Source organism: Agelaius tricolor, unplaced genomic scaffold, assembly GCF_023055355.1.
Source record: "Agelaius tricolor isolate 1412-34295 unplaced genomic scaffold, bAgeTri1.0.p SCAF_7, whole genome shotgun sequence".
Lineage (NCBI taxonomy): Eukaryota > Metazoa > Chordata > Aves > Passeriformes > Icteridae > Agelaius > Agelaius tricolor.
Window position 1 is genome coordinate 25,319,297 of NW_027269267.1, and position 70,943 is coordinate 25,390,239.

General features: G+C 44.8%; 2 protein-coding genes across 10 annotated transcripts; one reads left to right on the plus strand and one right to left on the minus strand.

The window, feature by feature from the left end:
- Window positions 1-1,619: 1,619 nt before the first annotated feature.
- Window positions 1,620-36,769, minus strand: CARS2 (cysteinyl-tRNA synthetase 2, mitochondrial). 4 transcript variants are annotated; one of them, XM_071430612.1, is made up of 15 exons: window positions 36,442-36,768; window positions 35,818-35,868; window positions 31,569-31,686; window positions 28,925-28,996; window positions 28,255-28,360; window positions 27,454-27,537; window positions 24,894-25,023; window positions 22,504-22,637; window positions 19,480-19,547; window positions 16,744-16,810; window positions 12,187-12,322; window positions 10,123-10,246; window positions 8,071-8,169; window positions 4,508-4,768; window positions 1,620-1,784 (listed from the first exon to the last, which is right to left on the minus strand). In XM_071430612.1, the coding sequence occupies exons 1-15, from the start codon at window positions 36,657-36,659 to the stop codon at window positions 1,710-1,712; spliced, it is 1,743 nt and encodes a 580-aa protein (XP_071286713.1). In that variant the 5' UTR covers window positions 36,660-36,768; the 3' UTR covers window positions 1,620-1,709. The 4 variants fall into 4 exon arrangements, with proteins under 4 accessions (XP_071286713.1, XP_071286712.1, XP_071286715.1 ...); XM_071430611.1 differs by having other exon boundaries at window positions 12,187-12,325; window positions 36,442-36,767; XM_071430614.1 differs by lacking the exons at window positions 35,818-35,868; window positions 36,442-36,768 and adding an exon at window positions 31,002-31,215 and having other exon boundaries at window positions 12,187-12,325; window positions 31,569-31,687.
- A 9,266-nt stretch (window positions 36,770-46,035) lies between these two features.
- Window positions 46,036-52,331, plus strand: ING1 (inhibitor of growth family member 1). 6 transcript variants are annotated; one of them, XM_071430620.1, is made up of 3 exons: window positions 46,521-46,659; window positions 50,416-50,485; window positions 50,625-52,331. In XM_071430620.1, exon 3 carries the CDS (start codon window positions 50,696-50,698, stop codon window positions 51,326-51,328), a length of 633 nt encoding a protein of 210 aa, XP_071286721.1. In that variant the 5' UTR covers window positions 46,521-46,659; window positions 50,416-50,485; window positions 50,625-50,695; the 3' UTR covers window positions 51,329-52,331. The 6 variants fall into 6 exon arrangements, with proteins under 6 accessions (XP_071286718.1, XP_071286721.1, XP_071286716.1 ...); XM_071430616.1 differs by lacking the exon at window positions 46,521-46,659 and adding an exon at window positions 48,669-48,899; XM_071430619.1 differs by lacking the exon at window positions 46,521-46,659 and adding an exon at window positions 48,923-49,119.
- Window positions 52,332-70,943: the final 18,612 nt, after the last annotated feature.

The window sequence follows — 70,943 nt, forward strand, 5'->3', positions numbered from 1 at the left end:
ATTTCCCTTCAGCCCTTAGAGTTGGTGTTTATGGATGCACTGTGACTACTACCTCACCCTGATGCATTTTTCTTATTAAACCAGTTACCTATTTTTAAAACAGGTTTTTAAGTGTTTGCTTGTGTTGCTCTATGAGGGTTCACAGACTACTCTTAAGAAATAAGGTTTTAGTGTTTAATTTAAGCAGTTTTGTAAACTGTCTGCATCTTTGAGGAAACTTAAGCTATTAATCCTCCCCTTAAATGTATTTGAGAAACCTGACTACTTTTAAATTAAATCAGAAAGGTAAAACTGATTTTTAAAACAGCTGCTGCCTTTAAAATAAGTGATTTTTTTTTCTTGTAATTAGAACATCAGTGATATTATAATGATGAGTAGGCGAAGTCAATCAATTAACAGAGCTCAGTACAGATTTCAACTTGCCCTGTTGGTTTTAAAGCTACACAGAAGTTGTAACTCCGTTATTCACTAATGTATACGAATTGTTACAATTTTTAAACATTCTGGAAATGTAGCAGTTTCTTTTGGTAGGAAATAAAAATAATAGCAAATGGACTGGACTTTGTTTGATGTGTGCTGATCCCATTTCCCACAGCAGCTGAGCTGCTGCTCACCATTCACTGTTTTGCTGGAACAACACTGCCACGAGCAAATGTACAATAGCAGCTGTGTCAAATAAGCACCTGTGCCCCAGTGCTGAATGAAGAGACACCCCACTCTTCTCCTGAAGTACAGATAATGGAGAAAGGAAGCAGAAAACAAGCTACACATTCTATTCTCAACAGTATAAAAGAAAGCCTTTATCCTTATGAACAGACACTTTGAAAACACATAAGTGCTTTGTAGATGAACCCATGTTTTTGGTTCTTACGTTTTTGTAAACTGATTTAAAGAAAGTGCAGGTACCAGGTAAGTACCAGCCCTGTATCAACACAGGCCCTAGAACACAGCTCACCTCAGGTGTAAGAGAGGCTCTGCCCATAGCCACAACAGCCATGGCCAGCAAAAAGGTAACTGAACAGGTAAAAATTAAATATACTTTATACTAATATATATATACATATATATATATCCTAATTTTATCTTCCTAATTCTGGAGAGATCCTGAGCGTGCTACACTCCCAGTGCTAGAGAAGTCTCCTTGTATTCTGTGCAAAAGCAAACAAAAGTACCAAGCCTTACAGGTAACTGGATACCATCATATTACAGGTAAAGGTTTCACAGGATCAAAGCAGCACCACTGCAATAAGGAAATACTTTGAGGTTAAAAGTATCCCCCATTCCTATGTCTGAGAGGAACAGAATTGTCAGACCAACAGGCATAAAACTTAAGTGTTTTCATCTTAAAGACAGGCCTAAGTTCTTGCCTCTGCCTTCTCAATGTTTAAACTCTGTGTCAGGTCAGCAGCATGGGCTGAGGGCAGGTGACACAGCCTTTGGGCTGGGGCAGTTCCTGCAGCAGAACAGACCCATGCCTCATGGTGTTAAATCAGCTCAGCTGCTCCTGTGCTGCCTTGCACTGTGGATGCTTCCACCACCTGTGCTGCAAGGCCTGTATTTATTTACCAAGTACTAGTGCCAACAGTTTTCCTCAAATTACATGCTATCCTTTTTAGCCATTCTGTTCAACAGATTTTATTTTGAAAGAATTAGTATTTACAACAGTTGCTGAAGTAGCTGAAATAAAAAACAAGTCCAAGGATGAAGGATCAGCTTTTTTTCTCAGTCTGCTTCTCTGTCTGCCCTCCTTCCACAATTTCCCAGGTTGAAACAGCAGCTCTGTCCTGTAAGAGAAAGTAAGCAGGTCAGTCCAGCCCAAGTGGATCACAGGTTTTTTAACCAAGATTCACTCAGCAAAGCTGTTCATTCAATTGAGCAAAAGAGGTGGGAATATAATCTCACAGGAATGCCACTGCTACTAATAATGCTCAGAGTTTGAAACAAAACTAGACAATTTTTCCTAGCTCAGAGGGAAGAAATACAGAGTAGAAATGTCACCTCTTCAGCATGGAATGCTGCAGGGGAGTGCAGCCTCTCACATGAGTAGCTACACTCAACTCATGCAATTGTATTTTCAAGTCTCAATGGCTCATGTTTCTTCAATACATATGAATGTACTGCTGACCATGTCTGATCTGAACTCAGGACAGAAGCCTGTTGATTTTAATCTATCTAATGTGATACTGTAATATTTCTGAAAGGCAATATTACAGCTAAATTGAACATTCTATTTAGAACCAGCTGTTTGCAATGGTTGAAAATTAAAGTTAATCTGAACATTGACACACAATGATGTTCCATGAGTGCTGACTCATGAGAGCAGCTGGAATTGTTGAATCTTTTTTTACATGAAAATGAAAACTTTTTGATGCCTAAATACATTTCACTTGGTAGCACAGCTTCCAAGCATGCCACAATGACAAGAAAAGACACATAGATTTTGTTAATCAGTCTGTCGCAAGATATGTAACTTCAGCCAACATCCTTTGCAATGACCAAACTGACAGAAGAAACCAGACTAGGGAAATCACAAGCTAGAACCTGAAAGAGGAACTACCCTTTCTACAAAGCTGATTTTTAAGAAAATTAGGCTTCTATTCAAGCCACCCCTTTCCTGCCCTGCCTCCAACCAGGGGGGTCCCAGTCTGCACTGGATGGAGCTGAAGCTTGTCTGCTTCATCTGTTCTGCTGCTTTTCCACCTGCACATGGACTTCAGAAGTCGCTGCCTTGCTTGAGCCTCACGTGACAGAGGGCAGTGTGTTGGCATTAATGCATGAACCGTGTGAGGCTCAAAACATTTTGTGGAAATGAGGGGCTGGGCAGAAATGAGAAATTCACATAACTTCCTCAAGCAATTATTAGGCAAGCAGGACCCCTGTTAGGTGCTGTTTTACCAGGGCATTTTTGGCATCAGCTGCCCCAGCCAGGCAGACTCATGCTGAGCAAGAGGGTGGGTAGAGTCCTGCTTTGTGTAGGCTGTGTCTCCTTGCACACATGATTTAGTGAGCCTGTGTGAGTAATTGCAGAGCTGCATCACTCAGCTTGCAGGACTCTTTGGGATCTGCAAAAGGAAGGTGTAAGCTAACTTCACAACACACCTTCAGACACTTCCACAGTATCAGCAAAAAAAAGCAGGAGTTCAGCTTTGGATGCTTGCGCTGTGTGTGCTCCTAAGTGCATTTGTGCTTTGTCTTCTGGAGCAATCTAGTCTGGGTCAAATTAATGCTGAGCTTCATGTTATTAAATTTTTTTTTAATGAATGGAATGGTTTGAATCCTGGCTCATTTGTGGGGTTTTCCAATGTAAATCTCCTTAAAAACAAACCAAAACAGATCTGCAAAAGGATGGAGGTGGAGCTGCAGCATTTTCCCAACAGATGAAAAGGCAGGCTGCTTCTCCAAGACTTTGTCTCAGCGCAGTTGTTTGGATTTGCAACTTGCTTGGCAGGTGAGTGTAATGGGGATTTACAAACAAGTTAAAGGAAGCAGATGTTGCAGTTTCCTTCCTCAGCTGCAGCTCACCACCACCAGCACCACGCCCTGGCCCTCACCCCGGATTGTGCCGGCACGTTCGCTGCCACCCAAGAGAGCAGAGCACTGACCGCGCTGCACTCCAACAGGAGCGGTGACCAGTGACAGCCCTCAGGCTCAGCAGCTGGAGCATGTGTGCTGCCACTCCCTGATGTCACTGTGCTTTCCATCCTCCCACTGGCAGAACTATGGAACCAGACTTGCCAGCATCCGTTCCCAAGGAAAGGAAAAATGGACAGTATAAACTGGATGGAGGGAGAGAATGCAGAGGATTATTCTGCACTCAAGGAGCAACACTGACCCTCGCCTCACAGAGGCAAGAAGGGCAATGACCAGAGGAACTGGAAGAAGCAGCACTTAAGGAAATAATGCAGGTCCTTGGAACCAGGAGAAGGCAGTAATGCCATAGAGGGTCTTCTCCCAAGCCAGAGATGCCGTTGAGATAATGGAAAAGAACACTGGCATTAGGTGTAGGCTAAAAGTAGAAAGCAGGATTGAGAGAGGAGTGGTACAGGAATTGGGCAGAGTCTCCATGGCTCAGGAACAATTGGAAATGAAGCTGCTGAAGATGGAAGAGACTTTCTCATGAAGACTTATTTTTGGTGGGAAGTGTGGGCTAGGTAGAAGGAAGGCATTATTTTCACAAGTCATCTTGCTTTACTTTCCAGTTCCTTTGCAATCTTTAAAGCTGCACACATTACTCACACCCTTCCTTCTGGACTGAACTTGGGCAACTTAGAGATTTCTGAATATTATGAGATTATTAGTGGCTTGCATGGAAACACAACAACAAGGCTGAGGGGGAGCAGAAGAGAAGGCAGCAGAAGAGAAGTATAGCCAAACAAGGACTTGACTTCCACCTCCTGCTACTGCAGTCACACAGGGAGCAGGGCACCACACCACAAGCTGCTGAAGGGGAATGAAGGACAAAAATATGTGTTATCTTAAAAAGTGATTGAGAGTCACTGTCTTCTACCTTGATGTGGATTCCAAAGGCAGCAAGGTCTCCACGCAGACTGTCACAAGCCTCCAAGAGGGGCTTTCTCTCCTGCATTAACTGCTTCCTCTTTTCCTTCTGCTCCTGTTTGGATCCCTGGGCTCCTGCAGCACCCTCCACTGGCGCAGCGTCCGCTGCTTCAGGCAGAGCCAGCGCGTAATGCCGGACCTTGGAGCGGAACCTCACCAGCTCTTCAATGACATTGGAGAGCACTGCAGACTTGTCTCCTCCCACAGCCACCTAGAAATCAAACAGAGGGCTTTACAAACATCTGAGATTAAAAAAATCAACCTCATCTCCATAGCAATGTGAGACTTTATCACCTCTCTTGGTTGTGCATCTTCCATATATTGGTAGGGTTAAAATGTCACTGTCTCACTAACGCTGGACAAAAAGTTACAGTGGAGTCACACTTGGAAGTAATTCAGCATATTCCTGCACAAGAAAGCATTTACCTTGGAGCAGAGTGCTCTCACATGAACACAACACACAGCAGAACTCATCTCCACCCCGGATACGCCAGAAACGTACATAACTTAAAAAGGGATCCGACAAGTTAATGTAAAGAAAGGCCTGGCAACAGGAATCCAAAACAGCAAGGGAAGCCTAGCCACCAGCTCAGACAGCTCCTTGGCTGTAGAAGTCCAAAGACAGAGAATACATCAGCCCCTTACTCTGTCTGAGCTCCAGACCTCCTTCAGGAAACACAAACCAGGAAAAGTAAGTATTTTGCCTTTAAGTCTCCAGTCCATCCTATCCTTTCTCCCTTCATCTTTAGAAACCCTTCCCAAATCCACAGAACTTTCATCTGATCCACATTACCCAAAGTTTCAGCCACTCAAAAAAAGCTGAGAGAAGCAGCAGCTACTGCACACAGGGCATGGATATTTCCTGGCTGCAGCCAAGCCCCTTCCTCCCCTCAGCCACTTCCAAGCTTCCCTGGCCTCCTTTGGCTTGGCAGGAGTCTCACTGATCAATGCTCAGCAAAGGAACAGACTCAGTCCTGCTCCAACAGCTGCCAGGATGGGAGCTTGGCAGTCAGCTGAAGAGGAAGGCCACTCCTCAGCACTGGCACAGCCAGGCTCCTGGTCTTGCTCTTGGCAGAGACACCATCCCTGTTTCTCATTAGAGGCAAACTCCCAAGGGGAGGAAAAGGAAAAACCTCCAAGAAACAAGAGAACCTCACCGCGGTGTTTTATCACTAGGACACGAGAGTGGGAGCACAAAGCACACCAAGGCCATGGGCAAAGCTCCTGGCAGCAACATCATCTGGGAGCAGAAGGGCTGCTGAGTAATTAAAGTCAGAAGGGTCTGAGTTTAGTCACCAAACAGCAGGATGGAAATGAAAGGGAGCAGAGCTTCAGAGGTCACAGACAAAAAAGAGGAGCAGGAGGAGGAAGTGAGGGGGAAACAATTGAAGATAAGAGTGTGAAATGCAGTGAATTCCTCAAGCTTTCAAAACATGTAACCATACTAAAGAAGTTTATGAGATTGAAAAAGGTCATAAATCTAAGTGTCAGAAACACTCCACAGTAACCTGTGGCAGGATAAATAGTTAAATACAGAAGGGAAAGCCACAATGGCTTTGGGAGCAAGAAACATGCCTCTAGAAACACCACTGAAAGAGGTCAAACCAGGCACCCACTGGAGTGAGAGCCTTCAAAAGGAAGAGCAGCTTTAGGAGATGAACCAGTCTGCCACATAAAACAGCCTCTCAGGGCTGATCTCAAATTTCTGGCCCTTTCTTACTCCACAGACTGGCCCCAGCTGCACCTGCAATACACTCAGGACTGCACTCTTTGGGAGAGCAAAAGCTTCCCAGCTCTAAAACAGGCACAATGGCTTTCACTCATCACCTTTCCACATGGATTACCTCCCTGTGGATAAAATCTTCTCTTGCCAATGCAGAGAGAGAGACAGGCTCTCTTATTAATACAGCCACTAGACTGAGATGAGCCATTCCTTAGCATCCCCACTGATACTTCAGAAGCACAGGCAGCTACATTAGGCTGATTAGCTGAGATGAATCCCAGCTCAGGAGCAAGACAGACCCACAGGCTACATGCAAACATCCAAACAAGGGGGCCCAAACACTGCTGCCTGTATCCTCTGCACTGTCAGCAAGCAGTGTCCAGGCCAGGCAGCCCTCTCCCACACGTGGCAGCACCCACTGTGGTCAGGGACTGCTCCTGGCAAGCTGCATGCCTGGGGCTACCTGGCTAAGAGGCATGAAAGGCTGGATGCTGAGCTGTTCTGGCTGGTCTCAGAGTCAGGGAGCAACTCCTACACCATTTTATTTACTAAACTGTGGTAGCCCATGGACCTTTCTGATGAAGATTTTGACAGATTCCTTTACTGCAAGGTGAAAGAGCAGAGGAACAGAGAGGAGTCTGATGAGCTGCTCCTTTCTTCCTGCTTATCTCAGACTAGCATCTTCTGCTGATCCTCCTGCCACACAGAGAAAGGGACTAGCACAGCCTAAAACAAAGAGAAGCATTCAGATACTTGTTTCAGCAAAAATATAGGTGCAGCAGATGCCTGCATATAGACAGCCCAGAATCTGGAGGAATGACTTTGCCATCCAGCTTACAAAAAAATGTGTTTAGTATGCCACTAAAAATTAACATGCAAACTATGGGCTGTGAGGAGTAACACACAGCCAAATCACATCAGACACTGTTTTGAAAGAAATTTTGTGAGAAAATCCATGGAGGCAAACTAAATAAAAACATTTACCACTATACTGCCTGATTTTCAAAGGATGAATAATGTTACATTTTCTTACTCTCTTGTCCCCCTCCCCAAAATAACTGTTCTGTTTTGCAGAACAGTTTCTCTACAGAAAGTTTTCCACTGCTTTGCATTCAGCTGCATATTTGAGCAGGAGAGGAGCAAAGAACACCCTGCTATTCTCCAACACCTTGTGTCATTTTAAATGCTTCCATACATTGGGATATCACCCCCATATTGATGACTCTTCTTCCCATTCAGTACTTTGCTTTGAGCTGTTCTCTCCTTTTTTTTCCTCTCCCCATTCCTATCTTTCCAAGAACTAGTTATGTAAGCTCATTGTCCTCCCCTCCCCACATCCCCCCCATGGCTCAAGGCAGAGCAGCCCCTTCCCCTGGCTTTCTGCAGAGGAGTGGGACCCCTCACAACTGCAAATATTCACACAGCTATCAAAGCCACCCTGGATGCAACCATCAGGAAGAAGAGGAAAAGCTGAGCAAAGCCAGACATAACAGGACGATGCAAATGCCTCCAATGCTAACTTTTTCTTGTTTCATTCCTCAGTCTTTCATTTCCACAGCAAAACTGGTGCAGAAGTCACATGGGAACACCTCCAAGAACTAAAAAGCCCCCATTTTGTTCCACCTGCTCATACACTCTCCTAAAACATCACAGGAGAAAGTGCAAGCAGTGCAGAAAGGTTTACTAAAACCATAAATAACTTTGTTACATCCCATGCTTTCAGAAAGCACTCTATGAAACACTGGGGCTGCTACCATATCCTCAAACACATAGAAGAGATATTTCATTACCTGTCTTTCCTCAAAGGACATCCCAAGGGCACTGAAAAAGCCTTCAATATAGGAAATAATGCTTCCATACACAACAGAGCTTCTAGGAGATCCAGCATCCTGTTAAGAAAACACTCAAAAGAGATTGTCCAGTCAATACATATTACAGAGCCCAGCATCTCTCTGCAGCTTAGTCCACAAGGGAAAACTACTACTAATTATAAAGATCTACCTCTATCAGGAACACCTGCCCAGACAAGCAATCTTACAGAGATACAAAAGCACCTCACAGCACAAAGGGAAGGGATTTAAGTAAGCAAGGGAAGGGAAGAGCTGATCACCAGCCGGTGCAGCAAGAAGAGATGTGAGAAGCTGCCACACATTACACGTGTGCAGTAAATTAGAACTAAAAATAGCACTTCTGGGCATGAAAGGGTTGTGTGTATGGAAACAAAATAAAAAGAACAAAATCCCACATTCATGGACACCTATAATATAAAAGATTAAAACCAAATTCTTTGAGTATCTTATTGATTTGATCCATGTGGAGGCCGCTTTGAGATAGTGTATGGCATTTTGTCATGCCCTGGTAGCAGCAGCAATCAGCAGCAGCAATACAATAAGGATTAAATGACAGACTGAGGAGCCATTTAAGAGACTAACCCCTGTCTAAAAAATAAGAGTGATGACATGCACAAGCTAATCAGCAGCTGATACTGGATTTTATCTGACATCTTCACTAGGGCCTGAGATAAGCTATAGTCTAAAATGTATAGGAAGGTCTGAACTGGGAGGAGCTGGAGCAGGCCACTGGGAGAAAGGAGCAGGAGTGTGCCATCTAAGGTGGGAAATGCTTAGCAGGAAGGCTAAAGAGAGGAATAAGTAGTTATGTGGATTTACTCACAGTTCTAAAGGAATTTTACTTTACTACACATGTAATGAAGAGGGAACACTCCAGACAGCTGGGATGTACCCAGAAAAGCTCCACCACCTCAACCAGAAATCCAAGTCAGCTGCCCCACAAATATCCCATCCCATTCTCAACAAAACAACTGACAGGAGGAATTCAGGAGGAACAAGCAGTGACTGACAAAATGGGGGTAGTTGTATCTAGGAGTGGCAATGCCATTACAGATCCCTGCTGCAGAGTGTTTCAGGTCAGGGATTCAATCAGATTGTAAAGATCATTTGTAATGATAAGGCTAAGGCTAATCTGTAAAGATTTGCTTATTTGTAAAGATAAGGCTAAGGACAAAATGGAAAGCCAATGCCAAAACCAGACCAGAGTGAGGCAAGATTTCTAAACCAATAGGTTAATTCTCCCTTAAAACCAGTTATTATCACGTACACAACATTTCTTTCACTGCACACACATGGTGAACATGATGACACCAGTACTCAAAGAGCACAGCAACAAGGCTGAGGTGCTTGCCTTGAGTGATAAAGGGAGCTGTGGGTAAATGGAGAACCCAGAAGTGCTTCAGACAGTGTTTATTGCTCAGATCTTGTCCTTACCAGATTCTTTATTTGAGTCAGTATGAGAGATCTTAACAGGGTCTTAATTTGCCAAAAGCCATCTGAAGACAGACTCATGCTGGTGCCAGTTACAGAAGACAGCAGCAGCCACTCAGTCCCCAGCACTGAACTCACCACCAAGACTGTCCAGTGCACCTGGGGCTGCTGGCCAAAGCCCCTGCAGCAACCACCCCACACCCTTCCCAGTTTAGCTTAATTTCTGTGCATGGGTATTAAGCAAAGAAGCAGTGTAAGAACAGAGAATCAGCACTAAAATTAGCAGCAGGTCACAACAGCCTCAGGACTTCCAAAAGCCTTAGGTATAAGCAATACAGGGTAGCAGGAAAGAAACATCCTCTGGACACAACAGAGCACAAAACAATAGCCATGCACAATTCCTGTGATAGGGTCAGGACAAATGGGCTCCATTAAGGTCAAAAATTTATGGAGCTTTGTTTCTGCTGGTTTCTTATGTGAACAATAAACTAATCTGTCTGCATTAAGCAGTAGGACAGTGGACAGCTGTCATTTTCTGATCTCTGTATCCTAATGGGTTACCTTAGTAACAGCCTTAAGCTGTCTGTTGCCATGGTGAATGAGGTCCATAATTGCTGCAACAGCCCTGGAGGTGTCAAAGTCATCTGCAAACGCAGCCTTCACGGTTACTTTTGTGTTGGCTAGCCTTCAAGAAGAAAAGGTAACATTTAAGATAAGACAAACAAGATGCCAGCAGTATTCATCAGCCATTCAGCCAGAGGGAGTCACTGAAAGGACACTGCCATTTCCTTCCCAGCTGTCCTGTGATGGGCAGTGCTGCACTCATCAGGGAGAATACATCTTTCTGCTGTGAAGGGAAAAATTTGATGCATGTCAAAATCCTAATGTTACAGCCATTCAATAAATATACATGGCTAATCAGAGGGGCCAACAACAACAGAGCAAAGTTTGCCTTAAATCATTTAAAAACAGATGGAAAATGAGACTGATATTAAGCATATCAAAGATCTTACTGAGTTCTGTTTTTTTTTTTTTTTTTTCCAGCAGTCCATTAATCATGCTAACAGCATGCTTCTCTTCCAAAGACAGATCACAGGCAGCTCTCCAGTGCCTGGCAAGGAAGCTGTCCTGGGGCTGGCCAGAACCAAGCACTGCCTCCTCATTTCCCAGGAGAGCCCAGCCCCAGTCCCAAGGGATTGCACTCACCATGGCCCAGATGGAAGGGTCCAGTGGGACCATTTGTGTAGCAGTGCCAAAAGCCAGTGGGCAGCCAGCACTGATCAGCACAGAACCAGCACCAGCAGGTGCAGCCACTTGGAGAGGGAGATGAGAGAGCAGCAGGGATAAATGGGGAGCCACAAACAGCTGCTGGCAGAGTGCTCCCACACACAGCCAGGTAAACCAGAGCTTGACAGCACTGCCCCAAGGATGCCATTTCCCAAAACAGTGCAAGGAGCAGGGGAACCTCAAGCTGTCCTAGCATCTCTGGGGCTCTCCTGAGCCTTATTTTACCTGTTTTTGTACTTTTTTGCCTGGAATGCCTACCTCCCCTCAGATACTGGATGGCTGCTGTTCTAATTCATTCTTCCCAACTCTTTTCCCTGCAACCTTACCCCTCTCCACTGAGTATCTAACACTTCCCTAATTATGAGCTTTGTTTCATTTTGGTTGTTTTTACACCTAGGAATACACAAGTTGTGCCCTCCCACACATCCCCTACTGATTATCCATTTCAAGTTCCTCACACCTCTCAGCTTTATCTTGCACCAACAGATCTCCTGCAGCCTCCTGCTGAAGGATTTGCTTTTGCCAAATGCCACAGCTAATTAATGCAACTCCACTTTCCTGTAATGTGCTCCAGTGCCCCTTGCAACCCTCAGTCAGTGCAGGCCCAAGCTTCCCCCCCAACAGTGAGGTGTCTGAGCCACAAGAAGCTGCCTCTCACCTCCACAGCACAGGCTGTCTCCCCTCTGACTGTGCAGCCCAGGGCTGCCTGCACTAACCTTGCTTCAGGGCACTCAGTGCCCTCCTACCCTGACTCCCTGCTCTGCTCTCAGCTTTGCACACAGCACATCTCAGTCCTGAAGATAATCTGGTTTTCATAATGGACTCCCAAGGATTCTCCTCAGCATTGTCAAGGTCACAACGATTGGAATTGCTTCCTGCCCTGTGACATCCCTGCCCATGGCCAATCTCTCAGTAGCCCCTCTGCAGCACACCACAGTGCCAGCCAGCCTGATTACAAATCCAGGTGCCCAAGGTGTGTCACTCTCCATTCATCCTCTTTCTCCTCCAGGCACCACAGCCCAGCTCTGCTTACAACTGGGGAGCCTCACAACTGCCACAGCTTTGCCTCCTACATCACCCATGAGGGGCAAAGACTGTGTTAGGACAGGCACACCAGAAAAGTAACACAGATCTTAAAACCACAGTGAGCTGAGGATAGCAGACTAAGAGCAAAAACAGCTGGCTAGAAAGAGAATTTTTTAAAAACCTGCCCTTGTTTTTGGGCTGGGAGGGAGGACTGCTGCTTAGTCCTTCTTGTCCTGCTTCTTAAACAGGAGTCTGTCAGCCAACTACTGCTCACATAATCACAATCTTTTAAGATACAGGAAGTGCACTTACCTTTCCCACAATATGTCTTCTCTAACAGGGTCACACACCAGCTGTCCTTTTATATAAGCATTTGCATCTCTAATAAATGAGGAGATTGCCTGAAGAAGGTTCTTTGCATCTTCCATGCTCTCCTCACTAAATTCTACTGCTAAGAAAAAAGAAATCAAGGCATTATGATGGAGAAAATGTTGTCTGTCATACATAGGAATAATTTGGGGACAAAGGAGAAGTTTGTTACTATTTGCATAGCAAACTTCTTACAATTAATTGCACATTTAATTAAAAGCTCCATTCTTCATGCACACCAGGAGGATTAAATCAATATAAAAGACAATCACTACATATGACAAAGTATAACCTACTGGAACACTTATCAAACTGATTCAAAAAGTTGAATCTGGAAGTTTACTGAAGCAATCACTCTTTAACTTGAATTTTTTTCCATTTTTGAATTTCTCTGCAAAATTATCAATTCAAAGCAGCAGGATTTAATATACTTCTAAGTGTTCTAGTAATGGCAACATGTATCTCTAATTTTGTGCCAATTCTAATTTAGGTAGGCACAATCTGTATTTGGAGATGTCCAAAGAAGCCTAACCCTCACTAGCAACTCTGCTTAAAGGGCTGCTTCACCAGCATCTAAAATCTAGATGAACCCAAAATTTGTGGTCTAGCTCCTGAACAATTCCCTCACATCAAAGCTAAACTGACCACACCACTTTGAGAAAGCTATTTTTAGTGAAAATACAAATTGCTTAAATTCACAAGGGCATGTCTAGGGTGGGATTCATCACACTCACACATATCAAAGCCTCTTATGGCCACTGGAAAGAAAGATAAAACCTCAAGGTAAATGATTCCTTGCATCCACAGCTGAGCTCCACTTTGCAATGAGATGTGCCATACAGGAACCCTACAGAGCTTCTCTTCCAGCAGCCACAGTAACATCAGCCCTACCACTAACAAGGCATCCATGCACACAGACATGTGCAAAATCCCCACTGCATTCAGGGAGGGATTTTGCACATTGGCAGGCAATTCCACCTTGGGAGCTTCCAGAGCCCACTCCTGCTGGCAGGAGTTCAGCAGGCTCCCCTGGCCTTGCCTGCACCCTGTGAAGTGCAGGGGTGCCAGACAAGCTCACTGTCACTTTTATACTGGGAATTGCTATCAGTGACAGGCTTTTTTTTTTATTAATTGTACAGGAATGTGCAATTTTCTGTAGAAAAGCTTTTGGACCCCACATAAGAGAGCTCACCTGACCTCAGTGGAAGTTGTGTCCTTAGGACAGGCCTAAGTTTGAGTGCACTCCTTCCCCCATTCCTTCCCCCACACCAGAGCCATCCATGGCCAGAGCAGCATTGCTTCACTGCTGCACTCCTGATCTCAGCAATAAGGTACATCCAAACTACAGCTGCCAGCATACTCCTGGTATCATCAGCACTGAGCATCACTCATAGCTTCCACAGAAATCTCACCTCTGGTCCTGCCTGTGGTGCATCCAGCTGCTTTGTAGAATTACCCAGTGCTGCCCAGACAGACTCTTTAGAGCAAACAGTTCTACCAAGAGGACAGATGTAAGAGGGAAAAAGCAGCCAGATGTGAGACCCAATATCATTTCCATTAGCCTAAATCCCAAGGAAGCCTAACTGTTTAAACAGACTTTATACAGGATTTACCCCAGTGTAACAAAAGTGTAAGTCTGGACCTGTATTTGTCAGATTTTTCACTTGTGTGTAATTAAAAATCTGCATTACTGCTTCATTAAATCAAGTCTTACTCAGTTTTCAAAAAGATCAGTGTATACATCTCTACAACACAGTGAGACAGTGAGAATGATCATTTATATACACTAGCATTACTTAACTGATTAACCTGGTTACAAGAATTCTGCAAGGAATACTTGATAAAAGTTTATCCTGATGAAACCTACTTTAGTTCATTCTTCACCCCTAGTTCAGGGCATACTCCTAAATCACTGCCTGCAGGCACTGCAAACCCACAGCACAGCACTGGTCCTACAAACCATTGTGCTCCCCACTCCTTCCCTCCTTTGTCACTGACAGCCCAGAGAATCCCCACTGCCCCCAGAGCTCAGCTGCACCCAGAGCAGCTCTGCCCCACCACCAGAGAGGCAGAAAGACAGATGAAGCAGAGGAACCTCATACAAAAATACATTATGGATGATAAAAGTCTCTTCTCTCTAACTTTTCTCCTCTTCCCCACAAGCAAGGCATGCAGCTTTATCCTCCCTCTGACAATGATCATCACAGGAAGGGACTCCACACCCATGAAACACGTGCACCTCCTTGCACACACCCCTTTCAACCCTTGCCCCTCCAAGGCTAGGGAAGTTGGGACTCATATTTGTCTCTATTTGTGCCTGTTAGCACAGACAGAGACAAGGGGGTAGCCCAGACAATAAAAAAGTCCATTCCAAGCCAAAGAAAACACAGTATCAAGCATGAGCCATTCCCAGCTGTCAGCAGCTGCCCTCATCCACGTGCCTACAAAGATCTTTTTTACAGATTCAATCCAAAATGTTTGTGGTACCACCTGACCCCCAAACCTGGATTTTATGAAAGGCTTTCTTTGGCAGGTAGGAGTGGTAGGAGCCATTACCCATGGGTCTAGGCTATAAAAACCTTTTAAGAAACAAGAAGGTGCCTGGGATCTCACTTCTAATAAAAATATGAGCAGACAGCAAGATGAGGAGTGCAGTAAAGTTATGTTTAGACCAAAGTGAATATTGACAGCAGGGACACAGGCTGACAGGCAGCACAGTGAATACCTGGCTCAGCAGAGACCAACTCTGGCTCTTTATGGGAAACTAATAATGCACATGGCTTGTAAGGTGGAGGTGGGAAGTGCAGACTTTTGAGCAACCCTTACCTGCCAACTGGCTTATACTCTGATATGACACCACCATATCCTTTCATCAAAGCCACCCACATCCAGACAGGTAGCACTCTTTTTCTGCCTCAGGGGGGTGTTTATCCTAGAAGTAATGCAAAAACCACAGGCTCAAAGGCAGCCAGCTGACAGGGAGTGAAGAAAGCCTGCAGGCACCTCTCCATTACAGGGCTCCAGTGCCATTCCTTGTCCTGAGGCAAGGTTAGAAACTACCAGACACTTAGCTCTTGCTCACATGACAAACATGTATACATGATAGTGGTAGCAGGTGTTAGTCTTTCCTCTTGTTTTAAACACACATTTGCTCACCTCCCAAGTGCCCCCAGCCAGGGCGACACCTAAGTGTACTCAAGGTATTTCATCTCCTAAAAGAAACAATCAGCCAAGTTGCCACTGCCCTGCAGCATCACCCCAAAACAGCCAAGCATGCCACCAATCCACTGCACGCCTCAACAGGATGCTGCTCTGCAGCAGATCTTCAATTGGATGCACCCCTCTCTTTCTGTGACAGTTGCAGGGGAGTTAATAACCACCTCTCTCTTTACTATCCCATGCTTTGAAATACTGCAATTACTCAATTCCTGATGCCTTCAACTGCCCTAGAAGAGGGAGGATCCACCAGGAAGATCACATGGGTGGCTCCTGCAAGGCAGTTAGCAGTATGAACAAGCAGAAAGACTTCTCAGTCCAATGACTGCACGACTAAAAAGGCTGGCAGCACACTGCACAATGGCAGGCACGAGCAGTGCCCCAGAGCCTTGGCCATGCCAGCTCTCACAGTCACACTGCTACAGGTGCTTTATCCAAGGCCCACTGGAACACCACAGCAGCTGCAGCCCCATGCTCCACCATTCCCTTGCCATGCCAGGACAGCCAATAAGCCAGGTGACCCAGCAATGGTTAAGGAACTACCATCTGCTTTTGGCAGGTCCCAATAACCTGGTAGGAACACAGACATACAAAAACCTCTTCCAGCTCAAAGTAGCATCTACCTGCTGGAAACACTATGGGGTACCCAGGGAAGCTGACAAAATCTCCCCATCAGCAGAGAGATGATCTGCCAGACTTAAGGTGTTCATTAGGTTATCATGTGCTGGTCTAAGCCAGCTGCACTGCACAGAACTGCCTGAACACTCAGGAACTCCACAGGACAAAAATGGTAACACAGCAGGGAGATAAAAAATTATTAGCCAGCTCTCATCATACCCTCTACAGGAATATAAGCCACAGCTCTATCTAGATACATCTCCAAAAATCCACAGCTGATCGTGACTGCAATACAAGTAACTACAACAGACGCAAATCAGAGACAGAGGGAATTCATTAATTAAAAGTGCAATTAACTACGAGTCACAACTAACTGCAGCTCAAGAAGGCATTTAAATGAATGGTTATGTACTGTGCTCAGTAAAGACAATTTTCTAAATGTGAGTCAAAGAGCAGCCTCACAGAGCACCACCAAACCCTTTCCACCCACTGCATTTGGGAACTGCAGGGACCCGCAAGGGGAGCTTGCTCCAGAGCTGGGAAAGGCTGGGAAAGGTGTGGGGAAAGCTGGGAAAGGTGTGGGGAAAACTGGGAAAGGTGTGGGGAAAACTGGGAAAGGCGTGGGGAAAGCCATGCACAGCTCAGCAGGGAGGGGCTGCTCCTTACCTGAGCTGTATCTGCCACGCAAACAAAACATTCTGAACTGATCTGACGAACATCTCTTCAGGAAATCCTAAACTCCATGCACAAAAGGACAGCTTTAGTATGATATCAGTTTCTTCAGGAGCTCTTCCATCCCTTGGCTTTTCAAACTAACATGACAAATAATGCATCTTTCAATTTAAGACAGGCATAAAATCTTCAAACTCTAACACTGCTTTAAAACCTAAACTAAATAAAATTCAATTCCATGTAAGACAGATGTGCATACATATATACAAGATATAAATACACACACAATGTCCAATATAAGATAGTGAAAATTACTTTGCAAGTACAATCAAACATACACTTTAAAAACACCTTTGCAAAGAAAACCCAAAATGAAATTATCAGACTAAGATTGGGATACAATCTTACACAGAGGAAAGCTCCTGAGTTTTGAAAACTTGACAAAAAAAAAAAAAAAAAGATTTCTTGAAAAAGAAAATAAGTGTGCTTTTTCTGCAGGACTAGAATATGAAGAAACACAGAGAGTGAACAAAGATAAATCCCAGCACTATAAAAAGAATTATCTGTGTTAATTATGAAGCCTAATAAACTCCACTCTAATATTAATCTAGCTTTACAAATAATTTACTCCAGTAAACAGTAAACTACTAGTATTACTACTAGTACAATTAACGTATATTAACAGTATAATGAACTATTTAAATGTTTGGAAGGTACACTAATAAAACATTCAATCACTTCCAACCCTGCTCTCAGCAAGGCTGGACACTGTGGTAGATTGACTGTGACTATTGCACTTCTGCTTTTTTTTTTTTTTAATTTGCAAACTGGTGAGGATCATTGAAGCGCCACAAAAATCCAAAATAGTAAGAAGACAGTACAAGTGAGAAAATATGGAAAGTGTTATTTGCTTAAACTTCACATTTTGAAATAGTCTTCTGGTACAAGACCAAACCAGCCTGAACAGCGGAAAAGCATCAGCAATGTGCTCTCTCTCAAGTGAAAATAGAAATAATTGAGGCAATCACAATCAAGAAACAGTGGTACTGATTGTTTTGGTGGGTGTTTGTTTGTTTGTTGTGGGTTTTTAAAATAAACTGGATATAAATGAGTACCCCATATGCCCAGCAGCTTTACACTAATATACAGAGGTAGAACAATATGAGTACAGTACAGAAATAAATTCAAATTTGGTAAAGGACTATCCAAACTAGAAAAAACAACTCTGAATTTCCTTTAAAACAGAGAACAGATGAAGAATCACAGCTCTTTGAAAGCAGCTTGCTTGGCCCTGTGTTATCACAATCACTTTGATTTTCAGGGTCAGAATTAAATTTTTTAAATTAATTAATTTTAAATTAATTTATTTTTAAAATTAGCTATTAAAAAAAGGAAATAAAAAACTGGAGTAGGATACAAGGGGAGGGAAACAGGGCAGCTGGATGCAGAGAATGCTGGGCTGCTGTGCCCAGGTGACAGCCTGGGATGCAGGTGGCAACTGGCTGGACCAAGGGAAGATCCTGGACAGACCTGCCCTCTTTGGGCACAGGCATAAAACCTTCCATGTAGCTTAGCTTTCAAGGTGCAAGGCAGCTGCACAGGAAAAAATTGTTTCACTGGATTGAAAATCACTTCTCAGGAAAGATTAATGCTTGTTACCCATGTGTAAGGGCAGACATGAAAAGCAGGGACCTACAAGGAAAGAGAGACAGGCCAGAAATACTTGTTTCCTCAACACAAGCTGTGCCATCATGGGGGACATGGAGAGGAACATTTTTATATGCTGCTTTTAACTCCATGCACTGAATTTGTGGTCATTTCTCCACCCTGTCCACAATATCTGCTGAGACATGAGATTTCTGTAAAAATTGTGAGCTCCAGGAAAACAGGGCTTAACTGTCCCCAGACAGCATCAGAAGACTTAGGAATAAAGCAGCTCATATTGAACTTCATTTTAAAGGGATTTTAATTAATTTTTCCAAGAGGGCAAAGGGGAACACATATGCCAAAGCAGTTTCCCAAGCTTTGTCTAAAGGAAGGAAATCACCCTGTGCCAGCAGTAGGCATCAGCCATCCTGGGAGCCACCCCAGCACAGCTGGAGCACACACAGCTGGCAGAGAAACCCTGCTCTGGGCCACACCAAAGACCTGGGGACACAGTGAAATATCACACAGTCATGTGGCTCGTGGGTATCAAAAGGCAAAGCTTCTGTGCCTCAGCAAGGTCACCATATAAAGGGTAATGGGAGAGACTGCTGCAACAGTGTGCTTCAGGATCCCCAGCAGCTTCGTGACAAAACAATGACACTATGTCCCATTTCACCTCAAGAAGGACTAAGAAAAACATCCATTCTTTTCTGTGTCCATGCTTTTTCAAAGCATTATTAAGGATAGACTGATGAGAACCCATCACTACAGAACAGAATCATTCAAGTTGGAAAAGACCCCTGAGACTGTCAAGTCCAACCACAAATGTACAGTGCAGGATTCTGGTACTGGGCACAAACTCTGCTCCTACAAGCACTCTCAGCTCAGCAAGATCCATTGCTATAAGCAAACCATGAATCTGAACAGGTATCCTACCTCCAGATCCACATAAACAGGTACATCAGTACTAGAGAAACACTGCAGCACAAGCACACACGCCAAAGCTTTCTCAAAAGAGGGCTGTGATTAATATTTACATATTACAAACCTACAAAATTGCTTCAATTCAAACAAAGAAATTACCTTAATTGTTATGTAGTTTTTTAATGACTTTGACATTTTTTCTTCACTTCCTTTAACATGCAAGTGCCCTATAGTAAAAAAAAAACAGAATTAATCAGGATAAACAAGTGTGCTTCTGAATAGGGAGCAAATGAGAAAGACTGCACTGAGACACTGGAAATGTTGGAGGCAGCATATGCTATGATGGATACATGCCAAACATTTCAATGTAATGGGGAACACGTTTCAAAAGCTTTGCCTACAGTCCTGCACATGTCTCCATTCTCAAAACTTCCACTGGGTGAATTTTAAAACACAGTCATTTAAAACATAAAAAAAAAAACAACCACCCACCACCACCATGAGTCCCCCTGCCCAGAATTGACAATAAACTGATAAAAACAAGCAAGGAAACAGTTTCAGGCTTCACAAGTACTTTATCTGTTACTCTTGATTTTTCAGAAGTATTTTAAGAAATATTTTCCAGTGATCTAGCATTAAAAAATCCTTAAAAGTTCATCTTCTGTACTTATTACTTGCTGATGGCTGTTAACATTATTTTTTTACCCCAAAGTTTTAAAGCACTGGTTCAAAATATCTTAAATGCAAAATGAATTTTCTACAGATTCTCAACTTCTCCAGACTTGTGAGACTGAGAAAAAGCAGGGTGAGGGAGTGATGCAGCTACAATATCTAATTTGAATTAGTTTGTTTTGAAGTGTGACCTCTGAGCACTGCTAGAACATTGAAGAGTCACACAGATCACTGCTTTGCAGGGCTGAAGCACAGGAAAAAGGTAGTAACACTGCATTTAAAAGAGTATGTAGAGCTTGGCTTTAGGACTGAAAGCTCTGTCGAAGAAAGACAGGAGAAGTATAGCCTGAGGCTGCCTGCTTAGAGGTCTCATCCATGTGAGCCATGGCAGCATCACTGATGGAAAACACCAATTATTCACAGCACCAGAGAGATGGCAAACATGCTGCCACTGAAAGACTACTCAGCATAATTTCAGAAATGTTATTAAAAGCCTTAAGAGACTTCTTCTAATGAAAGAGTAATTCTGTAAGTTACCAACCACCCACAACTAACATGAGATTTTAGGCACTTCTGTGACCTGCAGCATCTAGCACTTATTCATACTTTGAGGCAGATTTTTAAGCATAAGTTTCTCTTGCTCTGTAATACCCTACCAGTACTGCATTCTTTCACATTTGGCAGCCCAGGGCTACCAGTGCCTCAGAGTGCAAGGACAACATATGATCATGCTCCTGCTTTCATGAGTGGTGACAGAAGTGGCATTTCTTGCTCAGCAACCCATGCAGCTGTCTGGATTCTGTGCTACTTGCTACACAGAGCTGCTTTGCAGCCTTGCCTGAAACCCTCTTGCTTCCACAAGTAGATAAAATCCCCATTACACTCATCTGGATATGAAAACAACAAGCTCAGGCCTGATAACTGGACCTGAAAAGCTCATTGTTTCACTCCTCAGCTATTTCTGATAATGATTCAAAGCAACAGGAACTCACCATGTGAAGTCCTATCCTGACCTACTCAAAATTTCATTTTGTACAACATACTCTATGGAGAGTAGGAATGAATCAAAAAATCCATGGATGCAGAACCAGCTAGAGCAGCTACCCATGACAAAAAACCTTGCTTTCACTGTCCTGTCAGCCAGCAGGTGAGGCCACTTTCACCAGTGCATCATTAAACCTGGGACACTCAATAAGCATATTCAGGCTGTCAGACACAACTGGACACCTGCAGCTCTTGGGACTCAAGTAAAACCCACAGCCAAAATTCTCCTGGGAGAAGGGGAAGAGCCTGGCTAAGATTACTTTCTCTCTTTTGCAAAGGTGCCTAAATACTGACTTGATTAACTTCAGGCAAACAAGTTTAAAATAGTTGGACTGTGTTTTCCTAAAAATGTACCAGTAACATCTGAATTTGAATTAATATTCCTCTTCCAAGAGTTTCAGTACTTAGAATGATTTCATTCAAGAACACAAAATACAAGGATTTTCATAACTTTGGTTTGGCGCTCTTCCCAGAGTACAAGTAGTCTAAAAATAAAGTCCTTATAAGATTTATCCATAGTGCAGGGATTTTCTTCCTCTAATGGGGACTGCTCCTCCAATTCTGAGCTGCTAAAATTCTGAAGTCTGTTAGCAGAATAAATTGTTTCTGAAGCTGATTCATTTGCCCTAAATAATTCACACCATGATCCTCCAGCAACTCTTTCTGACTTAATGAATGTAATCTGTCAGCTCCTAGAGAACTTCACTGTAAAAATTGCCCTTGGAATTAAGTTCTCCTCATTTTTTTTTTTTAATTGACTCTTCTTTATTTAGCTGGTATCAAAAAATATTTCCCCTACAGATTCAGTTCCAAGTTTGAAAAGCCAGATTCACTGGTTTGTCAACAGAAGGCTCCCCTTGGCAGTAACCAGTGCATCTCAGTGGAAATGCAGTGGATTCCACAGCACCTTGGGAACAAAGCACACCCTGGAGGATGCACCAGCCTCTGGACAATTGCTATTGATTTACAACAGGCTCTGCACTGGGAACTGAAACTAGAATTCAATATTCATCCCATACAGTACAAATATATAAAAATGAAAGCTCATGTAATTCCCAGAGTGCACCACAGGCTTAACTCTGCCGCTCTTCTATTCACAGAACCAGCTTCAAGAGTTCATAGAGACATCCTGCCCAAAATACTAATCAGCAAAAGAGAGGCTGCAGACTTGAATCTGACTTTCTGTTGCCTTCAGCTGTCCATCCAGAACCACCATGACAGCAACAGGAAGAACAAATGCCAAGGCTTCCATCAATGGGAACAGCACTGGAGCCATCAGTGACGTAGTTCAAAGCACTGTACAGCACAAACTTCACTGAATGAAGCTCCTTTATGCAGAGGGAGCAAGGAGCAGTTCTACACAATGCCAGGCAGTGTAACGTGTTCTCACAGCATGAAATGCCAAACTTAAAAATCCCAAACTATTGTATTTGCACAGGCCTCTCAAGTGATCCATATTTTACTTACCAGAATGCAGAAAGTAATTCCCCCACTGCTCACACTGATGATACACCTCACACTGTGCAATTTCATTTTCATGATGAGGAAATGCAAGATCTATTCCCCCAGTATGGATGTCCAGCTGCTTTCCAAACACTGCACTGTAACAATATTTTCCTGATCAGTAAGCAGAACACCACAAAAGCTTTTTGTAAAAAGAAATACAAATAAAAATAAGATGAAACAACATATATTTAAGTGTATAACTTAGTAACTGCAGTTTTAAAACAAGATTTTACACATACCTTGGGTACCAAAACTGCAGCAGAACTTGTACAGACAGGACCCATATCTGTTCACAATTACTTCTCCTTACTAGAAGCAATTCCTTAAAGGACAGCAAGCAGGATGTCTCCTTTCCTTGTTCTGCTACAGTTTCATTATCAGACAGGTGCCTTTATGTGCAAACCTAACAACTTACATCTATAAATTTGGTATTACTCTTCCTTATCTTGTACCTTTCCTGTAAGAATTCAAACAATAGTGTGTGCAGTCAGGTCAAGCTGGGCAGGTTAGCAACTTTATTTTGCCTGTTAAACAAAGTTTACACTTACAGCCTCACAGGGATGTGAGTCAACCTTAACTGCTCAGAAACCAGGAGTGCTCAAGCAGGAAAGGTGCAAGGCCCACAGACAAACACACAGGCCTCCCATATGTCACCTTAACAAGGTGATCCTGGTAGCTGACTAAACATTAATACTTTGGTCCTTTTTTGAGACAAAACACGCTGCTAACACTGTGCCATATGATGGCTTTGCAGAAGCTGTTGGGGCACAGGAGGAAAAGACAAGGAGGAGAAGAGAGAAGGAAGAAAGAGCAGCTGTCACCATTTCCCAAGTTCATCCTTCTCTGCTCCTGCCTGCTTCAAAACCAGCTAAAGCACAAATCTTCCCAGGACTGACCCTCACCTCCCCTTGTGCCACCTTGTACAGAGGAGCAATTCCTGTTTCCTCCAGCAAAACCATTAAGAGCTGGAGAGAGGTGACAGATGGATCTGCCAAATGCACAGGGACAGGAGGAGCCACCCACCTCACCACAAGGGAAAATGAGAAGAGAATGACAGACCTGAGGGGATCAAAGCAGGGGATTCCCTCCTGCAGGGCTGCTCTAGAGACCAGAGACTCCTCATTCACAGACTTATCAAAATTAATTCACCTAACATAGTTAAAGTGCTTTGAGACACTTGGCAAAACAGACAACTAAGTATTACTTAAAAATGGGCCTTCAGCAGCTGACTGGGACAACAAATTGTTTTAGGTCACTTACCAAAGTAAGCTCTCCATTTTTCACAGTCCAAGATTACTACAATCATGCTCTCCGTGGGTCTTTTATTTATATGGCAAGAGCCTCATCCAGCCTCAGTAAAATACATTTTTAGAGAAAGAAATGCAGACTATAAACAGCACTGCATTAGCAGACAAGCCATGTTGTAACTGGCATTTCTTATCTGTGCACTTCTGTCAGAGGTTGTACATCAAACACAGCATGATTTTGTGCACTTTGATTGCTTTAAGAGCTGCCTCACTATGCTGAAACTATTTACAGACAGAAAATCACCCTTATAAACACTTTTCACAAGCAGGTGGAAAAGACTAACAATCCCAGGTGCACCAGAAAAGCATATGAAAGAGAAACCTAAGGCAGCTGGTTCCATCTTCTTTCAGCTTTAGCTGAAAACTTAAGCTGAACAAGGTCAGATCTAAACTATTTCTTATTAGCTTCCAAAAAAAGATCAGAGACTAATGCAAAACTAAGTACACTATCAATCTTCCAGGAGAGAAGACCTTTTTCTCCTGTGGTGAAAATGAAACTTTAAATTAAGAGCAAATTACATCAAACCAAGTGCAAGCAAAACGCTACTCAGCAAGAATGCTGAATAACACTTCGATTATGAGCATGAACATCCACAGCTGCTGTTAAGATAAGGCCAGCAAGATCTCATAGATCAAGCTGTAATCCCACACCCTGTCCTCCTGACACCTACATCCTGAACTAGGACTGATGGAGACTGCTAGAAGTGGAAGGGAAGTGAATGGAAGAGGTACCGTAACTTTCACCACACCTTTGGTTGCTCAGCTCAAGTCCACAGACTGCTAATGGACTGTGTGATCCCGTGTGCCATATTTTAAGCACCAAGTCTGACTCTAGAGAAGGTGCCAAAACATAGAGACAGCTGTGACAGTAAGGTGAAGCAGAGTTTATCTGGGCCACATGTGACATCCCAAGTTCTATAAAATGGTCACATTAAAACCAGTGCTACCTACTGTCAGAAAACAATTTCAGTACTGCTGCTACCATTGTACTGTGACTGAAAATGAAAAATAGCATTAGATTTATCAAAATCCAAGAAATCTGACCTTGATATTGTGGAACATTCGATGTGCCATCCAGGTCGTCCTTTTCCCCAGGGAGAATTCCAAGATAGCTCTTGAGGCTTGGCAGCCTTCCACAGGGCAAAATCTTTACCATGTCGTTTGTCAGAATCAGCTGGCAAGAATAAGTGATTTGTTAATGGGATATGTCTCAAAGAAAAAAAATGACCAATGAAAGCAAGAGGAAATGTGTATTTAGTGAACTACTCTGATTTTAATCCCCTTCAATCAACTTCTTTTCACTACAACTTCCCTCTTTTCCCCCTCACACAGGGGAAAATTGAAATATTGAAATATTGGAATATTGAAATAGATTTTGACAAGCTACAAAGATGGATTCAAGATTCCTTAATATATCCTACCCTATTAGTCCTTTTATCCTTCCCTGGTTGCCTTATTTTTCATTCATTTAGTTACATATCAGCCAGTTTCCCCAGGAAAAATTGACCGCACTATAGCAGAGAAGGTAATAAAACCAAACCAAACCAAACCACACAAACAAACAAACATAAACCCCCACAATTTTTTCTCTGGGACACAATTACTTTGTGTTTTAGATTTTATAAAACAAAGAAGTGCACAGAGGTAAGAATCAAAACTATTCTTGGACAGTAGCAACTTATCACTACTGTTTTCACCAATGGGTTTTCTACAAAGGTTTCCTCACAGCTATATTTGTTCCTTCCTTCACTACATTGCCAAAGATGCAGTCCTTTTTGCTACAATACTGCAGGACTGTTCATATCTGCTGACTCCTAACCTCCAGTCAAACACACAGCAACCCCTGTCAGGAGCCACAGAACAGGGCTCTGGACTCTGGACTTTATTTCTGACAAATACATGGCTTCACTTTTAGAATCATACAACTCAAAATTCCTAAGAACTACAGAAACAGAAATATAACCCTAGTTTTGTCCACTGAATCTTCACCTGGGCTCTTTCACTAGATCCCCAAGTTCTGATTGACCAGGATCTGCTGACTCCAACCCTCTTCTGCCCTTTTTTAAGTATACTGCTATAAAAGAGCACACTTCAACATCTCAGTTTTAAGCAAAACAAGTGTCAAAATCTTTAGAAATAAGAATGCACTCAGCTGTGACTAGAGGGGAAGCAGGGTAAAATACATAATCAGTCACAGCTGAGGCTGGAAGGCACATGTGGGGACAGCCTAATCCAACCCCCTGCTCAGAGCAGGAGCAGCTGCAGCAGGCTGCCCAGGATGGTGTCCACTTAGGCTCTGACTGAGGATGGAGACTCCACAGCCTCTCTGAGCAACATGGTCTGTGTTAACCATCCTCAGGGTAAAAGGGATTTTTCTTGGCTTTAAATAAAGTTTCCCATGTTTCAAGTTGTGATCAGTGCCTCTTGTCCCATCACCAAGCACCACAGAGAAAAGCCTGGCTCCATCTGCTCTACTCCATCAGTATGAGTACACATGGGTAGGATTCCCCTGAGCCTTCTCTTCTCCAGGCTCAGTGGTCCAGCTCTGTCTGCTTTTCCTCACATGAAAGATGCTCCAGTATTTGGAGATGAAAGATGCTCCTCCATCATTATTGTGACCCTTTGCTGGCTTTCTCCACTGCTGTTCTGGGGAGCCCAGCACCAGCCCTGCACTCCAGGCAGTCTCACCAGTGCTGAGCAGAGAAGGACCACCTCCACTGAGCTGCTGGCAATGCTCCTCCTCCCTGTGCAGCCCAGGAGGAGCTGGCTCTCTGCACTCAGTAATTACCTCTAAATAACTGTTGACAAGATGCATTCCCTCTGTGCACTGAAACAACTCCAGAGCAGAGCTGTGAGAAGTTCTGGCTGCACCTGAGCATCAGCCCCCAAGGCATTTTCAGTAATTACAAACAGATTTTTTTTAATGATGAAATACTGAACTTTAGTTTGCAAAAGGATGTAGAAGACCTGAATCAAATTCTCTGATGCAGAAACCTGATCAGACCTTACTACCCTGCTAAACAGAGGTTCAGCAATCTTGCAAAGCAGGAACTGGAGCAAAATCTCCACAGCCCAGGGTACAGGCCTGCTCTAGCACAGCCTATGAAGAGATTGCTCGCCCTCACACAGAGGATGCTTAGCCCAGTGACAAGTAATGAAGGAAGCAATTAATCTAGTTAACTTCAGAGTAGTGCAACTGCCCCAACAAGAACATGGTAGGTGAGGTTTCCCAGTGTTTTCCCTTGAGTACCTCACTGCTGGTTACTGCAACAGCAAGAGCACCACCTCAGTGTGAAGTTTCTATGTACCACTGCCCAGTATTTAATTAAAATTGCTTAAGAATCCTAATTGTTCTAAGGTATCAGAACAAAGGTATAGAGGGAAGGACAAAAGGAAGAAGAAAACCCAACTTTCCTCCTGCACTGGCAACAGTGAGTGCCTCAAAAAATAACTGTGAAAGCACTGTGATCCTAATTAACCAGAAACTTAGCTATACACAATGGGTTAGAAAACTGTTTCAGACTGTTGAATGAAAGTTTGCACATAGATGCAAAATGCATTCAAACAATGCATTAACACAAACAAGCTCATGCCACGAACTTACCTGCTTCATCTTGGGTATCAGGGTTAATAGCAGTTAACACTCCGTATCTTTTTCCCCAGGAATTAACATCAAAATAAACATTGCCTAATACAAAAGAAATGGTTAGTTGAATAGCAAAGATGGAGCACATTGATGAGAACTTGATAACATTTCACTGAAAGCAAAACAAAGCGCTCTTCCACTCCCATTTGAAATTCTGATTTAGAAATTTAGAAATATGGCAAAAGTAGTAGCAGATGTTCCCATGTTATCCAGTTTTTCAGTAGCTTCTGTGCACATACTCATTCTGCCCAAAGCATAATTTTGAATTCTGGGGATCTCCCAGGCTCTTCCTTGCCCATGCACAACCAGCAATCCCCTCCCCTACTGCAGCTCAAGCTACACCTAGTCCAGTTACAATGCACTTGAATCCTTCTACAACCACCACCTCTGCTAAAAAAAGAAACCCACACATTTTGCTTTGCAGACACATCTTTTACAGCACATAGGAGATACACAGCTCCTCTTCAGAGGTTCCCCCAGCTTTCTTATAGAAACCAGGCCAGGCCTTCCCCAAGGAGTTTAGACAGCAGTTTATTACAGTAAACAATTATAATAAATAATGAGCTACATTTAGCTTAGAAATTGAGTAATAGTTGTTCTGCCCACTCATGTCATCACAAACAATTCACTCACACCCTGTTAAGCAACAGAAGGAAAGCCTGGAACAAGGTATCTCACCTGATTCCAAAACAGGATTACTAAGAGCAGTGACTTCCTATACATGTGCTGAACAAGGAGTTACCTTGCTCAAAGTCTTACCTTGCGAGGTTGCATAAGCTTGTCCACTGGAAATTATTGTTTTTATAAAGGAAATTATTTGAGGAATATTGTCAGTCACCCTCATATATACTGTAGGAGGAAGGACCTTAAAGAAAGAGTAACATTGCATTAACACACTGCCAATGAGTTCCTTCATTCTAGGAAACAAAATAAAAGAACATTCTTCTCAATTGGATCTTTAAAAAAAGTTGCAAGTATCATAAAAAATGCATAAGTAGTATTTAAGATAATACACACAGAGGGGTGGCAAAGATAAACCCTGATTTTCCCAGTGGCTCATTCTCTGCCTCTGACAGGGAGACAAGAAGCAAAGTCACTTGAAATCAATGAAAGAAGATTTCGTGTTTCCTGTGCTTTCAATCAGGCTGTTTCTGCATTATAGTAGTATCTGTGAATCAAGGATCTACTGAATATGGAAAAAAAACTGTTACAAAGTTTCATTTGTTCATTCCAAAGCTCAGGATTGCTTCTCCCCACATCTCCTTACTCAAAAGGTGTGCAAAATCATTCCAGAAGAATGAAAAGTAAATCAGCACTCAGTTTCCAAGCAACAAATTTATTTTTTCAGATCAAACTCTCACAACCAGATTCTTTACCAAAATAATTTCTTAGAAAATACTCTTAAATTTAGAATCTTGAGTGTTTGTACCTTTAAGGCAGCCATATCTTGTTTAAAGTCTTCTTCATAAATACGAGCAAGAGCTACTGGTGATATATTCATCTGAAAAAAAGAGAAGCAGATTGGCAAATCATAAGTCAGAGTAATGATATAAAATATGGCAATCTTTTCTCAGACAGCTAATAGCTAATTGGAAGACTTAGAGAGCCCCCAAGGTAGAGTCAGAAAGGCTTATTAATCTAACATTGACAGAGAGGAGATATAAATTATAAATAACTTAGAAGTAGTATTTCATTTATGCTTCTTAATTTGCAAAATATTAATATATCTCTTTTAAGAGAAAGCAACCAAAGACTAAAATAATAAACTCCTTCCCTCTCTTATTATTTTTCTCTTGAGAGGGTCTTTCATTTCCAGTGACAAAATATACTACCATACACAGGACATAAAAACCATTCAACTTACTGACAGGAAACACCAATACCACCTATGTGTCAGAAAGACAGATCAGAGACTTGCAGGATGAGACAAGATATTCATTTTCAGTGATTAAGAAAAATAAGCTATTTCAGCAGATCATGGGTACTCATAGATCTCAATACTGAAAGCCAGTTCCACGCTTCGCCAAGTCCAGCATTTCTCAAGCACCTTCTCTACATTTCTCATTCATGGGACATGAACAGGTTCCTCTTGCAGAGGGGATGAGAAAATGCAACCCAAAAGGAAAGGAACTTGCACCTGGTAAGGTACTTGTTCTCAAACACTTCAGAGGTCAGGGATTGAAAGATGCATGACAGCAAAACCTGCCCTAGCAAGCAACAGCATGGTATCAAAGTGTTTCAAATGCATGCCTTTACATCTTCTCTGTGAACAAACTACTGGGGAGAAGACAACATACTGTCAGTCTCCATCTTGCAGGTAACTGAATCATTAACAGTATCAATCTCATTTCATCACTTCCAATTCACTACTAGAGCATCTCTATGGGTTCTGATTTTGAGAGAGCAGGTGGGTACCACTGTTTGTACAAACTCCTGGACAAAGCAGGTTCTGGTGAAGACAGTGTTCATGCAGCAATGAAATGAGGACAATGCTCAGCACCAAAATACAAAGACAAGCTTCTGCCTACAGACCAGTGCCTGGATTCACCTCTCTAGACAGCTTAGCTCCTGCTTTGATCAAGAAAGAAACAAAGGTGCCTCCAGAAAGGAGATGGTGAATTTCCTCCCATGTTCAACACACAAAGAGACTCATCCCTCTCTCAAAGGGCCACTGATGGCATACAGCACGTTCATCATGAACTAGTACCCAACTCTGAGGTTTCCCCAAGATGAACCCCACCAGGGGATGATGAACAAGCTCAGACATGTTGATTTACCACTGTAATGCTTCAGGTTCCAACAACAAAAGCAGGGTACTGAGGTAGAGACCCTGGCCATCCAAAAAAAATGGTTGAGCAAACACTTCAAAAGGTCACAAAAAAAAAAGCCAAGAAAAGATGACTTCATAGAACCAAAGAATGTAGTAAAGCAACACATCTTTCAAGAACATGTTATTTCCCCCTCCTCAAACACAAAATCTCTAAGATGTTCTGACAATAAGGAAAAAATTTAAAATGCAAACATGGATTTAATACGCCTGAATTTTGAAGGGGGGTTCTTTGTTTAGAATTCTTTACTGCCTTAGAAAACTGCAAGTAAATGGACTAAGGGAACAGACATATTTCTGCTAGTATTCATTTGAATGCAGGGGCCTATATTTAACTGAGAAAGTAACTGTTTACTTAAAGATAAGTAAAAGGAACAGCTGTCAAATTCTCTGGCTCCAAGAAACTATCTTAAAGCTTGCAACTGCAATTCAATCCCACACATTCACTTATGATCCCAAAGACATGAGTTACAGATTCTAAAATCAAATTAAACAAAAGGACTCAAAATACAGAATAAAAACACAGAATACACTCAGTGCTTCAGGATTCAAAAAGTGTTTTTAAAACCATTAAAAAAAAGTTATTTAAATAATCATTCACCAAGCTAATCTGGTAAAAAAGGTCATATTAAAAATTCTGCCAAGAACCACTTACAGCCCCAGTCTTATCAAGACTTACCTGCACACACAATGTTAACTTTCCTGTGGGTGACAAATTCAGCCAGGCCTGGTGAAGCTTTCCAAGGTGCTGACATTGCAGCTAGATGGTGCTCGGCACCTTCCAGGAACTGCCCTCTGCCCCAGTGGCAGGGCTGTACGTACAGTGCTGCCTTGCATGATCACAGCACACAACACTTCTCCAGAACTGACCCAGAGCCCTTCTGGCTGCTAAGCTGTGGGATAATTTCACTGTGCTGAGGATTCACACAGGGCTTTTGTTCCCTTCCAGCCTCTCAGGCAGGGGGAGAGGGCAGGAAAATCCCAGCTGTGGGTGCTGTAAGGCAGCTTCCTCTCTGCCTCTCCCCATCACACAGCTCTGTACCCATTTACCCCCACAGCTCTCGACACTCAGCCCTCCTCACTCCCAGAACCATCACAGCCACACTAGGGGACCAGAAATATCAACATGAATTACCTACTAATTAAAACAAACATAACTAAAGAACCCCAAACCCAGGTTAATTTTCCTATATAAGCAGCTTAGAAAATACCAAAAGGTTAGTCAAAGACTGCAGCACACACCTACCTCATTGGCTCTTTTTATTATCTTGTCATCTATGTCTGTGATCCCCATCACCATGATAACTTCAATTCCAAAAAACCTTGTCATTATCCTTCGAATTATATCAAACCTAACATAGGAGCTGGAAGAGAAAGAAACACGAGCTTTTGAACATGCAGTAGTAAGAATAAACTAAAACAAAAATAACCAACAGCCACAGGGACAATCTAATTAATCCCAACACTTGCAATGAAAAGATCTTCAGTACATAAGGTGTTTTTCCAAAACCAGTTGCTACCTGCACAAAAGTCAAGCAAATTTCTCTTGAACTGGCCTACCCTCTTCTGGCATTAGTGACACATTACATCAGATTTTCTGAGTGTTTTCTTTTGTTGCATCTCTTTATTCAAAGGGTATCACAAGCTACAGGAGCTAGGAGACTCTTTCAAAGCCAACAGGACAAAATGAGACACAGAGATCAGATGTTCTTGAAATACATCCCTTAGGCTTAGTATATCCTAACAGGTTTTCAAAAGTCATGCAGCAAAAGAACAGGGAGAAATAAAGCAGGATTCAAATTAACTTTTCTTAGGGTTGAGTAACAACAGTTACCATCCACCAATAAAGTATTTCATTCATACACCACCACAGATCTTTTGTGATAGCAGATGTAGATGCTCTATAGCTTATTCTGTTTTATTTACACTTGAGAATAAAAGTTATTCTGAAAATTATTCAGGGCTTTTACCACAAAGCAGAGTATTTAATGCTGATAGATTGATGGATATACAAGCTGTAGAGGGTTGCTGCAGCTCCTTCTGCTCACAGACTCTCCATTTGTAATTCTCAAAACACACTTTGACTGATTTAAACTAAATTACTAGGTGAGATAGTAGAAGGTGACTAAAATCTCTGTGTCTGCCCTGCAAGATGATGAGAATCCTCAGTCTTTCTGGGCTGTTTTCTCCAAAGCCAGCAAGGAGGTTCACAGACCTACAGGTTCCCATTTCATTCACAGCATCACACAAACCGCAACTCCCATGGCTGTCAGAACAAAGAAGTGTAAGCAACTCCAGAAATGGATTTGCACCCTTCCCTGCAGGTGCCAGGTAGCACTAAGGTACTGATTTATGAATGCAGAATATCTCAATGAAGAAAAATACTTTTAGTTGTTGTTTATGCCGTGCCCATGCTGAAAAAAAAGACTTTTTGAAAGCCTTGCTGCCAGGGAGATAGTTTTTAATGAATAGCAGCTCACTGGGAGTAAGGCTGATCTAATGTGGTGACACGATTCCATAAGAATATTAAATTGGCCTTTGGATCCTGTTCAGAGGAACAACGCCAGCATCAAAAGCTCGATATTAGATTTAACAGCCCTGCAGTCACTGTTCCCAGAGCAGGCACAAATTTCACACTGTTCCCTGTCCTCTCATCTTCCAACTGAATTAATGGAAGAAACTCTGCAAGAACAAGAGCAGAATTCCTGATACCACAGGGTCTTTACCACTTCAGCACTGATAAAAAAGCCCAGCCAAAACAGACAGTCAAGATCAGGGGGTGGTAGAGCACGTGCAAGAGAAATCTCTCATGGCTGGTTTTACTCTTACTTCAAAGCATTCAGCCAGGAACCTGGATGCCAACCAGGCTGCAGGTCAAACCAGTACAATCAAGGTCAGACCCAGAACTGGGGGGAAAGAAATATTATTATTTGCCTGTCTTACTTTTTTCTCTATATAGAATGGGTGTTGGATGTCATATGGAGGCAGACAGAGCATCTGGTTTTAGGACTGGATACACAACATACTAGAGAATGTTAAATTATTTAGAGAAAAAGAACTCCTTGTGGAATGGAAACAGGACAGAAGAAAAATAATGCCATTATTTCCAAATTCTCTTCAAGGATCTCAAACTCATTTCCATGATCCGTTTCTGCTTTATTACCTGCTCCATTTGTTGTGTTTGACACATGTAAGACAGAGGGGAAAAAAGGGAATTCTAGTAAGAAAAGAACATGTGGCGGGAGTACATCAAAATGAGGGTATTTAACAAGAGCAGCAGAGTAGCAACAGCCACCACTCCATCTGACTTTTTGCTATTGCCCAGGGCCTCTCCTGGCCCCCAACAGCAGAACACATTTCAGCTGTTCTCTGGTTGGACCTGGCTACTGGGGAAAAAAAGATACCATTTTTAAAAAGAAATAAACAAATAGAACCAAGAGTGCTCCACCATCCTGAACAAATCAGCTGAGCAACAGAATGTCAACACTGACATGTGTAAGACCAGAGATACTGGAAAGGAACAGCCAAGTCCTCCCACGCTGGAGGGTTTAACTGATGAGAAAAGAGAGCAAAAGGTCTTCAGTGCAGACACCTTGTCAGGCAACAGGAACAACAAGTGAAGGTGGTTAAAGAGGTGCTAAAACAGAGAATTATACCTGGTGTATCTGCATGATACACCAAAGGCAATATTCAGCACTAACCATTCTTTCTTAAATTAGCACGTGAAGAGGTCAGACCCGGGTGAGGAAGATGTATGGCAAACCTCCACAGTGGGAAAGCCTGAAATTGCTAGTTTAGACATGGGTAAGAAAAGATGGGTAAAAAACCAGCAAGTGTAAGCAAGGCCTTTCTACTCCCTCTTTTAATCAAGGAAGTTGAGGGCAAGAGACCACTGAAAAAAACAGACATTTAAAAGCCACAGAGAGCTGCAAGACCAACGGGTTAAATTCTCCACCTCTATAAAACATTGTGGTCTAGATCAACTATACCCCTTAGGACAGAAGCATCTCTGCAATTCCCTTCCCTATTACACCATGTCAGGGAAGACAGGCCCTACCACACTAGAGAACCTCAACTGAGGGATAAAGACAAGAAACTTATAACCATCTTTTTTACACAGTTACTTTCAAGTGATGATTTTAAATTGTGATTATTTCAAGGTAAACTGTAATGTAGCCCATATCACAAAGAGCTGTAGATTTAAATACACCAATTACTATGACTTTCCTGAAAATACTAAATACAAACAACAAGTCCAAGATATTGTGTTCTTGATTTTTAGGTCACAAGTAAAAAGCTAGGTCAGTTTTCTGCTGAGACTTGACAAAAGCAAGGAGGAAAAAGACACCACAACATATACACAACAGTACAGCAGCATTAACATTAGCACTGACAACAGTACTTTCATATAACTGGTATTTTAAGTCTTCCTTTTTACAGAACAAAGCAGCAGTTGTGCAGTTACTGCGATGGCTCAGTTCAACATGAGCAAGATTCAACACAAGTTTCTGAATGAAGTTGAGACAGGATGAGAAGCTGTGAAATCCCTTACATTGATTGGGAATTATTCAGTTACTGAAATGCATAATATCTGATCTTCATACATATGGCAATTATCTGATAAACCCCTGCTCTTCCAAAGAGCACAACACAACCTGCTCTTTAAGAACCTTAAGAGCAGTTTGACCTACTGCTGCAACTCTCCTCAGTTTCACAGGAACAGCAGACACCCTGCATATCTACTCATCAGGCATGTTGTTTTGAAACAAGTACCAGCAACTTCTTCTGGTGTATTTAAAGTACTTTTTCAAAGTTACTTATAATGAAGCTATAGGTTATTGTTTTAACAATCCTAATGAACTACAGAGAAAAATGTGCTGCTCTGGATTGGTTTTTTATTTTTAAACACAGTAAGCCACTACAGTGTTACTCTGCAAAAAGGCCTTTAAGCTACCTGGACTTTCTGAGATTTAAGATGCGATGTGTTCATCTATGAACCTTGAAAGCACTTTTCTATTAGCCAGCCCTGCATGGCTTTTCCTTGGTGCAAACACAATGCCTGACCTAACCTGAGGTGAAACTATCTTTTCACACAGCTGAGAGGCTCCAGGATCACAACTCCTCCACATGAGAGGTCACACTATGCTGATACGATTTGTAACAACTCACCCTACCCAAACAAACCGCACACATTCCTAATGCTTCTTCCCAAGACACAGACACACATTGTCTCTGCCTTAGCCAGGCAGCAGAACCAACAGCCCCTTTATGGACTACCCCAGCACAAGAGGAAAAATACATAACAAACAGATTTTTGCCCTTTGCACAGCACAGGAGGCCAAGGGCTGGGCCTTGTGTCACCGGTCACAGCTCTGTCACCAGGACACACACTGCAGCCTGGGGATGTCTGGCACTGTATCCCTGGCACCCCTGGCGTGGGATGTCCAGTGCTGTGTATGTGCCTGGATGCCCCCACGGTGCCATCCACGACTCACCAGGCGTGCCCGAGGTGTGCATGGTCATACACCGTTGGCCCACAGCTGTACCTGCAGAGAGGGGAGGCAAACAGAATCACAGAATTGTTAGGGTTGGAAGATCACCCAGTCCAAACCCCTGTCAAGGCAGGGTCACCTACAGCAGGTGACACAGGAATGTGTCCAGGTAGGTTTTGAATGTCTCCACAGAGGGAGTCTCCATGAGCCACCTGGACAGCCTGAGTGCTCTCCCACCCTCAGCATAAAGAAGTTCTTTCCCATGTTGAGGTGAAACTTCTTGTGTTTTAGTTTATGGCCACAACTCCTCGTCCTGCTACTAGGCAATGCCAAAAGGAGCCTCGTACGATCCTCTTGACACCCATCTTCGAGATACTTATATGTATTGCTGAGATCCCCTCTCAGTCTTCACTCCCCTAAACTAAACAGGCCCAGCTCCTGCAGTCTCTCCTCGCAAGAGAGACGCTTCGGTCCTTTAATCACTTTTGTGACCCTTCTCTAAGCCTTTATCCAGTAGCTCCACGTCTTTCGTGTACTGGAGCCCAGAACGGGACACAGGAGCTGTTTCCGGACACAAACCGCTCCTGTCACCCCCGCCCGCCTGCCCGCCGCGCCGCAAGGCGCTACCAGGTCGCCACTCCTTCGGTGGCCAGCACGAGCGGCTCCTTGCTCCGGCTCCGGCTGTTGTAAGCCACGATCCCGCTGTTGCACCCCGCCGGAGGCGCCCACTGCCGCCGCCGCGCAGCGCCCGAGCACAGCCGCGCTCCCGCCTGCCCCCGGCCGGCACCGGCACCGGGGCCGAGCCCGCACCGCCGGGCGGCCGCCGCCGCCGCCCCGCGCAGCATGGCCCGCAGGTTGCCCGGCCGCGGGCGGGGAGCGGGCACAACCCGCCGCCAGAGCCGCGCCGCCCGTGCGGGACCCGCGGCGGAGCGGGGCCGGGGCCGCCGGGGCGCAGGAAGGGGCGGGGCCTGCGGGCGGGGCCGGGCCGGGCGCCACCGCCTCCCGCCGGGCCGCGGGGGCAGCGCCGCTCCCGGCGCGGTCTGCGGAGCGCTGCCATGGTGAGCCTGCGGTGCGGGGCTTAGGCCGGCAGGGCCCCGCTGGCACGGCGCGTACCCAGCCTTGTGCTTTGGTATAACCCCAGCGCGGCTTCTGCCTAGCGAGGTTTTTGAGGGAGATGTTCGTAGGAAATGTGTGACTAATTCAGCATAATGGTCTCCACTCTGTCGAGTTAATTCGGTCACTTTAGGGAATGAATCTCTTTTTGCATTGCCTTTCAGGTCAGAGAACGACTGGCAGCCTGTTAGCTCCTGAAAATAAAACATGGTGTGACAGTCCCAAGCTGGACTTAATAAATCAGAGTCTTAGAAAACACTTAAAGCACCCCCCTGACTCCCACGTACTTGTATAAAGTGTTACCTGACCTAGACGTTTTCAAAAATGACAGCAAGTGCTGCCGAGTACTTGGGAGGTACCCTAAAGGCTGACTGTCAAGGTCTGCTTTCTCACTGGGGATTTTTTTTTCTTTCTTTCAGAGCATATCGAGGAAATGGAGCTTAACTGGCTGCAGTACCTTGAACCACAGCTACTCAACTAGAATGAGTAACAGTGTAATGGAACAGACATAAGGGTACCAAAAGTATTTTTGAATACGCACCTTGTTTCCAAAAGTGACTATGAACAGATACCAAGGAAACAAGTGAGAATTCCACAAGCTTATAACCACAAAGATGATCAGAGGGGTGGAACAGGTATCCTATGAAGACAAACTGAGAGAGTTGGGGTTGTTCAGCCTGGAGAAGGCTCCAGGGAGACCTTACAGCACCTTCCAGTACCTAAAGAGGACTTACAAAAAAAAGGGGAGAGCGACTCTTTACTTGTACAGATAGTGACAGGACAAGGGGGGGAACAGTTCTGAACTCAGAGAGGAGAGATTTAGATAGATGTCAGGAAGAAATTCTTTACTCATAGGGTAGAGAGGTTTTGGAACAGTTTGCTCAGAGAAGCTGTGGATGCCTGATCCCTGGAAGTGTTCAAGGCCAGGTTGGATGGGGTTCTGAGCAACCTGGTCTAAGTGACAGGTGTCTCTGCTCAGAGGGGTTGAAACTGGATTATCTTTAAGGTCTCTTCCAACCTAAGCCTTTCTACGAGTCTGTGAATTTTTTCCCAGATATTTTTCCAGCTCCCAACCAGATGGCATCCTTAACTGAATATCTTGTGATTTTTTTTTTTTTGCCTCACCCCCCCAGGTTTTTATACCCATCCTCACAGATTGCTGTACCATTAATTTCCCCATTCTCTGTGAACCCACATCAATCCCAGGCTTTGCCAAGGAGTACTGCAGGTCTAGTGCCCTCTTTAGGAAGCACCCTCTTGGCATTTGTTGAACTGAAGACCTGTGAGCTCCAATTATGGCCACCCTTGCTCTTGTACAAGGAGAGTGAGTGAACTGCCAGGGCCATTGTGTTGTCTGTCCTGCTCCTGACTGTCTTCCACACAATCTTCTACACAGGCTGTCCAGGGAGAGCCTTTTCAGGTCTCTCAGACCACTGTGTTACCTGCTAAGGCACCTTGCTGGTTTTGGGAGGAAGGCAATACTGAACACACACAGCTTTTCTGGACTGGATGCTGCAGGTCTGCCTGTGGTGAGCTGCCTCAGAGAAGTGTTTGTGTTGTTTCCTCTTCTATCTGCCAGGGATGACTTTAATAGATTTTTCTCATAAGTAATAAGATAATTTAAAATTATTGCTTTTACATAATACTTGATGTCTGTCTACACCTTACCTAATTTTAGAGCATATCAGATATAAAGCCCTACCAGTGGCAAATGTTTCCTTTTTCTTTTAATAGGTACTTTCCATAGAATTTGTCATTTAACAATCTTAACATTTTGATCAAATAAGATACCTATTTTATGGGCTTGTTAATTTAAGACTACCTAGGATGAAATTCAGGATACCATCCAATAACCTTTGTAAATGTTTGCTTTGTATGTTTCTCAGGAAGCTTCACAAGCCAATTATTTCAGCTTCCATAATGAGCTGGTTTTGATGTCTTGCTGTTCAACACACATCTAGTTAAGACTTGTCATTAACTCTGTTGTCTTCTTTGTTCTGTATGGTTCTAAGCACTTTGTCAGAGTTCAAATCAATACTAAGTAACAATGGATGTTTTTTAGGCTTAATTCCAGGTTTAGCTACCATGGATGAAACTGCCAACAGATCAGAAGAATGCAAGAGCCTTTTCTTTCCCATTGGTTTCAGAAGGCTTAGTGTCTGTGCTAGCCAGACTGGCTTTTAGCATTTAGTCCCAAAACCTCTATGTCCTGCTGTAAAATGTTATTTTCTGATGGTGGGAAAAGCCACAGTTATTAAATGCCTGAAATAAACAGCTAACATCATTTATGCTTGAGATTTAATGCAAAAGAATATATCCAGTGGAATGGTGGAAAGTGTTCTTCAAACACCAAAGTACAAAAAGAACCTAATTTCAAATGAAAGCAAAACTAATCCTGGTGGATAAAAACCATAAATTTTTCATGTTAAAAATACCAGCATTCTCAGAATTAATTGGTTTGTGGCTCTAAGCATACCTCCACTTTATGCCACCTGTACCTGTACCCTTACTCCTGCTCTGGGACATGTGTAAGGACACAACAGTCATCTCTACCAGAAAGGCAGAACAGCAGCAAAAGGCTTTATGCCATCAGGAGACCTTTGCTTCCACCTGGAGTAGAAGATGCCTTTGGAGGTTGCGAGCAGTTGGAGCCAAGGTACACAAGATCAGTGCCAGGCCTGGGCCTGCTGTACTCCTGTTACTTCAGCACTTGCTGAATAGCCAGGAGGAAATGTGATCTGCAGAGCAGTGCAGCTCTTAGTCACACTCCCACTGCAGCATGTCTGCCTGAGCTTCAGGTAAACTGTTGTTTCAAGGGGACACACATGTATTTCATATTGTCAGCTCATCAAGGCTAAAACTTCCTTTAAATTAAAAACTGAAACTCAAAGGTAAAGGGGTGACTCCTGTGTGTTCTGTTCCTTTATCTGAGTATGTAAGACAGCAATGTTTCCCCTCCATCCTTGATCAAAAAGGAAGTCTGTTACAAGCACAGCTGTGTGTGCTGTCCAACAGCAGCGCTGGCAACATTTCTGTGGTGAGCAGGGAGGATCTTTGGAGATTTTGGCTCACCTGGCTTCTGTATTTTCCAGTATCCAGTCCCAGGAATACCTATAAGATTTGCCCCCAGAGGTAAGATCCCAGAGCATGTTTTGTATCATACATGAATAAAGCTAAAAACCAATTTTCCATTTCCATGTATTATTAGGAGACACATGCTTTGTAATTTTTTACAGTTTCCCCCCTATTGCTAAAGGTGCTGTATTTTATCTTCTAAAAATTCAGCCACACCATCTTAGAATTGTTGACAGAGGAAAAAGGTTGCGTTTGCTGTGTTAGCAAGAGCATGTTTCCAGTATCTGTGGCCCTTCTCATCAAGTTCTAGTTCAGAAACCTGGCAAGGAAGCCAAATCTGAGAAAATACAGGGGCAAAGGTTATAAAGACAGATTACAAACCAAAAGCAAAGATGAGCTAAATGCACTGCAGTGGACTGAATTTCTGCTGGTGCTCTGCAGTAATCTGTAATTACAGACACATTTTGACTTAACTTTTATAGTCTTTTTATTTTTAGAAAATCTAGGTGCTTATTGGTTTGTTTTAGAATCTTGTTTGATTTTTAAAAGGAGACTAAAAATTGCCTGAATCTTATTACAGATGCTTGGCTCAGAAATATTGTAAATGTTGAGTGGCCATTCCACCAAATATTCACAAGAGTATGTTTTATAAAGGGGAAATCATCTTGAGGAAATCTATTTGAAAAGAGTAATTCTGGGGACAGGGCATAACACTGAAAAAGAAAATTCATTGGTGGCAGACATATATAACCAATTAAACTTTCTTGCTCTTACCAGAAGTCTATTAGCTCTTAGCACAACCTACTGCTGTTCAGAAAACCTACTCACCAACTGCTCTGACATACATTGCCTGTTTTTCATTGGAAGTGTTTGGGTCCTGCACCACAGCTGACCACAAGTCTGAGGGTTGGTAAGAATTCAGTCAGGGTTCAGACTGGTGTCTTTGTCAGTGGTTTCCAACTGCTGAGGTATATCTCTCTTGAATTCACTAAAGGAATGGGAATCCCATGGAATATGTTGCCCTTGATCTGTGTTCATTCCATTGACACTCTGGGACAACTCAGATGTATTTGCTTTGGCCTTCTACCGCAATGCACATTTACTTGTTCCAGTCAAAATTTTTGCTGACCTTTAATGTCAGTGTAATGCTGTTTAAGCTCACTATGCTTTAGAAGTGCAACAGGTGCAAGAAAAAGAAGGCAGTAGCCAGGAAACAGGTGTGAGAAGAGGCAGTGAGTGCAACTGCCTTGGGGCAAGCAGAGGAGGAGATGTGAAATATCTGATTAAAAAGGGAGAAGTTTAGAACAGCAGGCCAATGCCAGGTAGACATTTGGAAAGTTCATTAAGTTCTTGAGCCTTTACTGGGAAGCAGCAAAAGGATAAACACAACTAGATTTGTTTTCCAGATTTTAGAATCTATTCATCCAACATTATTTGGTGACATGAACAGGTATTTCTGGCCTAAATATCTGTAAACAGTATATACTGGTCAGGGCAAATGTGTATTGCATGAGAGGGTGAGCCATGACTCTGCTGGTCTTGTACTTGCAAACCTCAGCTCTGCTCATCTTGCATGTTAATTGTTTGTACTTTTGTTTCAAAACTTACAACCACAAGCAAAATTAACAGGCTTGTAAAATTCTATTACCATCATCCACGTAAGCATGAATTTAGCTTCATAAAGAATAAACAGACAAACAAGCAAGGAAAAAACCCTCCAAGCATATGTAACTATAGAAGAGGGATTAAGCTATTAAATGGTGCGGAAACAGCAATTCATTAGCAGGAATAAACCCATCTAATTCATCTGTACTATAAAGTATAATGACAAATGATCAGAAGACACTATCTTTTCTAATAAACAGAGACACAGCTGCAATGATTACATAGTATTTCATACAGCAGTATTCAGCTAAGGCAGAGAAGGAGAAAGAAGGCAGCCAGAATACCAGCTCTGCAGTACGTGCATTTGTGGAACGTTTGGAGGTTTGGGATTTTATGTTCCTCGTATCAAGTATTCTGAACTTTGCACTGATTAGCTGAGATAACCATAATGACTGGAACGACTATAATTATTAAAAATTTATATTATATGAAGTATATTTTGTGTATACACACATGGTCTGTATATGACACAGCAGTTGTGCAAGCTGTTGATCTGGTAGTAAGTTCCCTTGATTCCTATTGCTGTGAATTTAGAGCTGTAGTAAGGCAACAGCTTCAAGAAACTTCTGAAGACCTCAGACTGGGGTTCTGAATAGGAAAGATTTCTTATAAACCGAGCAAAGGGGCTTGGGAGCCAAAGGAGGAGAGATACATACTTTTATCCTCTAGACAAATATAGGAAATAGGAAGAAAATTAAGTGCAGGAGTCTCTTCCTTCTTTGATACATGACATTCATTTCTACTTGTAAACCCTTCTCCACAGTAAGAAATGGGCCCCTAATATTAAAAGAACATCTGAAACTCTATTCAAAATCTCCCATCTCTCACCTATTGTAGTTCAGAGGCAAGAGGCCAAAATAAGAAGAAAACAAAGGAGAAGGAAGAAAAGCAGAGATGGGCAGTGGGCATCAGCTCCATACCTTCTTAAACTTTCCACTCTATGGAATATTAATCCCAATATTACCGGGTGGCACATGCCTGGGCTCCTCTGACCCTTGCTGCTGGACCAAAGGCAGCAGCTGTGGTGTTTCACCTCAGAGATACCTTTGGCTGGCTGGATGCTGCAGCTGGGCACTCAGAACAAATCCAGGCACAGTAGAAACTCAGTTTACCTCTGGTGGAAAAGGTTCAGGCGAGGGTGAAGAGAAAAAGGAGAGGATTCTGCCGTAGAGTTTTAGTGTAGAGTTTTATTCCAGGATGACAGACCTCTGAATCTTGTAACAGCTCCCAACAGAATCCAGACCGCAGGGTCCCGTCTCCTTTTGAGCCCGGGGACAGGGAGAGGGGAAGGGACAGGTGAGGGCCAACCAGGTGGGAGGAGGGGAAGGCTCAAGGGGTACAGACACTTGGACAGGCCAATGAGCCCGGACCTGAGGGGCATCTGTTGAACTTCTGCCAACCACACCACGACCCTGCTGGAATGTTAAGATTGATGGACAGCTCTTAGCAGGAGGGCAAAGGGGGAGGGGAAAGGAGAGGTTGGCACACCTGGGGGGTTGGGATAGGTGAAACAGGAAATGGTGTCACACTGCAACACCACTCTAGAGATGTACTCACACAGCTGATTTTATCCTTCCCTCCCCCCCACTCAGCTTCCTAAAACAATGGCTGACCTGCTGCTGGGCTTAGAGGGGGTGCAGAGAATTGAGATTTCTGGGTACAGGTATATATTTGATTACAGCACTATACAAAGCACTGAGCATCATCTTTAAGAGCTGTAAAAGAGGACCTTCGAAGAGGTCCAAATGCATTCTCAGGGGAGCTCAGTCCCTTCCTGTCCCAAGGACTTGTGCAAAGTCCCATGATGGTTTTCTCTGTCACTCTTCTAGTAACATACAAGAAGCTAACAGAGACAGCAGACAGCTCTTTTATGAGACAGATGATACCAAGCTCTTTCAACTCAGCACATCCAAACTATCAATACTTTTGTTGAAAGATAGTATTGCTGCAACTTAGCAAGGTACCATTACACTTCAGCATTTTCCTTCCTACTTTTTTTTTGTTTATTAAGAGGAGGGACAAAAGTTCCTGTTTAGTAAATTAACAGGTACTTTTACAAAACCATTTTTTATTTATACGTGTAATTACTTGTGTGTCTAGAATAATGATTACCTTTTTTGCAAGAATGACTCTTTTTAGGACTCATCTGTATTCTTTTCAGATGTCTTGCCTCTACTGAGTCATAATTATTGGCTTGGATTCTTACACTACCCAGGGGACTGTTAACTACCTTTAATTGCTGACAGTGGCTCACCTTCTTGAAGGCAAGAAGGCTTTAACTACCAGATAGGTGCCAACAATCTAGAATTGGAATAGGAATACCTATTCCCAGGCTAGTGCAGCCATTAGACAACTCCTTCTCTATGCCACAGTAAACCAAAGCACACAGGTCCAGAAACACTGGCTTGGAGCAATGGCTACATGCCATGGTGCTTCTAAGTTAAAAACCTAAGACCTTGTGTATGTGGGTTTTATTTACTTCAGCAACTCATTTTTTTACAGCAACTCCTGGAAACAGAAAATAAGAGGAAGAAAATAACGGGAGAACTTACAGGGATCTTCAGAAAACAAGGAAGTGCCCTCTGACATCTGCCCGAAACAGCGGGTTGGTATCAGTTCAGAGAGTTTGGTCTGTGGTACCGTCTGTACTCCTCAGAAAGTATTTGGGTGCATGTCCCCCACTGGAGGGTGGGAGGGAGGATACTGGAAGTATTGCTAAACTGTACCTGTTCTTCCCTGAGAGCCCCAGTTCTGGGTTCACACACCAAGCTGCTGGCAGCAGCAGAGCCTTTGAACAGGGCTCAGCCTGGCCTGAGGTGCCCGGCCAGGCCGCCGCTCCCGCAGCGAGCACAGCGCCAGGGCCTCACTGAGCAGCGACTGCACCAGCGAGTCCGGGCGCTCACAAGTGATGACTCAGTCTCCCCTAAATTAGGGGATTGCCGGTGACGTCTGCTAAAACAACAAGAGGCAGAAAGCGCACGTTGTTTTGCTTCAGCAGAGCTGGGGTAGGTCCTTCCAGCCCCGCCTTCCCCGCTCCTCGATCCCGGCAGAGACGGGTGCCTGCAGCCTCCGGGACATGGCAGCGACTCCAGGACACAAAGGCAATGCTGACCGACAGCGGGGCTCCTCCGCACGACCGCCGGGACACTCTGGTGGAGAGCACAGGGCTCTACCCGAGCTCCCCTTCTGCTCCTCCCCTTCTGCCGGCAGTAAGCCCTCTCCGCCGGCAACCATGCGGGGCGGGGGCGTTCCGCCGCCAGCCTCCTGTACAACGCAGCCCCGGCGGCGTCCCCCGGTGACCCTTCCCTCGCCACTGTACGGGACAAGGCAGCCGCAGCAAGCTCGCTGGCTCGGGCACCCTCCCTCCTTTCCTTTTCCTTCCCTCCCGCCTTCCAGCCAGCCCTGCCTCGCGCATGCGCACCCGCCCGGAGACCGCTGGGAAACGTAGTCGCGCCGCGTCCCTAACGGCTCCATTTTCTCCCCGTCGCCAGAGGAATTGCGCGTGCGCAGGCCCGCCCCCTTCCCTCGGGCGTTACCGCCTCCTCTGCCGCGGCGCGCGGTATCCCGGGCAGCGGTGTCACAGCGGGGATTGGCCGAGGGGGCCGCGGGGCGGGACGCGAGGGGCGCGGTGATTGGCTGGGGCGGCTGTCAGGCGCCGCAGGGTGATGGATGCGGGTGCCTGCTGAGGAGGGAGGGACGGAACGCTCCCCGGTTCCCTTCAGCGTCCGGCGCCGCGCCGGGCACAGCCCTGCCCGCAGCGCGGAGTGGCGTCGCATGGTTCTCAGTGTTCCCCTCTCCTAGGAAGGGCTTCGGAGCCGCTCCATCCCGGGGCGAGCTGGCAGGAGGCGAGACTCCTCCAAAGTCCCGGTACCCTACCGCAAAAGCATTCACTTGCTCCCGCGATCCCCCCCAGCTCCCCCGCGGGCCGCTCGCCTCGCAGCCTCCGCACAACTTCACCGGTGCCTCCGCCTTCCCCGGGGCTTCCTTCACCCCACGCCCACGCCGGCCCTGCGCCGCCCGCCCCCTGGCTCGGCCCGCATCCCCGCCGCCTTCCCTCCCTCCCCAAACGTGAGTAAGGGAGGCGGGCCGATGGATATGCGGAGGTTCCGGGCGGGGGAAGGGATTGAGTGTGTGCGGTGAGTGTGTGTGAGAGAGAGAGAGAGAGTGTGTGTGTGTGTGTGTGTGTGTACACAGCGCTGGGAGAGAGCGCATGCGCCCTGGCTGGCGGGGCCGAATGTTTCCCAAGTGTTTGAAACTGGTATTTGGGTTTTCCACGTTGGATCTAGCGCGGCGTATGGGAGCGAGGAGGCTGCGTTGATATCGCCGGGGAGCGGCGGCGGCGGCGGCGGTGAGGAGGAGAGCGGGGAAGGGGGGAGCGGAGGAGAAGCAGAGCAGAGCGGCGCTGGCGCAGGCAGAGGGGCTGCCGCTGCCTCTGACAGACACTTTGCAGAGCACATTTTGTTTCCAGATTGTTTCGGAGGAGCTGGTTTAAGCCCCCCTCCTTTCTCCTCCTCCTCCTCCCCCCCTCCCCTCCACACACACACACACACACACACACACACAAATCCCTCTGATTGTTCTTACCACCTCCTTCGTGAATTACCCACAACGACAGCCATTCAATCAGCTGCTGCTGGCTGTAGGGGACTAGCGGAGGGTGTGTGTGTGTCTCTCTCTCCCTCTTTTTCACACAAGAGGAGTCAGATGTAGCTTCCCTCGGTTTTTTTTGGGGGAGCTACCGAGAGAGGTGGGCAGGGAGTGAGACCTTCATCGGGGTTACCGTCTTTGAAGGGAGCAGCACTTGCTCTCACACGGAGAGGTGTGGGGAAGGATTTTTGTTTCTTTGCCGGATGAAAATGTTGAGTCCTGCAAACGGAGACCAGCTTCACCTAGTGAACTATGTGGAGGATTATCTGGACTCCATCGAGTCTATGCCCTTCGATCTGCAGAGAAATGTCTCCTTGATGAGGGAAATTGACGCCAAATATCAAGGTAAGTGTTTTCTATATATCTGTGTGTCCGTGTATGTGGTTTGGGGCTCAGGGGGGGAGGGTGTCTTTCCCTTTCTTTTCTTTAGAGCTGAGCCTCGGCTCCGTTTGCCCCTCTGCACCCCACAGGGATGGTAGCTTTATTTTTGAGAGGTAAAAGGAGGAAGAAAGCCGGGAGGAAAGATCCGAGGAGAGAGAGGGACTGATCTGCAGCGTTAGCTCTTGTCATGGGGCGGAACAAAAGGTCTCCGGCTTTTCTTATTAAGCAAGGACTCTGCTTTTCTGTGTAAATTGCTGGCCAAGAAGGCGGGGGCAGGGAAGTGGGGTGTGCGGTGCACAAAGGGGGGCCGTCCCTGGCCGTGGGGCTGAGGTGGAAGGGTTTGGGGGTACAGAAGAAAGTGCTGGGTGGATAGAGGGGGAAGAGATTACAGCACAACATTTAGGAATGTACAGTATTCATTATGGCTGTAGTAGGGGAGAGAGGCAGCTAGTGAAGGAGGGAGGGAAGGAGGGAGGGAGGAGAGGGGGGTTAGGCGAGAGTGGGGGGCAGGGTGTGCTTTCTTCGCTCCCTCCTCGGTGGGTTTCGTTTCACCCGGTGAAACAGCCCCGCTCCGTTGGGCGGGGGGGCCGAGGGGCAGGACCGGCGTGTGCGGTGTGAATGGGGGGGGACGGCACACACGGTCGCGTTTACGGCCGGGCTGAAGCGCCCCCCTCCCTCCCCGCGCTCGGGGCACGCCGTCCCCGTCCCCGTCCCCACGGGCGGAGGGAAGGCCGGTTTGCGGGACTCGGGGCAGCTTTGTCACTTGGTCGCTGGCGTCCGCTCGGAAGGAGGGGGAGGGGGGGCGCTTTATTCTGTGCCGCAGGTAGTGGTGACAGTCGGGGTGCCGGGAGGGGGGACCCCCTCTCCCTGCCCGCGCCCCCGTGCATGTGGCCTTAGGGGCGGCGGGCAGCGAGCCCTGCCTGCCGTTGCCTCAGCCGCTCCTCGGGCAGCTCACCATGGGAGCCCGTCAGCTCCCGGGGGAAGGGTCCGGGGGAAACTTCTTCAGGAGCCCGCGGGGGCTTTCGGGGTGGGAAGAGAAGAAAAGGACAAGGCGGACATCGCGCCCCAAGAAACCACGTCCAGCTGGCACCTCCGCGCTGTGCTAGGAAGGGGCGTCCGCGCTCTTTTTATAGACAGACCTCGTTAGCATATCGCGGTTGGCCGCGCCCGTCGGGGGCGCTGATAGGGCGGAGGCGTCCCCACGGGCCGGCCGTGCCCCGCCTCCCCGCGCGGATTGGCTCCGAGGCCGGGCCGGCCCGTCCCGCGCCCCCGCCCCGTCGTGACGTTTCGAGAAGCAACTTTTCCGTGGGGTTGATTTGAATATCTCGGCCGGCCCCGGCCGGCGCGCTCTGATTGGCCGGGTTCACAGTCGGAGGCGGGGCAACCTTGGCCGTCCGGAGAGTGACTGACGTGTCGGGGTGGGGGGGAGTGGGCGCCGCTGCTCCAGCCGCACCTCGCTCGTGACTGGCCGGAGGGGGCGGGCGCCAGCTCGCTCCCGCCCGCCGTGATTGGCCGCTGCTCCCTGTCAATCACTCGTTTGTTGCCCCGGGAGAGCCCGTTCGGCCCCGCTCGGGACGGCGGGGGCGGGGCCGCCCCGCCCCCCCCGCGCCCCCGGGACCGCCGCGGGTTCCGCGGGGACGTCCCGGTTTCCTGCCCGAGAACAATGGCGGCTCCGTCACCTCCGGGGCGGCCCCGGGCGCCGCAGAGGGGCGGGGAGGAGGCCGGGCTCTCGCCCGTGTCCCGCTCGCCGTCGTTCCGCGGCGTCGGAGCCCCCGTGAGGCCGCGGAGCTGCGCTGGTAGCGAAGCTCCGGCGGCATGGCTTCCCTCCGGTTGAGTGGTGTCTGTGATGCCGGGAGAGCGCGTTCGCCAGTGCCTCAGAGCGCAGCTCTCCGCTCCCGCTATTGCAGCACGGCGCGGCAGCGCGGGTTCCTGGAATCGCCGTGAGCCGAGGCTGCCGCGGCGGCAGCTGCAGCCAGCCCGAGCCGCAGCACGGCCCCGGTGGCTCCCTCAGCACCGAGCGAGCGGCTTTGCGCTCCCGGCGCCGGGGCTGAGCGCCCTCGGCTTTGCGCGGCCCCCGCTCCGTGTCGCACATGCCAAACACGCCCGGGCCGGGCCGCGCTCGGCGGGATCCCAGCCCGCAGCCGGGCGGGAATGGCAGCGGGCAGTGCTGGAACCGAAGTTTTCCCGGCGCCGAACTTCCGTCGGTAATGGTTTTGTGCTGTTCAGACAGACCGTTCTTCATAGAAGATGCCCACCCACCAGATTCTGACGGGTTAAACTGATGGCATCAGTCAAGTGCCAAAGCTTAAAGCATAAAACTGCATTTCAGCCACTGAAAACCATTAACTCTGCGTATTCAGCCTTCCCGAATGTAGAATCTGCTGTATGTTTGAAGGATCTTTTGGTGGCATCTTGGGCATACAGGTTTTGGTATTTTTTATTTTTGTTTTGGGCTTTTTTTGTAGGTTAAAAAAAACACAAGTTGCTTAAAATGGTTAATAACATATCGGAATACTGATTTGGTCAGATAGGCTATATTGCAGAACCAGCTGACAGACAGGTCGTGCTTAACCAATGTGTGAAGCGCAAGCTGCAGTTCTAAAATCTGAATAAAGCTTGCGTAATATTTCTATGTCTTCCCTGGAAATCATGTTTAAAAACTCTGCCGAGGAAAGCCAGAATCTAAACCACAGGATAACTCTTGGTTTGCCTATGTGTCACATGTTCCTATGAATAAATAAATAAATACTTGAAAAATGTAAGTTTAAAAACATTTTGGTAATGCCATTGGCATGTATGAGAGATCCTAGTTTCTCTTAGATGAATTGAGGTCAGATTTTTTTATATATATATATATATTTAATATATTTTGCTTCTCTAAGACAGACTGTTCTAACCTGTGAGAAAAGGAAAATTCAGAGAAGAAAGGAGATGCAGGAACAACATTCAGTGTGTTTTTGAGGACTTAATATGGAGTGCTGAGTGTCCTGTATGCTGTAGTTCATTTGGGTATCATAATGAAACTCAAAAACATCTTCTTAAAAAGAGGTTTCCAGAGCCATTCTTGAGGCTTTAGATACTTTGTGCATTGTTGTTTTTATAAACTGTTAGAACAATCCTTGAGGTGCAATTCAGGATGTAATATATTTTAAAGCAGAAGCTCTAGCTGCTCCCCATTGTTGCCTATCATCTCTAATGTTCTTTTAACTTTACTTCCTGCTCTGCAGTAAGTAGTTAATGGAGATAATATTTTTGTGTTTTAAAGAATAGCAACATGTATTTTACAGAAAGTATAGGTGGGAAATAATCTAAACATCCTGAACATTGTAATCCTAGTTCTGCAATCCAGGGATTTACATGGCCTCATATTTTCAGCAGAAATAGCTCGACAGTATTGGATGAAATAGCTTTAGGTCTAGACCATGTATTTGGTGCTTCTGCATCTCCTGTCAAGTAACCCAGCAGGGTGCTCCTAGGCTGGTTTGTGCTTTCTTTCTGTCCCACTCTCTTTCTCCCACTCTGTCATTCTAACTGAAAATGTTAATGTTGTTATATAGAAGATGTCCACTAATTTCCCCTCTAATTTTTCAGTTAACCTTGGAACTTTTGATGGTATGTGTATTGGTTTAGTTAGTTCTTTTTAATTACTGGAAAGTTTAAAGGGAAGCATTATCAACATACGTAAAAATATATTTAGTCACTTTTTTTCTCCTAAATCAGCATTTGCATTCCATTCCTGTGGGACCACCTAGAACAAAAGCAGTCCAGTGGAGCCATGAGCTGCTGTCAGGTACAAGCTTCAGGGCATCTGTCTTTGATTGGAGCTGCATGTTACAAGAAGTTGTTGCTGTATGGAAGGAAAAATGGGAGGTTTTGTTTTGCCATTCTCCCTGTCAAAAATATTTATAGTTTTTATTTCTTCTTTGCAGAGATTCTGAAGGACCTGGATGATTACTATGAAAAATTTAAACGGGAGACAGATGCTGTGCAGAAGAGAAGAATGTTGCACTGCATACAGAGAGCCTTGATTCGAAGTCAGGAACTGGGGGATGAGAAGATCCAAATCGTCAGTCAGATGGTGGAGCTGGTTGAGAACAGAACAAGGCAAGTGGACAGCCACGTGGAGCTGTTTGAGACTTGTCAAGAGACTAATGACACCACTGGGAACAGCGGGAAAGCCAGCCAGGATAAGTCGAAGAATGAGACAATCGCACAGGCTGAAAAGCCCAACAACAAGAGATCGAGGAGGCAACGGAATAATGAGAACCGAGAAAATGCCTCAAATAATCATGATCACGATGACATCACCTCAGGAACACCAAAGGAGAAGAAAGCAAAAACATCCAAGAAGAAGAAACGATCCAAGGCTAAAGCAGAGCGGGAAGCTTCTCCCCCTGACCTTCCTATTGACCCTAATGAGCCAACATACTGCTTGTGCAACCAAGTCTCCTATGGAGAAATGATAGGATGTGATAATGATGAGTGCCCCATTGAATGGTTTCACTTTTCTTGTGTGGGACTCAACCATAAACCAAAGGGCAAATGGTACTGCCCCAAATGTAGAGGAGAAAACGAGAAAACTATGGACAAGGCGTTGGAGAAATCTAAAAAAGAAAGGGCATACAACAGGTAGTTTGTGGACTTTTCATAGTGAAGGAAAAAACCCACCAAACCAGTGTATTTATTGTCAGTGTCACCTTTGTTGAGGTGAAAGGATTGTAAAATGTATATTTTTAAAGGAGGTTTAAAACTGAACCATTCCTGTTACAGGGACGGCAATAAGAAATTTTGGGTTTCATTTGGTAAGCTGTAACAAGAATGTGGTCTGTGGACCAATATATTCCAAAAGTAAAATTATAAGAATATTCGGGTCTTTCTTAAAAGATAAATCAATAATTTTCTTTATTTCTTTTTATTTCTTTTTATTTCTTTTTATTTCTTTTTATTTCTTTTTATTTCTTTTTATTTCATTTCTTTTTTTTTCTTTTTTTTTCTTTTTTTTTTTTTTAGTGCTGGTAGCACTCTACCCATTAAAATTTTGACAAATATCTCTGAAATGTAATTTTGTTTTCTTTAATGAAAAATGTTATTTACCTTTTGAGTAAAATTGATAAATAGTTTAACCACCTGGCTGTATCTGAATAAAGCTGCAATACATTGCAAAAGTAACTTCTTTTGGTGATAAGCAAGAACAAACAAAAGGAGGGTAAAATTTGGTTCCTGCTACAAAGTGTCAGTATAACAGTTCAATAGCAAATGTTTAAATAGGCTTAGAGGATTATTTTTTAAAACAAAAAGTTAATGGTTAAATTTTAAACAACAGATATTTTATATGCTGGCCAGGTACCACAAAGGCCATTTTTAAATGATTGAATATGTTTTGTATTTAACCAGGAGGTGGTTTAGTAATGAGACATAACATAAATGAAGCTTTATACTGTCACAGATAGTGGTGTAGCAATCCTTAATTTGTTTAAGTTGTATAAATGTACATTTTAAGTGGAGTTGCACTTACTGTATTATACTTGGAAATGCAGCCAAATGCCATTGTGTAACCAATGTGCATTTCCTGCTGTATGTATGAAAATTGTACAGATGTGATATTAAGAAATAAATGAAATGACTTTGACAGTTTGCTTCTTTAGCAGTCTTGTTTAATGATCATTCATGTAGCTCAAAAACCCAAGAAATTGATCTTTGACCTCAGCAGCTGCAGCAAGCTGCTGCTGGGAAGCCTGAACCTGTTGTAGTGGTAACCAAATTACAGTTCTGATAATCTTCATAGAATGTATGGCCAGCAAGGTCGTAGGAGAGCCAAAATAGCATTCAGCTTTCTATCCAAATCTTCTCATTTTGTGCTTGCAGTCACTCCCAGACCCAGACATTTATCTGAAAATCAATAGTACAGAGCTGGTATTGTTCAGTTTTTTTAATGCTTTTTTCACTGGATATAAGTGACTCCATGTTTGTTATTGGGATCTTTTGTGTTTTGGCATTTTCCAAGTATTCCTGCAGCTGTTCCAGGGCAGGCCTTTTTGTTCTTCATGGTCACCCCATACCAAAACCTGCTTTCTATGGCCAGGTGCTATGCCAGGCACCCAGTGCTCTGTCCCTTGGATGGACAGTGAAGCTTGGTCAGGCTGTTTCCTTCACCTCCTGGCTGGAGGGGCCGACTTTCTGGTGAGCAGATTTCATCTCCCTGTCACCCTGCAGGCCTTCATCCAGGTGAGAAGGGAGCAGGCAGGACCTGCAGTAGGAAGGCTGTGGAAGTGAAAGTTATGAAATCCAGTGGACCAGGTGAAAGACTCATAAAAAGATGGGAGCCTGGGATTGGTTTTTTTTAGAACATTCTGTGTATGATGGTGGTGTTTTGTTTCCTGAACAGTGAAACCATACCACTGAAATGACCCTTGTATTCCAAAAAATCCTTCTGTAGGGAGTAAGGTTTTGGATCTAGCCGAACGCAAGACAGCTGAAGGGGTTCAGTGTTTTCTCAAAATGTACTGATGGGCCCCAAAATGCACTGCATCACCTTGCATGGAAATTCCCTGCTGGAAAAACATAACTCAGTAGTCCTGTTTTACTTGCAAATAGGTGCACTAAGTGTGTGCATCTGCAGGCATGTTTCCAGCCCCTTCAGACTGTCAGGTTACACTGAGGCACCTGTACCCAGGGCAAGTGTCTGCACCAAATTGTCTCCTGCTCCCGAGCTGGCTAAGGGTTGGTGTGTAATTTTTCTACTCTCTTACATTTCCTTCTCCTTTCATCTTTAAAGCCTTCTGGTTTTCCATTCTCCCTGCACGCTTACTGGTCTGTCCCACTCTTCTGTGCCTCCACCTGCTGTTGTTGTGGCTGATGCTGATGTTTCTGGTCTTTTCTGCCTCTGCTGTTCTGGTGTTCTCCCACCAGCCTATGCTGAGAACATCAATACTTAGCAGCAGGGCTGTACTAGCAAAACCCCAGTGAAACTTTATATAGGAACTAGTGCAGACAAGGTTTCAAACCAAGCCTTTTCCACAAAATGTCTGCATTGATTGTGAGGGATATTTTAAATGTGAAAAGCCAGAAGCAAACAAAAAAAAATGCAAAAGAGGATGGTAAGAATGTTCAGCTATAGATGGATCAGTAGAGCCATATTTATACTGCCCTTAAATATTTCCAGCTACTGAAGGCTGGCTGTGGTCCCCCATTTTTCAGTCTTTTGCTGAAGACAGCTGCTGATCTGTAAAGCAGCTTGGAGTTACGTCCCTTTCCACATTTTTTCCCAGGCTTGTGTTACCTTCCAGCTCACCCTGTTGCAGGCTGCAGCACTGTTCTGTTCCTTGGCCCTGAGGGCTGAGTGCACTGGCACGGGACAGCCTGAAAGGTCTGGTTTCAGTCGATGGGCACGATTAGTTGGATGCAAGGGGCTCTGCAGTGGCACTAAGCTCTTTGTTGATGGAAGTGGAGCCATCTTGTGTTATACTGACACACTGCCAAGCGCTGCTGACTGTGCAAACTCTGTCCTGGCTTTGGTACTTCGTCTAAAATGCTGTCTTAGTTATTCACAGTGAATTCAATGGCCACAAGAAACTTCTATCTTTTGAGCCAATTTTTGTAATTTCTGCGTGACAGATCAGCTATTTTGCAAACTTTCTTATTTTGGCCAGCAGAGTGATTTGGGGAGATCATCTGCCTGGTTTGAGAAAACATGTGACTCTCCTGCTGACCCTTTCCCACTGAGGCTGCCAACAAAAGGTTTGTGTGAGAGGGAGGCTCCTCTAGGAGCTGAGCTGAGGCTTCATCTCCATTTCCTACAGGTTAGTAAACAGCTCTCAGGTGTTGCAGCATCAATGCAAAGTATAAAAATCATTGTGTATTTTCTGAGGAGGAGGTCATAACAGCAGGAGTCACAAACTTCTTTAACTTCTCACTGACATCATTCAGGCAGCTGTAATTGCTGCTCTTCTGTGTGGTAGGGGTAGCAGGTATGTCTGTATTGTGTTGCTGAACCCTTGAGCTGATGATAAAGTCGTTCCAACTACTGAAAAGTGGTGGTTCAACACTCAAGGCAGCTGACAGCAGACCTTGCCCCGGAGTCGTCCCTGTCCTCGGCAGCAGATTTGTTGTGCAGTGGGCCAGCTGGCAGTGCAGAAGTGCTGCTGGAGGCACGAGTTGGAAAGTAAAAGGCATCAGTCAGGGAGCCCTTTGGGTGCTATGTCAGCTCCAATTGCAAAATGTTCCCAGCCAGCTGGGGAGAGAGCGAGAGAACCACTGCAAGCCTGAACCAGCAGAGCAGAGCATCAGTTTCAACAATTGCACCATCTGAAAGCATCCCAGTCAAGCAGAACTACTGTCTCCACTGAGCAGCAGCAACCTTCACCATGCTGCTGGTATCATTAGGCTTAAATAGGTTTCTTACTAATTAAGCACATTTGCTGATAACCTGTATCCTAATTTCTTGGAGTGTGCAGAATAAATACAATCCAATTGGACTGCTCCACTGTTTGAATTTTCATAGGGTATTTTTAGTTAATCTTTTAAGTTGTAGTAACAATGAAAGAGATAAAAGCACTGTAAACAGTTGCAAAGAATATAATTTTAAAAATTCTGTAAGATAAATGCTTCAAAACAATGTATCTTTGTAGTGAATTCTGTTGTTTTAGATTTATCATCATTCTCATGGCCTGTTTGCTATATGTACATACACCTCCCCCCACCCTTGTGCATGAATGGCTCAGAAGAGCTGGTAATTTCTGAGTATGAAAAGTAGTGTGAGCGAAAGTAGTGTATGAAAAGAAATAATCAAGCTAATAACGATCCATGCAGTTTCCTACCTTCCCAGCTGTTACTGAAGTCCCAAATATAACAAGCAGGAGGAATGATACCATGAGGAAGAGCTGCAGAGCAAATGCAGTATGTATAGAAAGTGCTGTGAACAGTATCAAGGTTTTCTCCCTAGTTTAAGATTACATTTCCAAGATTACTTTTCCCAGTAAGCATTTATTTTTGATGGCAGTTAAAAAAATCAAAGGAATCTGTGTCCTGTCTCACTGCAGAAAAGCTGCATTAGCGGCCAGGGCAGTTTTGAGGAGGGGCTGGTGGCATTCCCCAGTTGCAGCCAGGATTCCCACATTAATTTATTCCTTTGGTTCACTTTATAAGCAGCTTGCCAGTGGTGGAAGGAGAAGAAAGGTGGGTGATACCGAACTTTTAAAAAGAGGTACCTGTATTTAAATTTCCAGCTCTTGCTTGAGAATTGTGGGTTAACTTTGTGGCTTAAGACTCCACGTTGGGTCTGGTGAGATGGAGCTCAGCCCTGTGCACAGCCCTGTGTTTTGCACTGGGAGCTGGAGAGGAGCTGATAGCACTCCAGAGTGTTGGCTGCTGCTGAGCAGCGCTGGCACAGCCTCAGCTCTGCCTCTCCAACATTCTGCCCCCACACCAGTAGGCTGGGAGTGGGCAAGGTCTTGGGAGGGGACACAGCTAGGCCAGCTGACCCAAGCTGACCAAAGGGATATTCCATACCATATGACGTCTGCTTGGATATAAAAGCTAGGAAAAGGAGGAGGAAGTGGGGAACAATTGGTTTTTGCAACATTTGCCTCCAGAGGAACTGCTCCGTTTCCTGAAGCCCTGCTTCCCAGGAAGTGGCCGGACATCACTTGCTGATGGGAAGTAAAGAATAAAATCTTTGGTTTTTTATCCTTTGCTTGTGCATGCGCAACCTTTCGCTTTTGCTTTGCTGACCTGCCTTATCTCAACCTACGAGTTGTTTTCCATCTTATCCTTCTCTCCCCTGTCCAGCTGAGAAGGGGGGTGGGATAGAGTGGCTTGGTGGGCACCTGGCATCCACCCTGAGTGAACCCACCACAGTCCTTTTTGGTGCCTGATGTGGGGTGGGACAGTGACACCTATTTACATACATTGCCTGCTGTAGTAGTGTTAGTTATCCAGTAGCAAGCTCCTGTGCAGTTTGCCAGCTGCACTGCTTATCTCTTTATTTTGCTGAGTTTGGGAACATGTTAATACAAACAATGGCTCTGTGCTTTTCCCTGGCATTGATGGCCTTGCTGTGCTGGGGGAGCTATCTTGTGGAGACAATGAGGGAATACATCTCTCTCTTCCTACCCGGAATTTATGTGGATTCTTTTATTATGCAGGCTCCCACAGTCCTTGCTCATCCTTACATGATCTGTTTAATTGGTACTGTAAGTTTATCATGGGGTTTGTGGAATCTGATATCATGGTGGTGTATGAGAAAACAAATTTTGAGTGAGGAGACATCCAAATGCTTCCTGAAGAAGTCAGTTCCTGGGTGGCAGGGTGCGTGGAAGGATTTGGGCAGATTCCTAGGGCGGTTATCACCTCCCATTACCTGGGAGTTTACCCATGAGCAGGTAACCAAGCCTGACAAACTGACCCATCAGCTGATAGAGGGGTGTCTTGCCCAGCCCAGTGAAAGCCAGCAGCTTCTCGCCCTGTGCTGGGGCCTGGCCTGTGCCTACAGAGCCACAGTTCTGCACTGTCACAGGACTGTGGCTGAGGCAGGGACACAAACAGTGTGTGAGGACATGATGGTTGAGATAGGAACCCAGACCACAACTACTACTGAAACTATCCCTGTAATGGAAAAGGAAAGGTGGACAAGGAGAGCAACAAGTCCTTGTTGTCAATTAGAAAGGGGGGAAGAAGAAGAAAGAAAAGAAGAGGAAGAAGAAAAAAAGAGGGAAGAAAAAGAAAAGAAAGAAAAAGAAAAGGAAGAAAAAGAAGAAAAAGAAAAGGAAGAAAAAGAAGAAAAAGAAAAGGAAGAAAAAGAAGAAAAGGAAGAAAAAGAAGAAAATGAAGAAAAAGAAGAAAAGGAAGAAAAGGAAGAAGAAGAAAAAGAAAAAGAAGAAGAAGAAAAAGAAGAAAAAGAAAAAGAAGAATCATCAGGAAAGGAAGGGTTTGATCAAGAAACCAGTCCTTCAACAAATAAATCAAAGAAAGGAGTGAAAGAATTCAAACAGGAAACAGAAATTACCCAGTCTCTGACATCATCAGAAGTTCAAGAGCTGCAGAAAGAGTACAGCCGCCAGCCAGGCGAGCGGATTTCTGCCTGGCTGCTTCGATGCTGGGATTGTGGGGCTGATGGTCACCTGCTGGAAGGCAGGGAAGCCCAGCAGCTGGGATCCCTTGCTAGAGATCGGGGAATTGGAAGAGGAATTGGAAAAGAGACAGCAATTTGCAGTCTCTGGAAACGACTTGTCTCAAGTGTGAAGGCAAAATATCCCTTTAAGGAAGATCTTGTGAACTCCCCAGGAAGGTGGACCACTGCACATGAAGGTATCCAGTACCTGAGAGAATTAGCAGTGCTAGAAGTCATCTACAGTGATCTAAAAAATGATAACATCTCTAAAGATCCAAAAGATGTCCCTTGCACAATGGCCATGTGGAGGAAGGTAATTCAAAGTGCCCCTGCATCATATTCTAACAGTTTGGCAGCAATGTATTACCCAGAAATGGAGACACCAACAGTAGAGAGAGCATCTTTTTGGCTCCAAAACTTAGAAGAAACTCTTTGTACCCAGGCCAGCACCTCAGCTGTCAAGGGTAGTCCAAGAAATCAGTCTTCTCCTGCCCTGATCAGAGGGAAAGAGAGAGCCAGACACATGACACGTGGTGCACTGTGGTTCCTTCTGTGTGACCAGGGGGAAGACATGAGGAAATGGGATGGTGAACCCACCTTTAAGCTGGAAGCCCGTGTCCGTGAACTGAGAGAGAAGAAAGCTGAGAAAGAGGAGAGCTGTGAGAGAAGAGAGAAGGGGCCATCCCACAGAGCTGTCAGAGTAGTCTCTGCAGACACAAGACAGCAATCAGCAACCCCCCAGACACAGAAGAACTGACATTACCTCTCTTGATCCTGGCGAGGGGATTTCTGGTCTGGCACTGTGAGGGTCAGACAGTGAATGCTCCAACCAGGAAAAAGAATAGAGGGTCCCTCCCTTCTGCCAGGAGGAGGAGAGGGATGACTGGATGTACTGGATTTGATAGCCTGGCATATCAGACCCAGAGAAGTACACAAGGCTTTGGTAGATACTGCTGCATAGTGTACGCTGGTGCTATTGGGGTACAGGGGCTCAGAACCCATCTGGATCTCTGGATTGACAAGGGGATGCCAAAAATTGTCTGTTTTGGAGGCTGAAGGGAGCTTAACAGGGGACAAGTGGGAAAAGTGCCCCATTGTGACTGGCCCACTTGTATCCTTGGAATTGACTGTCTCAGGAGAGGATACTTCAAGGACATAAAGGGGTACCAGTGGCTTTTTGGTGTAGCTACTGCAGAATACAGAGAAGATAAAGTAGTCATCCACCCTGCCTGGCCTCTTAGAACATCCCTTCCTTGCAGGAGAGCTGCCAGGTGAAGAACAGCAGGTGGCAATTGCTACCAAGACAGTGCATCAGCAGCAGTGTGGCACCGAGATTCCCTGGCTCCCATCCATGAGCTGATTCCTCAGCTGGAGAGCCAAGGACTTATCAGCAAGGCCCACTCACCTTGTATCTCTCCCATATGGCAATTGAAAAGTCTGATGAAGAATGGAGGTTAGCATAGGCTATTGTGGCCTAAATGAAGTCACAGCACCCCTGAGTACTGCTGAATCAGATATCAGACATGTTATCCAGTGTGGAGAGTGTCAAATAAACCTGGAATTGATGGCCCCAGGGGGTGGAAATACAGCCCTATGATCTTCCATGGGTGTATCACATCCCTTATCACCCACAAGCCTCTGGAAAGATTGGAGGTATAATGCACTGCTGAGGACTATATTGAGAGTTGTTGGGCAATGTGGCATGGAAGCTTTGGGATGCAAATTTAGCAGAAGCCACTTGGCTGGTTAACACCAGGGGATCTGCTAACCGCCCTGTCCTGCCCAAGCTGTGGGAGGAGACAAGGTCCCTGTGCTACACATGGGGAAGCAGCTGGGGGAGTCAGTGGGGATTTCTCCTCCCGTGGGAAAAGGCAAACCCATTTGTGGGATTGTCTTTGCCCAAGGACCTGGGTGCACTTGGTGGGTAATGTGGAAGGATGGGGAGACCTGGTGTGTGCCTCAAGCAGATTTCACCTTGGGAGAAAAATAATCTGTGGTGTGAGTTTTATGTTGCAGGAAGTAAAGAAGCAAGAGTGACATGGACTGGTGAAGAGTGAATTTTGTGGGGAGCGAGGCAAGTGTGACGACAACCCGAGCCAGGCTGGTCAAGTGTGCTGCTCCTCCTGTCCTGAGCACCCACCCTGATGGAATGGAATCCCAGTCATGGACTGTTTCTGAACATATGGAGGAGCAGAGGAAGCCCATGGAATGGGAAAATGATATCTATCTGTGAAAGGACTGGGGATAATAATTAATGAAAATGTATGGATGTGTATGTTTGGTATAAAGGTGGTTTAAGGGTGTAGTTTAAGGCCTAAGTGTTGGTAAAAAGGGATTTCAGTAATGAGAAGTAAATACAGTGCAATAGTTAGAAGATTAAATTTTGTGAGATCTGAGTATGACACAAATGGTATGGAATAAGGGGTGGAGATTGTATTTGGTCTGGCTGAGGTGGAGTTGTTTTCCCCATTGCACTGGGAGCTGGAGAGGAGCTGATAGCACTCCAGAGTGTTGGCTGCTGCTGAGCAGCGCTGGCACAGCCTCAGCTCTGCCTCTCCAACATTCTGCCCCCACACCAGTAGGCTGGGAGTGGGCAAGGTCTTGGGAGGGGACACAGCTAGGCCAGCTGACCCAAGCTGACCAAAGGGATATTCCATACCATATGACGTCTGCTTGGATATAAAAGCTAGGAAAAGGAGGAGGAAGTGGTGAGCATTTGTTATTTACAATGTTTGCCTTCCAGAGTAGCTGCTATGTGTCCTGAAGCCCTGCTTCCCAGGGAGTGGCTGGACATCACTTGCTGATGGGAAGTAACTCTTTGGAGTTTTTGCATTTGCCTGTGTGCATGCAGCCTTTTATTTGGTTTTAGTAAACTGCCTTATCTCAACCTATGAGTTGTTTTCCATCTTATTTTCTCTCCCCTGTTCAGCTGAGAAGGGGGACATGATAGAGTGGCTTGGTGGGCACCTGGCACCCAGCCAGGGTCACCCCCTTACACACCCTTCAGAAGGTTTGCTGCCTCTGCTGTGCTCTCCAGTACCTTGGTAGCTCAGGGCAACCATTGTTAAAGACCTTGCATACTATACATGTAGTTACAGTAGATGACTACTACAGATACTGCAGTAACAAAGAGTATAAAATTAAACCCACCCAGGTGGATGGACACTTTGCAGAAGTCAAAATTCTTTTCAGTTGTTGGGGTGAAAATCTAACCTTCATCCAAATTTTAGGGAACGAGTGATGTAGGGAGCAAAAGATGTCTGAAATTCCTTTACTGCAGAATTTCTTGCAGTACAGTAATTTTGTGTCATGTATGAGTGTGCTGTAAGCACCATGTGCCTGTGCACTGAGTCTGTCTCACAAAAAATGTTTCAAGGTGATTCCTCCATTTAGCCCTATGGACAGTAGCATTAATTTTAAAGGTTCTTTAAATTGTTAGTTTTATTTTCTGTAGTTTACTTTAATAAGTCACCAGTGGCCATCAGGTGAGAGTGAGGGCTGGAACACACTCTGTGGGATCTGCAGAGGATGCAGGCAGTAGGTGACTGCATGGTGGTGGCACATCAGTTGTCCAACACTGATGCTGGCTGAACTGGACCTGAACTTCTGCTTGTGTTTCTTGCTCTGGGGAAAGGATCCTGATGCAAAGAATATGGAGTTGTCTCTTGCATTTGGCTTGCTGACAAATGGGGGCCCAAAGGTTGATATATCCCAGGCTCATAGCTCAGCATTATGGGAAAAACCCCAAAACCAAAAAACCTCAAAAACCTTAAAATAAACTTGGATCCATTAAGTGAATAATGCAAAACTTGGGTAAGACAGATAGAGTCACCTTTATGCTCTCACTTTGTGGAAGAATTAATGCAATTTAAATACCCTCAGTGGTATACATCCCAAATTCTCTCATCATACAATACACTTTGCTAGTTCGATTTTTTTTCAAAATAAATCAAACTCAGAATAAAAAAAAGGTATTTAGTGATAAGGATTAGAAATACAAGTGAATTGTGTGTAAATTATTCACCTGCATACAGAAAGGAATGTTTTGCAATGTTAATTAAAAGATATATATCAGGGGACTTTTCTTTCTGCCAGCCTCCTCTCTCCTTGAGATTTGTGTGGTTGCATCTGAAATAAAATGCTCTGTTCTCATAATAGCTTCTTCAGTCTTATGACTTTGGGAACAGACAATTTAGCAAGAGCCCTATCAGTAAAAGATGAATTGTTAGATTCATGTTCCACACAGTGATTTTATTCAACAACTAAAAGATTAAGGGCAATTCTTTCAGGAAAGTCCCCTGAGTTTGAATGCTTTCGTTTGGAGGTGTCTCTGGAGGACATTGGAAGTAGAAGGAAATAAATGTAACATGTTTTAAACTTTAATCAAGTCTAATGTATGGTCAGAAGTACTTTAAAACTTTGATCAGGATCATATAATTTTGGCATAGTGTCACTGCAGAAGAGTAATATGATTTTTGGGATGCCCTGATTTTTCATTTCCATGCTTTATGAGGATTTTATGTATTTTATGTTTTGTCTCAGTTTTTGTCTGCTGACCCTATTCTGCTTGGATTGGAGACAGCTTCAAGAAGACAAAAGTAGTATTTTTAAAGTAAAATTACTGATACTGCTCTCTGTCTTTGTTATTCACACTGATATTTTTTTTTCTGGGAATGTAGAAGGTGTGGTGAGAGCTCTTTTATGCTGAGCCCTTAGATTCAGCACAAAGGAACTTTTACAAAAGGGAAAGACTTGCAAAGAGGGGAAGTAAGGCTACAATACTGAGGTAAACCATGGGACTTCACTTTCAAAAGTAATCCTCCCTGGGCTATAATAGATTTAAAGGAATTTTATCTAAATGGGCTCAAGGGAAATAGAGCATCAAATTTCCAAAAAAAGATAAACACAAATTACATGACACTCCTACTAGCTTTGATGAAAGGACTGGAGGCTGTTATGTGTCAGGGCAGTTGTGACATTTTGCAAAGCCAGAATTGTGTCATGCTGTACAAGAGAATACAGAAGAACTGTTGGAAGTGGATTTCCAAGGTGTCCTGCCATCCATAGTTGTTATTTTATGGAAGGCATCACTGGCCAGAAAGTAGCACTCGTGGCCATGGAGATTTCAAGGGAAGACAAAGAACCTTCATTGTTCAAGTCAGAGGCCAAGGGTTATCTTACTGTGTCTGACAGAGCAGAAACAGACAAAATTATATTTGACAACTCACTGTCAAGCCATGGCTAAGCAAGGTTCTCAAAAAAACACAAATATTAACTTCCATGAATAAACTGTTCATATTTTCCATAGATGACTGAGGCAAATGTCAGACATTTGTATTTCTGGAAATATTAAGTGAAGAGGTTTGTTATCTAGTGCTATTAGTGATAAAAGATGAAAACAAAGGAACTTCTGGAGGACAAGTTGAATAGGTTTGTACCAAAACTCAGAAAGAACAGGTGTATCTTTATTTGTAAAACTGATGTAAATATAATTTCAACAGTTTCATCTAACTTTAGGAGGGTTCATTGCTCCATCCTTTCAAACACTGGGCCTTTTAGATCAATTTCTTGCTTGAAGTAAGAACCAGAGCCACAGACTCAGATATGTTACCAGTGCAGGTGGCTCCTTTCTATGCTGGACCTTCACCTGTGTCTTTTTGGACAGCAGAGATTTCCCCCAGAGAAAATACAGGTAAGGCATCCGTACTCTGTAGCAAGCAGCTGCTGTAGGCTGTTTCATTAGCACCTTGAAAACCCTGGTCAACAAAGTTTTTTGTTTCTGGTATCTATTTGAATGGAAACCACTTAGGACACATCCTCCTGGTAGGTAGACAAGGACACACACACACACTCTATTTTTCACTCTTTCTTTGTGTGTGGGTGTGGGTTTCAGAAGGCTGTAGTAGACAAGATGAGTGGATGTGTTTCATTTTCTGCAATATTCTGAATGAACTTTTGAAAGCTTATCTTTCTCCTTACCTGTCCATTGCTTCTGGTGGACAGTCTGTGGTAGTGGGTGCACACTGGATTGGCAACTTCTGTACCTGCTTGCAGCAGGTGACAGTAACAGCAGAGCCACTTCTCCTTGGCTGGCACTGCTAAACTTGCTTTAGGGAACAGAGCTGGGTTTCTGCAGTAGGAGCAGAAAGGATTGTTATAGGATTGGATTCCCAGCTGTCTGAAGGAGAATTTCCCTTCAAAGGGACGTGAGCATTTCTCATTCCACCCTTCTGCTCCCCTCAAATAATTGTAGGCAAACTGGGATGATCAAAAAGGTGGCCACAGGAGAGAGGTGAAAAGACTTTACATAAATTATGCCAGGTGTGATGACCTTTTGTACGTAGCAGCATGTGGAAAAGGTTGTTGTATGTGATTGTCTTCAAAAGAATCAGAAGCAAAATTTGGGGAATGATTGGCAAATCAACCTTGTTTCAGTCTCTGGGGAAATCAGGGAGTCCATTTCTGGGCACATGAAAAAGAATGTGAGAGAGCTCTCACACAACTTTACACAGGCAAATCATACTTGCCCAGCCTGTTTGCCTTCTGTGATACAATGACCACAGCTGTGAATGCAGGGAGAGCACTGGATCTCATTTACTTCAGCTTTAATGGTGTGGGTGCAGTTCATGTAAACTTTAGCAAGGCTTTTAAATGTTGTCTCCCATAATATTAATGTATCTAAATTTGGAATTGTAGTCTGAATGGGTGGGGATCTAAATGGGTAAGAAGCTCTTTGGATGGCTGGGCTCAGGGGATCACTGGGTCATAAACCTTCTTCCTGGGAGCTGGTCCTGAGTGGAGGTCTGCCCTGTGGCCTGTCCTGTGTGACACCATTGCCCTGGGGAAGTGCTGCAGAGCCCTTTTCCTTGGCAAGGCTGTCAGTGTCACTGAGCTGGAATGATGGCACCATCCGTGCTGCCCTCCAGAGGGACCTGGACAGGCTGGCGTGGGCATCAGGCAGGAACCTGTGCAGCTCAACAAGGACAGCTGGACTCATGCAGCTCTCCAGAAATCTGCAGGGAAACACCCACTAACTCCTGTTTCAGAGATAGGAATCCATTGAAGCACTAGAGACAAGCTTATTGCTTCATCTGTGGGGATCAGCACCAGAAAGAAAAAGCAAATAAGCAGAGTAACCAATTAGCCCATGCTGAAATGGTCCTGACACAAGTTAACAGCTCTGCAAAGTGTCTTCTTTGCTTTTTCTCCTTGGACAAAGATATTCCATGCTGGTTTCTCTCAAAGAGAAATGGATGAAAATATATCACCAGCTTTTCTAAACCTTTTCTGTAATTGGGATGAAGGAGAAGGGAATCCCTGGATTATGTAATTTTTTTATGTAATTCTTCGTGGTTTAGTTTTGCTGTGCCTCCGGCAACTTCACAGCTTCCCACATCTTGTTTATGATAAATTTTCGACAGATTCAAAACTTGACAGCTATTTTGGGCTGCTGTATTTTTATTACTACTTCAGCACCTGGAAGTGAACAGAGCTGTTTGAAATGTTATAGTGGTAGCAAGAAGTTTCATGCCAGAGCACTGCTTCTGAGTTCCCCAAATAAACTTCCATAGCAATGGGAAATTCTGAGCTTAGCCATCCATATGACTGGAACAACTTGGAGGAACTTGTCTGGTGTTGGAGTGGTGTTTTCATTATTGCAATTTTCTTTCTATATATCCTGTTACTCAGGAAACAGGAGATTTCCAGTGAAGACACCATATTTATTGGAAAGGAAGGTGAAATTTTTCATGAAAAGGGTGAAAGAAAATGCCCTAGAATTGCACACAGGCCTACACTGAGGGTTGTGAGCTGATGCCTCTGTCACCTTGTCCTCTGTGCAAGGTGTGAGCTCTCACTGGAATGGCTGTGTTTGCTGCTGCTGTGAGGTCTGGACGTGTGTGCACAGCTGCACTACCACACCTGCCCAAACTACAGTGATGTTAGAGGCTCTGGGAAGCAATGAAATGTATCCAGTGGAGCTGAACTTGATCCAAAAGACATCTATGGGATGCCACTTGCTTAAGTGCACAAGGCTGCATGTCCTGGGACCTGGGCATGAAAGACTCAAGCACTGGTGATGTAGGTCCACTTTTGTGGTCCAAAGTGTCTCTGAGAAGCTGGGGAGAGGGTCCCACACAGCAGGTTTATTTAGGCACACAGTCATGTTTGGGACTGCTTTGGGAAAGTCCTCTGCAGCAGCAAGGTGTTGCTGGATATTTTATGTCATTTTTACTTTTGGAGGCCAGAAGAGAGGTGCAAGTGTCTGGCAAAGCAGGAGAAGGGCACTTTAATCCTGTTGCAAAAGTATCAGCTTTGAGCCTTGTGGAGGGTTGGCATGGGACAAGGAAGGAATGGGCAAGTCCCTGTCCCTTTGTGTGCCCTGGAAGGACATGGGGCAAGGTGCTCCAGATGGCCACGGGGTCATGCCCAGCCCTAGAGAACATGCAGACCTTCCAGAGGGGTTTTCCTTGTGGTAGTGTGCCTGTGAAGCCACAGTTTATTGGTTTGCTGTGATTTATCTGCTTTATGCTAATAGAGAGCTGTTTCTGCAACTTTTGAATTTATTTAGCCCAGAGCAAGACCAGCCAGCTCTTTTGTGTGTGCTGGAAGCCTACTGTGAGAATCAGGAGTGAAGATGAACATAAATGAACCCAAAGAACAGGTGCTGCTGTAGAAGGCTGGGAGTTGGGACTAAACTGTCATTCACATGCACAAGCACAACTCCTACTGATTTCATATCTCACAGCTCTACTATCTACATGCACAGTCTCTTGTCACCCTGTCCCTGCCATCCTTTCCATCTTCTGTGACCAAATTTGCCACCAAATGAATTCCTACAGCTTTCCCTAAAGCCACATGGAATTTCAAATATGTTTTACATTATATTTTAAGTACAAGTCTTGTTTTCACAAGGATCAGTACCACTGGGAATTCATTTTGTTTTATTAGCAGGTCTTGATTTTTCACAATGCAAATGTTAGTGGGCTTTTCTGAGATTGGACACATTAAATTGCTGCTTATGATTCCCCTGTCATCTTGCTCACAATACCTGGGTAAGTGTAGATTTTCTAATCATACCATGGGGAAAGTAAAAGAAATTTGCCAAACAGACCAACAAGGAAAATAAATTGGTGTCTGCAATCTGAAATTGCTTACTTAAATGTTAAAAATATTAATGTAATAGGTTGGTAGCATTTAAAATGTGACTCTTTAGATGAGGACAGAAGCAAAGATTGAATTCAATATGGATAGAAACCTTGAGACACTCATACCAAAACACGTCTCTGCTCCTGTGTCCTGTTACCCACTCGAGCAAAGATCTGATTGCATTCACCTGCCTCACATCAGATTCACTTCCAGTATCAGCATCAACACTTTTCAGTTATCACTGTATTGTGATCCAAGACCTGAATTTCCACCGTGAAAGACCAGACACTGACGTGAGCTGACCTGAGCTGTGCTGCTCAGGCAACCCCACACCTTGTCCCACGATGCCATCCAGGGAACGGAATCTGTCCCTCCACTGCAGCTTGCAGCTCAAAGCCAGACCTCTGCCAAAGCAGATTTGCCTGCAGTCCATACTGGGCCCATGGAAGTCCCTGTTCACACACACAGAGTCTGGAAAAGCTTTTGGCCACCCCAGTCCCCTCCTGTGGGGCCAGGGCCACCCACGCTCTGCTGGCAGGAGCCAGGGCAGGGAGCCTGGGTGAGGCACAGGGAGTGCCAGCCCTGCCACACATTTCTTGTCACTTCCCCAGCAGACCTGGCTGTGCTTATTTTGTGTTCATTTTGTGGCTCTCCTCCTCATTGTGTAGGAATGAGATCTGCAAGGGTTATGGCACACTCAGCCTTAAGGAAGACATGAAATAACAGAGACAGCTAGCAGCTAGTGGCAGAGAAAGAGAAGGAAAGAAAGGGAGATTTAAAAAAGGATTCTGTGAGTGGAAAGTTGACACTGGGTTCTCTGCAACCTGGGATAACCATTGATCCAAATGAGTACAGGTACTGACTGGAGCCTGGTTCAGCTGGGCAGTGCAACTGGTAAGCTCTTCAACTGCAGGCCAGCTTTCCATTTGTGCTTGTTGGCTACTGTTCTAGACCCATAATTTTTTTTACATGGTTTGTTTGGTTTTTTGTTTGTCTGAACTAGGTATTAAATAAGTTTTTTCTCTCTTGGAAATAAGCAAATCAGCAAACATGCTGTATTAGAAGGGGTGCTTTAATGGAGAATGTGAATGAGCTGAGGTTTGAATGGCCAGGTCCCCCTTCAAACACTGATGTTCTCAGTCTATTGTTGCTCAAGCAGCTTCTCACAAACCTCTAACTCTTCTTGGTTTCTCAATTGTTGCCTTCCCTGAAGAAAAGTGTTAGGAAAATAAAATTTAAAAAATAGCAGCAGTGCTAGAACAAATGAAATCCATATTTTTGAAAGAGTTGAAAAATATCCAGACTTGCTTTTAAAGGCCAGCAAGTTGTTACTTGAGAATTTCCACGTGGAATGCAAAAATAAGTTTATCACACCATCCCTGTGTGGAAGTGAAGGCTGAAGGAGACAGGTATCAATGTGTTCAAGTGGCAGAACAAGCTGATGGGAAGCATGGATGGAACAAGCTGGGAGCTTGCAGCATGTTCTGAGGAGGGCAGGGCAGAAGGTGACATTTTGGAAGCCAATGTTTTTTTAAATGGGGCTGTGGTTACTATTTCCCTTTACCTTAAGATTTGGCTAAATTTTAACTCTATTTTTTTATTATTTAAAACACTGTTCAGCAATCAGGGCACTCATGGAAAGGGGTGTCTGGCAGCCCTAGGGAGCAGCACCCTGTCCCTCAGTCTGGGGACAGTTTCTCTGTGCACATTGCCCAGCCTTCCCTGTCCAGGCAGCCACCACCTGCCCTGCCCTCCTCCCGTGGCTGTGTCCAGCCTCTCCTGCAAGGAATGATGCTGCAGCAGGAGGCACCTGGGAGAAACCACACTCTGCTGGGCTCTGGGTCCTGGGTTATTTGCCTTCATCTTGCCTGAAGCCTGGGCTGCCAGTCCCTTCTTGGACACCTCTGTACCTTCACTGTTGTTTCTGCTCCTGTGAAACCTTTTATTTTGCCTCATTTATATTCTTGGGAAAGTGGCTAAATTAAAATAGATTCTGTAAATTGCATGGATAATATACAGCTTCAGTGACATGGCCCTGAAGCTTTTATTGGTAACTGTAACATCTTACTGCAAAGTCTTTTTTGCACACAATTCCTCCCCACTAGGTTATGGAGAGGTTATTGCTGAGGCAATAATTTTCTCATATGCTTGTTTGTGATTTTGTTCTTTCAGCTCACAGGAGAGAGAAAATCACTGTCCAAAAACAGCATGCAGAGCCAGGTGCCCAGCTTGAAAGTGTGATGCAATTTTAGTGTGGGGGGAGTGTGAAGCAGGAATTTCTGGATGAAATTTCCCAATTTGTGCTGTGCAGAATTCATAGCCTGAGGGATTTCCCTTGGCACTACCTTTAATCAGTGAGAATCTTTCAATCACTTGCTTTCTGCCTTAGCAGCACGTGGACAGGTGGTTGGTGTTTGATCATGACCCCAAACTGTGACCACTAGGTGCAATCCTGCTGCTTGCTCCTGCTGAGGAGGATGACAGAGCCTGATTCCTGCTTCCACCTCTTCCTGCTTCTTGGCTCTGACCACACTGGGGGCACTGCCAGCAGCAGCCAGAAAAAGTACTGTCAGGCCAAGGTATATATGCTTCCCAGTTCTTATATGGTAGAGAAATTAAAAAAAGACCTTTGCCTGGACATCTACATTTTCAAGAGTCACTACAAGCTTGGGGATGTAGTTTTACAGGATGGTCAGACCAGAGCTGTGTGTTTCAGAGTTGGGATCACACCTGCTCACAACCAGAGCAGCTCAAGTCTCTGCTCACATTTAAATTCCTTGTACTACATCAAAAGACATCCAGAAATTTTGCCTCAGTTGTGCCAAAGCTGCCAGTGCCTTCACTGGACCCAGTCACCTGGTCCACCTTGCACCTCCTTGGTGGACTTCATCTCAAGGGGCTTTCTGGCCTTAATGATCCTGTAATCCTTATTTTGCTCCTCAGTTTACTGAGCCCTGGCTTCCTCCCACTGTGACAATCCTGGGTGCTTAACAACTGCATTTGCTTTGTTGTAGGTGAAGAGGGTCTGTCTCTGTGTGTGTGTATGTGTGTGTGTGTGTGTGCGTGTGTGTGTGTGTGTGTGTGTGTGTGTGTGTGTGTCTGTCTGTGTCTGTCTGTCTGCTCAGGGCAGGAAGAAAACAATGCCCTCAAGGATGGTATGGCAGATGCTTCCTTGAGTTGCAAATTACAATACTATGTAATGCTTATTAATGTTCTAGGTACAACGAAATAAATTGACTGATCTATTCATCCATTCTCTGATGAAAAGCCACTCATTTGGGCTGGCCTCATTTCCTTTGTCTGCAGCTCTCCTATTTAATTTCCTCTTCCATCGAGACACCACACATCCAAATGTGAGTGTTGTTACCATGTTCTGCCTAATTAGCTATAATCATCCTTGTTGAGGGAGGCTGGATTCAGAAAAGTCCAGTAAAAACTGATTCTTTCCCCCCTCCCCCCCCATTAGCCTTGGCTATCAGGCTGGTTTTTTCGTTGTTACAGTGCTAACCACAGCTGGTACAATTTCCATAGCTCAAAGGCCATTAGTAGGGACAACAAGCATGGAAAGCATCTGGCATCTTCTGAAGGAGGATAAGGCAGGCTTGAGCACCATCCTCCAGCTGGAGGCAGCCAGCAGAGGATGGACCAAAGCTTAGTTCATGGTGTAATCCTTTCAGAGGGGGTTATGACGTGTTATTTCCAGTACCTGGAGGCCTGGGAAACCATGCCAGCAGGGATTTTAGGAGCCTCCAGACAAAGAGATGCCTGGCCTGGATATTCTCACAGCTGTTACTTTCATGTGGAATTTATTTGCACTGATATATTCCTTGATTTCTCAATTGTTGCCCTCCCTGAAAGTACTTTTTGGAGACGTTTACACCCTGCTCTTGATGGAGCTGTTCTGTACCTATGCAACCAATCCTCCCCATGAGGCAGGAGCCCATACCAGGCTTGCATGGAGCTGCTGACCCTGCAGGTGGACAGACCATGGATT

Excerpts from the sequence above, each read along its gene's own strand:
- CARS2 (XM_071430611.1), bottom strand. The coding sequence starts at position 36,659 with ATGCTGCGCGGGGCGGCGGCGGCGGCCGCCCGGCGGTGCGGGCTCGGC. Across the intron at positions 28,361-28,924 it reads AAGATATGGCTGCCTTAAAG|GTCCTTCCTCCTACAGTATA; the intron begins GTACAAACACTC and ends TCTTTCTTTAAG. Across the intron at positions 8,170-10,122 it reads AGCTTAAGGCTGTTACTAAG|GATGCTGGATCTCCTAGAAG; the intron begins GTAACCCATTAG and ends TTTTCTTAACAG.
- ING1 (XM_071430615.1), top strand. The coding sequence starts at position 48,542 with ATGCCGGGAGAGCGCGTTCGCCAGTGCCTCAGAGCGCAGCTCTCCGCT. Across the intron at positions 48,900-50,624 it reads CCGGCGCCGAACTTCCGTCG|AGATTCTGAAGGACCTGGAT; the intron begins GTAATGGTTTTG and ends TCTTCTTTGCAG.